The 60,948-nt window shown below is 40.5% G+C and overlaps 3 protein-coding genes across 4 annotated transcripts; 1 reads left to right on the plus strand and 2 right to left on the minus strand.

Moving 5' to 3' along the window:
* Positions 1-8,953: 8,953 nt before the first annotated feature.
* LOC307265863 (gap junction beta-7 protein-like) lies at positions 8,954-16,462 on the minus strand. Its single transcript, XM_080047689.1, has 2 exons — positions 16,436-16,462; positions 8,954-10,282 (listed from the first exon to the last, which is right to left on the minus strand). The coding sequence occupies exon 2, from the start codon at positions 10,274-10,276 to the stop codon at positions 9,491-9,493; it is 786 nt and encodes a 261-aa protein (XP_079903815.1). The 5' UTR covers positions 10,277-10,282; positions 16,436-16,462; the 3' UTR covers positions 8,954-9,490.
* A 5,402-nt stretch (positions 16,463-21,864) lies between these two features.
* smim8 (small integral membrane protein 8) lies at positions 21,865-23,434 on the plus strand. The gene is made up of 2 exons (XM_080048184.1): positions 21,865-22,122; positions 23,138-23,434. Exons 1-2 carry the CDS (start codon positions 21,994-21,996, stop codon positions 23,294-23,296), a joined length of 288 nt encoding a protein of 95 aa, XP_079904310.1. The 5' UTR covers positions 21,865-21,993; the 3' UTR covers positions 23,297-23,434.
* Positions 23,435-23,506: 72 nt separating this feature from the next.
* Positions 23,507-60,446, minus strand: ddx51 (DEAD (Asp-Glu-Ala-Asp) box polypeptide 51). 2 transcript variants are annotated; one of them, XM_080048183.1, is made up of 16 exons: positions 60,266-60,446; positions 59,161-59,498; positions 56,204-56,376; positions 52,317-52,467; positions 49,137-49,282; positions 48,961-49,032; positions 47,550-47,656; positions 41,859-41,967; positions 41,593-41,738; positions 40,967-41,147; positions 24,901-25,016; positions 24,709-24,825; positions 24,249-24,350; positions 24,061-24,124; positions 23,814-23,948; positions 23,508-23,613 (listed from the first exon to the last, which is right to left on the minus strand). In XM_080048183.1, exons 1-16 carry the CDS (start codon positions 60,286-60,288, stop codon positions 23,596-23,598), a joined length of 1,998 nt encoding a protein of 665 aa, XP_079904309.1. In that variant the 5' UTR covers positions 60,289-60,446; the 3' UTR covers positions 23,508-23,595. The 2 variants fall into 2 exon arrangements, with proteins under 2 accessions (XP_079904308.1, XP_079904309.1); XM_080048182.1 differs by having other exon boundaries at positions 23,507-23,613; positions 24,709-25,016.
* Between the last annotated feature and the right edge of the window lie 502 nt (positions 60,447-60,948).

A 60,948-nucleotide genomic window follows, 5' to 3' on the forward strand; every position in this document is an offset into this window, starting at 1 on the left:
CTTCATTCAGAACTCCCCGCTGGTTCAGAACCTACAGTCACGGGCTGTGCATCGCACATTCTTCGGGCGGGGTTAAACGTATAACCCAACCCACATTTAGCCCCTCCTCAATCTGCGAGCTGCAGTCAGGGCTTACTCAGTTTTTATTCTATTAGAGGTTAAAATTTATGAATATTTGGGGCGCGGCCTCTTGATTGACAGCTAGCCTCTGTCCCTCACTCCGCCTCAAAGGCTAGTTGTGAGGCTTAGCATGCTAACTCCTTTGTTCATTCGTGTGATGGAGCCTGGTACGAAGATGACTTGCTCCTCGCTAAACTGTACCAACCGACGGTCTAAGAACTGTGGTCTCCAGTATTTTCGGTGAGTAGCACTGTATTTATAATTTTTTTTTATGTTACAATGTTAAACTGTAGGCTATAGAACAAATTAAAAGGTGTTGGTTTCGCAAGTGTAACAGTGACAGCACTGTTTTACAGTCTATGGGCATGGTACTGTGTTGAATATATGTGTTGAATATCGTTTTAAATCATATATCATAAACCATGTTGGCTGCCTGCATTTGGAGCCGTTTTGTCTCCGCCCGGGCCCGAGGTTTGCTTAAGGCTCTATGCCGCTAACGACAGTCTATGGCCTGCCTGGACACGAGCTGGTATCGGTTCAGAAACGAAAGAGGGCTCCGGGTCTGCAGCCCGCTGTTGGGCTGGTCGGTCCAGTGAAACCTTTTATATACTATCTATGGGTTAAACATATGGCGTAGGTACACTTTTGCGATAAAATATATGCTCACAAGTTTGCGCTCATTAATATTTATAGATGAAGGGGCTATGTGCATTCGTAAAATCGGCTCATTCCCGCGGATAAAACAATGGTTATTATCATGTTTTTTTATTTATTTTTTACATTCGTATGAACTCAAATCATACAATTGTGGCTGTGTTTCTGCAGCTGTGTTATCCGTGGATATTACGACGGTTATCATAGCCTATATACTGCATTAACTCAAAAATAAATATACTATTGTCGCTGTTTCTTTCTTTATTCCAAACGTTATTTTTGGAAAAAATTATTGATTGCCTAGTGCAGGGGTTCTCAACCTTCTGCAAGCTGGGCCCCCCCCCCCCAAAGCTGGGTCATTGCAGTTGGGCCCCCCCCCACCCCCCACCGCCCCTGACAACACCCCCCCCCCCACCCCCCCCCCCCCCACACACACACACACACACACACACACCACCCTACATAGATAGATAGATAGATAGATAGATAGATAGATAGATAGATAGATAGATAGATAGATAGATAGATAGATAGATAGATAGATAGATAGATAGATAGATAGATAGATAGATAGATAGATAGATAATCTATTATTGTTATTATCACAAGGGCTAGGCCAGTGGCGCACCTTTGAGTTGCACATTGGGTTTAGGGTTGGGGTCCGGAAATTTCTTATATTTTAACGTTAAATGCATCATTCTGGTGCACTTTAAAAGCTAATTATGAGATTGTATCAATGAGACACTGAGGAAATGTTTTTTTAAAATGTCCTTAGAAGAGAAGAAAATAGTAGCCTAAATAGAAACATTTAGAATAGATACAAATGTGTGATTAATTGCGACTTAACTATGACATTTATGTGATTAATCGCGATTAAATATTTTACTCGTTTGACAGCACTACTATTTATTTATTAATTTATCTGAGGAGCCGTCCCACTTCAACCCCTGGAATAGTAATCATCTGCATTTTGGACAGAAGCTTGCAGGTAAGCGATTTTAATGTGAGATCTAGCCTGCTTTGCCTTGAAAAGATCCTCAATTCTTGGTGCAATGTTTGATAAACATAGCCTCAAATCATCCTCGATTTGTGCATGATTGCGGTATTTTGTTTTGAGTGCAGTGAAATAAAGAGGAGAAATTATGTGACGTGCCTGCATCAGCGATAAAGTCTGCAAGGCTGGGGAACATGTCGCAGTTCCCTCGACTGATGCGGCCATGCCAGAGGTCAAGTTTTTGTCTGCGAGAAGCAAAATATGAGTTTCGCGGCCTTGCAAAGACAGGTTGAGGCCATTCAAGCGGTCAAATATATCCACCAAATAGGACAGAGACGCAAGCCACATAGTGTCATCCAGATGCTTCGCCAGGTCTGATTTGATTTCTTTTAAAAACAACTTCACCTCCTGTCACAGCTCATACAACCGCAGTAACACACGCCCCCTGGAGAGCCAGCAAACTTCAGTGTGGAGAAGCAGCTGTTCGTGACCTGACCCCATCTCCTGGCAAAGGACCCCAAACAAGCAAGAGTTTAGCGGCCTTGATTTGATGAGATTTATCATTTTCACTGATTGGTTCAGCACGGAGTCAAAGAGAACCGGCATTTTTTTACAAGCTAGTGCTTCGCGATGGACCATGCAATGTGTCCATTTTACAAGTGGAGCTACTTGCTGGACACGAGCAGCTAGGCCACGCTCACGGCCCGTCATTGCCCGTGCACCATCTGTACATAGGCCAACGCATCGGTCCCAAGACAAACCATTTTCGTTGATAAAAGTATCAAGGACATTGAAGATGGCTTCTCCTGTAGTGTGCGACTGAAGAGGGCGGCAAAACAGGACATCCTCCTCAATCGCCTTGTCCCGCAGATACCTGACATAAGTGAGGAGCTGTGCCTGCCCAGCAATATCAGTGGATTCGTCCAGCTGAAGCGCATAATAAGGACTCTTTTTTATTAACTCTATCAGTTGCTCTCTGATATCATTAGACATGTCAGAAATTCTCCTAGCAACTGTGTCATTGGACAGTGGTACTGCACCGAGTTTGGCTGCTGCACTATCTCCGATCATTATTCTGCACGTCTTGCGCGGCAAAATCAGAGTTTCCGCAATTGTATGCGGTTTACCCAGTTGACCTATTCTTTTCGCAACTAGATATGATGCCTACACACACTGGTTGCCTGTCGCTGATGCAGGCCATCAAGCTTTCTTTTAAAATAGTCAGCCGGTTTTTCTTTCATGCCAGCATGTTTTGTTTCGAGGTGCCTTTTCAGTTTGCAGGGCTTCATGCTGTCGTTAGCCAGCACCTCGGAACACACGACACACTGAGGCCTCAGATCTGCCGTGACCGTAAACCCAAACTGCAAGTATGATTCATCATACCTTCGAAGCTTCTTTGCAGCTGGTGGTGCATTGCTTGCCTTGTTGGTCCTCACTAGAAATTTCTCCATTTTTGTTTGGTTTATCTTTTGAAATAATTTGGATGTGGATTAGTGTTTTCAATAAAGTTTAGGCTATGATGTAACAATATGTGTGTGTGTGTGTGTGTGTGTGTGTGTGTGTGTGTGTGTGTGTGTGTGTGTGTGTGTGTGTGTGTGTGTGTGTGTGTGTGTGGCTATGTTGAAAGACTAGTATCGGGGGCTAGGCTAATCAATTGTTGAATTAAAGTTTAATACAAGTAAAATAACGATTTTGCAGGGAATGCAGATTTTATTTTCAGACTTAATGATTGTAGTTAGTCAGTGAGTGAATGTGTGTGTGTGTGTGTGTGTGTGTGTGTCTTAGGGCCTGTTCTCACGGTGAAAACGTGACAGTTTTCCCGTTTTTGGTTTAAAAAAAAACCCCGTTCAGACACAATTTATCTGACATCTTCACCCGTGCACATGTTTTCAGAGGAAACGGGACGAAATCGATGTAGTAAGCATGCCAGGCCAGCAGTGGGCGGTACAAGGTAGTAGTAGATAGCTTTTCCGGTACAATTTGATGCATAAAACCTTACTGAAACCGAAAATTAATGCCACTAACGTTCATAAAGCGGTTGGTGTAAGCTTGGGGTTACAAGTATTGTAAATGACAAGCTTTCTGTCCTCTTATTTCACCCATTAAACTCGTGAAAATAGAAGACATGCTGGTAGTGAAGGGGCTTTGTGAGCGGCTACTTTTCCTGTTAGGCGTACTTCAAAATAAAAGTCAACTCACGTTTGTCCGGTGAAATGCTGTTAATGTTTAGCCAGTGAAATGCTTTTACTGTGAAGCCGTAGCCTTAATGCTCCTTTTGTTGAACAGTAACTTAACCGCTGCGCGCTGAACTATGGATAGTGTTTTTTAATGTAGAGAGAGCCGTGCACACAAGTTTATTTTGCTAGAAAAAGCGGCAGAGCACAAATCTTTCCCCAGACAAAGTGGCGGGTGCATGGTATCAATAACTTACTAATAGACTACAGACTAAATTGGCGAGTGTTATAGGCCTATTTAAGCCCTGCACGTTATGTTGTCTTCTAACTTTATAACTCGCGTGTAGGTATTGACAGCAAATGTTATAGACTATGCATACGTGAAGTGGAGCCGTGACGTCAGCGTTACCAGGGGAAATGTTTTCGGTGTTCACATGAAACCAAAACCGTTGTGTTTTCCAAAAAATCCTCCCTGGGAGTAGATCTCAAAAACTTGCGGTTTCATGCCTGCGTTTGCTGTTTTCATGGACATGATATAGTGCAACCGCAGGAATTTTTCCGCGTTTGCACCGTTTCGTGTTGCCGTGAGAACAGGGCCTTAGTCACGTGTGTGTTGCAACACAGTTATGGGTACCTAGAAAGCCCACTGAGGCAAATTGCTATTTGTGATATTGGGCTGTATGAATAGATCTGATTTGCTTTGATTTGATTTAGAAGTTAAAATTTAGTAGCTATGGTAGTATAGTCTTTACAAAGACTGTTTGTGGGATTAGTCTTTAAAAAGACTGTTTTGGTTTTGAAGTAGGCAAGTAAATCGATATCAAGATTGATAACAGATAGACTAGCGAGAGCTGGCACAAGCGAACTTGGCAAGAAACTGGAGTGACTGGAGCAATATGAGTGAAATGCAGTTCAATTTATTTGCTGTGGGAGTGAGTGAAGAAACACCACAGAAGTTTACAATAACACATTTAAAGTCTGTAGATTTGTCGCTAGTCGCTTTTGACAAAAAAAAAGTCGCCCGGAGGATTTGGAAAGTGGCCAGATTTAGCTCAAAATGCTACCTGCGATTAATGTGCTGTGCAGCCTGAACACGGAGTTGTGTGTGTGTGTGTCTCTCTCTGCTCTGACTGCAGGCTGAGACTGCTGCGGGAGGCTACTGAGAGACTAACTGCCCGTGAGTGCTCGTGAACGGGTAGCGGCTCACGGCAGCAGCCGCTGACAATTTTCTTTTTCTTTTTTTTTTCCCATCCCGTAGCGTAGACTCCTCGCGCCCCCCTGGAACTATTCACCATTTAATCAAAACTATAACAAATCATAATTTTCTAATGTGTATTCACTTGGGTCTACTTGGGTTTATTATTCTTACTCATAAATTTAGATTTTGTTTTCAAGATGCTTCTCTACCCTGAGGGGTATTTCAGGAAGTAGGGTTAACAAACTCTGAGTTTGTGATGATGACATACACTGTAGGAGCCTGAATTTCTTTCCCCCCCTGACAGACTATTGTGCCCCAGCTTCAGAGGAGTCCGGTGTTTCTTTGTCTGCCATGATTTGTTTGGTAGCTCGCCAATTCTCACGCTACTTTACAGTTTGTCTGGCCTCTTTGAGATTACCAACACCTGATATCAACACGTCCTTATCTTAGGCACCTTTTCCGTTACTTTGAAGTGTGTTTACAAATATTTAGAGCGAAAATAAAGGTGTAAAGGTCTGTCACTTGCAGAGGAAAGTTACCGTGCCATGCCTCGTAGTCATGTGACCTCCACGTGTTAGTCACGTGTTAGTCATTTTGAATGTATCCCAATTTGTATGTCATTTGCTTAGCTTGGTGCATAGCTTTAAGAAAGTCCCAAAGTCCCAAAAGCTCAAAACCTACTGAATACCTAATCCTTACCCTTCAGAGCAACTTGTTCACATTATATAAAGGACAGATAAGCAAAGTCTTAATAGGGTTTCTTTAATGATCTTGCTGTTGTCAGTTATTTCCGATGTCCATTCTGGAGAAGTGGGCGTGCCAAATAAAGAAAAAAAAATGTCGAAATACAAAGCAATTGTGCATTTGCTCTAACCCCTATTTCATAATGTCATTGCTCCCACATTGTCATTATTACCTTTTGCGATGTCAAAAGGAAAAATCATACGCAATATTGCTCTTTATTTTTCCACTTTTTATTTTTCTTATTCTTTAAGAGATTTATTATTTTATTTGGCACTCTCAGTACTCTATAGACCACAGCCTTGGAGCTATACCAATAAAGCAGCAGCTCATAGCAGAGAAGCTTTTAAATATTGTGTTCACTATGTAGTATAGTCAGGTATAGTGTATATATATATATATTTTTTTTTTTTAACCTTTATTTATACAGGTATATCCCATTGAGTCCGAAGACTCTTTTGCAAGGGAGACCTGTTCCCATTTACACGTTACCATTCATACACCGATAGCAGGCTAACTATCGACATTCACACGAGGCAAGGTGGGTGAAGTGTCTTGCCCAAGGACACAACAACTATGACACAGGTGGCAGGGCGGGGATCGAACCTCCAACCCTTTGATCATCGGCCGACCCGCTCTACCAACTGAGCCACAGTCGCCCCAAATATAGTATATAGTCAAGTGGCATATTTTAATAATTTTTTTATTGCACTTAACCTATTAGTCTACTTGCCAGCCCATTGTGAACCCAGATATGTTGAGTACACCAACGTTTTATGTTAGAAATGTAAAGTATGGGTCCGCAGTAGGTAGAAACTGCCGGATGCTAACTTGCATCTGGTTGGTCAGAATAATCTCGCCCGACACCTGATGTGACTTGAGAGTTCCGCGACAGTAAAGTGTTTGTAGGGACGAGATGACAGGAAGAAAGCTAAAATAATCAAATTGCTTACTTCTGCTTTAACTTAGCATGTTCACATTTTGGCAAGTAGACTATATTTAAAAGCAAATAGTAACATCCATAGCATACATGATATAAAATGTAATGGTTTGTCACAATTCTAGACAAACTACCTATACAATGGTTTTAAGGAAAAACTAATAACAAACTGCATATGTAGTGTGCCTTTCATACAAGGAATGCAGGGCAAAGTACTTTCCAACAAAGAAATTACACAAATGCATAAAAAGAATGCTTTACATTGAAATAGAATGGGATGAGGGACAGGGGTTGCAAATTAGTCTCGACTAGAAACCTGTATGCATGGTATCTATTTTATATGAAACAATGTACAATGCATTGGTCCCTGCTCAATACACTTCTAAATAAAAATAAAAATATGAACAGAAAAAAGGGATGGAATACCATGAAAAGAAAATGAGATGAAAATAAAACACTTGACAACAGAAGAAAATAAGATTGAAAAAAGGAGAAAAACATTGATTATAAAGGCACAATAGGATAAAGTAAGAAAGTTTAATGCTTAGGTTGATTTTCTAATCAAAAATGTTCTTCCCTGTGCACGCATACTGATCAATGCTTAAAGGTCACATAATGCTAAATGCACTTTTTAAATGTGTTCTAACATATCCATGGGTCCACGGTGTGCCTAGAGACTGACAAAATATTAAAAAAATAACAATCTCTCCTTTTCTCACTCTCCCCCTTTCTGAAACCCCCACCCCTCCCCCCCAATATACTCCAGTCAGAATTCTCCTCGTTTCTGACCTCAAAAACTGGAAAGCCAGAAGCTTCCACTGTGCAGCCCACACCCCTATTTTTTTTTTTTTTTTTTTTAACCTTTATTTATACAGGTATATCCCATTGAGTCCGGAGACTCTTTTGCAAGGGAGACCTGTTCCCATTTACACGTTACCATTCACACACACATTCATACACCGATAGGTGGTCTTATTGGTCCACGGCCCTGACAGACAGAGGGCGAGGCGTATCTGGCTTCGCTTCCGGACAGGGGCAGGGGGAGCTCAAAGATTGTATATTTATTGTGAAAAACGTATTAGGGACCACTAAGACCATATAATATGGTGTATAATAGAACCGAAACGTGTATAATATGGGAGCTTTAATATTGTTTTAGACAATTTAGGTTTAAGTGTTTATCCTTAAGGAAACCAATTGGTGTAAAATATTAGAACAAACTGTCTTGAGCCATTAAAGTGAAACATTCAAGATGTTTTCATTCAACAACTAAAGGGGTGCTAATATACCTACAATGAGCACAACTGCCTATTAAACAGCTTGATATGTGAATGTCTGTACGGCCAATCACATCTGACCTGTTTGTCTTCGCTGACAAAGACAAATTGAAATAGGGGGCGCCCTTAGTTTTATACCCCAAACTGTTTTTGTAGCTACTGTACTATAGATAGAAAAAGAATGAGACAAAGAGGTTGGATGTGATTGTGTACTTTTAGCAAGTAATATTGCAACTCCAGTTCATCAGTGGTGCTGGTGCATTTTGACTGGTAAAAAATATAATTTATATATTTTTAATAGCAGACAATTTGGCTCATCATAGCATGTATGTTGCACACTGTCATGGCTCACTGGAAGAAAGAGTCATTGTGATGTGTATATTAGTTAGGCACTTGTGCTTTTCCTGCAACAACAAGACAAAATGTCTGCCAGGGAAAAAGGTCAATTACAGGCAACCTGTTTCAAATAAAGACAGGTTACTTGAGAGTATACGTATTGCACTTTTCATAGTTTGGTGACTCATAAGAGAAATATCCTGTCTTGTAGTCCCTGGTTTGGTCCAAACATTCTGGATCCTACATATTACTTAAAGGTTCAGTAAGCGGAATGGTCAGTTTAGCTAACTTCCTGTCAGTGACTGCGGTTAGCAGTCCCCTCGCTCGTCCCCACGTCACCACATTAATGCACTGCGGTCTTCAAGCAGCGAGTTATCTAGCATCATCTCAGATCCATAAGTGTGATAAAACATGATAAAAAGTGAGACGGGTGCTGGTTTGTAGAGTTCTCTCTTCTGATTGGTTATTAGTAGTGGGATCCCTGAAAAGTTTATTTGCAGATTACATGCAGAGCGGGTGACTGAGAGATCGGCTTTATGAAACGCGCACACAATATAAGTGATCACTGTATGAATAAAGAGCGATTTAACACTTATATTAACATAAATAAATCGCTTACTTCACCTTTATTGCAATTTGATAACATCTTTGATTAGAACCCCCCACCCACCTGGTAAACATTAAAAATGTTTTCACACGCTAAATACCATGCTGAGTAACATGATATTCATGTGTACAATTGGCAGAATGTCAAAATGTAACCAAAAAGGATAGCTACTGAATTTGAGGTCAATAGAGAATTTATCAGATGCGAGTTAGACAAGTCAACATGACATATTTGATTTGTATTGTCCTTAATATCTGTAATTACAATCTGATCACACTAATAAATGAAACACAGTCTGCCCTATAGCGTTTATGAATTGAAGCCCAAAGAAGTGTATTATTCAATCTTTGTTGGTCTTTTTTTATAAAACAGGTTGTAGAAAAGTGTCCATGTTGGTTTGTCAGGTAAGCCATGGTTTCACTGTGAGATGGGAACATGAGCTATCTACTCTAGGACTGGACTGGCTGGTTTTCAGCGGAGGATGTGGGCTGCGTTGTGCTGTCCTCAGCGTTTACCACAGACTCTGCAGAGACAAACTTGTTGACAATGGAAACGGGCTGCTGATAGTGGTTGGAAGTCTTCTCCACTGGGATGTACCGTCGGGTGAAACATTTCCACAGGTGCTTCCATATGATGTACATGAGCTCAGCCAAATTCAGAGCGATGCACAAGATGGAGGTGCAGCCCATGATGTAGAGGAAGATCTTCTTCTCTGTGGCTTTGGAAATGAAACAGTCCACGGTGTTGGGACAGGGACTCTGGGCGCACTGGAGCAAGAGGGGCACCTCAAAGCCATTGTAGAGGTAGTAGAAGGCCAGCAGGGAGCCCACCTCGAAGGTTATCTTGACGATCAGGCTGACGGTGTAGGTGCAGAACAGACCTCCGTCCAGGCTTCCTTTGTCCTTGTAGAGCTTTTTCTTGTGCTTGGCCTCGCGGTGCTCCCTGTACGCCACATGCAGGGCCACCAGCAGGGACGGGGTGGACACCATGATGAGCTGCAGAGCCCAGAGGCGGATCTGCGAGATGGGGAAGAAGTGGTCGAAGCAGGCGTTCTCACAGCCGGGTTGCCGAGTGTTGCACAGGAAATCCTTCTGCTCGTCCTTCCACACCTGCTCAGCCGCCGCCACGTATACCAGGATCCTGAAGAGGAAGACCACAGAGAGCCAGATGCGCCCGATCACTGTAGAGTACTTGTTCACCCCGCTGAGGATGTTCTCCAGGAAGCCCCAGTTCATCTTCTCCTGTCAGGGCAATACAACAACAGTTAGGTGGAACCAGACTCAAATGTCTGGCCCCATGAAAAGGTCCAGTCAATGGGCCCTCTTCACACATGCTTTACTCGTATCAATGTGTGTGCATATGCTCATTCCAAATTACAGTTTTTACCTAATGCTTAAACACTAAAAGTGGTTGCTATGCCCAAAGCATCACAACCTCTAACTTTGGTGACCATGCCCTAAACACAAGCACCAACCCAATAAACACAACAAGTGCTTTGCACTGTGTTTGAAATTCTCCAACACACTTCTTGCAAAACACTACACACTGTTTTTCACATAAGACACATTGTTAAAAAATGAAATCTCCTGCAATCATTGGGAAAACACATCTATTTAAAATACAAAACACAACTAAAATTGGAAAAGCACACAGACTCACACACATGAAAAATAAAGCTAATATAATACCAATCAGTGTTAGCCTTAGCATTACAAATAGACCTCAGGTGAGCTCAGCTCCTTTGTGAGACAGTAAGAGTCAGGGGAAGAGGACAAGAGAGAGAGAGGCAGGAGGATGATGACAAAGGAGACAACAGACGGAGACAGGGTCACTATAGTGGACCATGTCATAGATCATGGCCTAACAATATAGGAGGCTGGTCTGAGATTCCAGCCCAACAACACAATAGCTCCATAATTAGGACATTTAGACTGGATATCAGGTGATCATTTCCCTGTTGCTTCTCAAAGGATGACGCAAACAGGAGGCGGTATCCAAAGGATTCATAATCCACTCGCCCCATTCCTTACAACACTTTTTTTTTTTTTACTGTAATTGTTTCAGAGTTCATAGAGACACACTGAATTGCCTACCTATTTGTTGTGGTTTTTTTTTGTTTTTGGCCAAAACCATGAAATTGCAATATAAACTTTTTTTCAGAGGCTTTTCTATATTTTTTTCATGTGTCTAATTGAAAATATAGTGGATCAATCTTTCCCAAAAATTCTGCAAGAGGTTGGATACGGCATGCAAGGCGATATTTCCCCCGTTGCTTGGCAAGGGAGGACACTGCCTGTGACGTGGATGAGGTGATGTGGCCAGATGCCAACAGGAGACAGGATCCATATGTCTTCCAATCATTCCCCTACAACACTATGTTTTGTAGAACATTCTAGTGGTACCATTTCTTGTGTGTCTTTGTGTGTTTTTTTTTACTTTTGCAAAAACCTGAAATGGCAAAAAAAAATAAAAAATCTGAAGCGTTCACATGTTGTTTTAATGTGTCTAGATCAACTGTAGTGGATCAATCTTTCACAAAAAAGATCTGTATGAGACTTTTAAAGTAAAAACACATCTAAAGTACTGAACATAGCTGTGTTTTGCATAAAGCACATTTGTGTGTTGTTGCTGCTAGGAAAGAGTAATTCAAAAGTGCATGTGTGTATTGTTTTGATGCTAAAAACTGTTTTGAAATGGGATTGTTAGGTTTTGTTTCAAGAGTTTTATTCTGCCATATAAGTTAGAAGTTTATCTGTATGTGCTTTGTCCTATTCGGCCTGTGTGTTAAGTTTTGACACAGTGGGACAAAGTCTGCAACATGTGTGTAAGCATTCGGCAAAAACTGTAAACACAAACATGAATTTTGAGAGAGACTAACTATCTCATCACTTATTACAGTTTTTTCTATTGCTATCCCACAGTGGGCACAACTGGGGCGACATGTACAAAACTAACTACAGTCTGCACAGCAGCAGTTCATGTTTCATTGCTTAAACACACTTTTCAAAACTCTACACACTTATCCCATGGCCTTAACCACAACCTGCACACCACTGTGGATTTCCAGCACTTTGTTCAAATGCTAACACACTGCTGTCACATCTGTAAACCACACATTCAAAACAGAATGAATTTCAGCCTGGTGCATTTCAAACACTGCATATTGGAATTTCAGCTGAAACACTAGAAGGTGTCTTGTTTTAGACTTGTTAGTGAACATATATAGTACAGTATATAGTACAGTTTTTCACAATGTGAATCATGGTCTCTCATTGAGAGAGGCAGGGTTGAGAGTGCAACCCAATCTGCAAAAATCTAAAGTTGCATCTGTAATACAAATTTTCCAGCAAACAAACAGCTTAGAGTTGCATCCTTACAGTAAATGACAACATTACAGGATAGATTTCTGTAGGCTATTACAATTATAGAATATTTACACAGATAAATACATTTGGAAATGTTTTCAATAAAATATACAAAATGTGTATCTATTGAAGCAAACTTCAGATTTTCATTTATTTTCGTTTTCCTAAAAAAACTGGTATGTTATAAAATAAACAATTTCATGTGAAAGAATTTCACCCTTTCATCAAAGAAAATATTATGTAATTTGTGTGAAATAACTCAAATTATTCAAACTGTAAAGATTAAAAGTTTGTAATTTGTGTATTGGGGTTTGATGCTAGTGTTTGTACTCTGAGCATGTTCTGACTGACAGTGGCCCTCATTTATCAATTTTGCGTGGAAACTGGTACAGATTCTGGCGCAAATACCTCCCTACGCCAGGTGTCGCGTGGGATTTATCAAACAGTCGAATCTCGCCAATCTCAGCGTACGCCAGGCCATTATTGATAAATGCGGCGGCTGAAAACGATCGTACCACGCCCCTATATTTTCTCAGTTTAGAGGCCTCGCCCAGAGGTTTTACGACATGGATATGCGAATTACGGCACAGAAGAGGAATTTATCTGAAGTAGAAATTGACAGAATAACAGCGAAAGTAGAAAAAAAAGAGTTTCATTTCGGAGCATTACAAGCGGCATCAAAGAACAACAGAAGGCAGCAGTTAGGAAGGAAATAACTGCTGCAGTCAACAGCGTTGGTGTTGATAAAACGATCTCCAGCTGAGGATTTTGCATTTTAGGTTTACATCAGTAGGCTACTATCGCTCAAATGCTATAAAACAGCATATACAATTATATGTCGCCATTTCTTTACATAGATGAAGAAAAAGTGGTCTGACTCAAACATCGCGTGTTGCTGTTCTGAAATGCAACCAACTGAGGGTGCGGGCATAATATAGCCTAAGTGGTAGAGGAGAAACAGACGCACCAACTGTCCGGTAATGGTCCCCATGAAATAAATACAGGTCTGCAGAGATTTGAATGATTAGAATGTATTGCCCTTTTAGATAGCACTACTCAAAAGGGTTGTAAAAACTAAAAATAACACATTTTGCGTTTTACTGTATGACAGCACGAGTGGTCAGCCCGGCGGTCAGCTGCACAAGCCGACCCGACAACGATCAGCTGTGAGAGCGCCCACAGTCCTGCTCCAACAGCAGGTCGGAAAACGTGCCGGTTAACGGTGGAAATAAATCGCTCGCTTAAGCGATCAATAACACATTAAAAGAGGAACTAACATATAAAAAGTGCGTCAAATAAATAAAATGTTAAGCTGAATGTTGTGCCGTGTATTTTTTATCATAAAGAGCAGTGTAGGCCTACTACATATTTAATACTGTGGCTAACATTTTGAATGAATGCAGCCCCCGTGCCTCAGTGTCCCCCCAGCAGAGATAACTGCCCTTACGCAGTCCCATGCAGCGCTCCTAAGTGGCCGGTGTGTGCACTATTGAATCAGTGCTCCTACTCAGTTGCGCACCATAAGCTGCACAATTTTAAGTGATTAATATCTTTATTTCGGTCTGAGCAAACACTGCATTTGTATTATCTTCTTATAATTGTCCAACAAAGTCATCGGCTACCCGGCACAGCCTGCACTGCGAGTCCATGCTGTTTACAAAATTGAGTACACGAGCTGAGAGCTGGCGTGGGATTTGAGCGTATCCTACGCTCACGTCCATATTGATAAATGCCGAGATTTGCGTGGAAATGTACGTACACCCATTTTTCTGGTCTACGCAAGATTGATAAATGAGGGCCACTGTGTGTGTTATCTCAATGAGGCTGGTTCATAGTGTTTGCTGCACTGAACCTGTTTTGCAGGTGAAGTGAACTGTTCAGCTCCAGTGACTGTTGGTAGTGCAGACTGTAGGTAGTTTTGCACATTGAGCTACAGTTGTGCCCACTGTGGTTTAGCGACGAAAAAAACTGTAATATAACATAGTCATTGCTGCTGCCTGCTTCCATGTCAGGTGGTGTATGTACTTTCAATGTGTGTGACTATTCTCTTTCCCTTTATCTCCTTTGTATTGTTGTTTTATTGCAAGAACAGCTTTGATGTCTTTGCTTGTGCTCGCTTCTTTGTGCTTGCTCAAATTGTGTGTGATATGTTGATATGTATTTCTCCCTTTTACTTAGGCATGCTGTAACTAGTGTATATGGAATTTACACTCAACAAAAATATAAACGCAACACTTTTGTTTTTGCTCCCATTTTTCATGAGATGGACTTAAAGATCTAAAATTCATTCCAGATACACAATTGTACCATTTCTCTCAAACATTGTTCACAAATCTGTCTAAATGTGTGATAGTGAGCACTTCTGCTTTGCTGAGATAATCCATCCCACCTCACAGGTGTGCCACATCAAGATGCTGATCTGACATCATGATTAGTGCACAGGTGTGCCTTAGACTGTCCACAATAAAAGGCCACTCTGAAATGTGCATTTTTTTGCTTTATTGGGGGTCTGGGGACTCAGAACCAGTCAGTATCTGGTGTGACCACCACATGCCTCATTTCAGGGTGGCCTTTTATTGTGGACAGTCTAAGGCACACCTGTGCACTAATCATGATGTCAGATCAGCATCTTGATGTGGCACACCTGTGAGGTGGGATGGATTATCTCAGCAAAGCAGAAGTGCTCACTATCACACATTTAGACAGATTTGTGAACAATGTTTGAGATAAATGGTACAATTGTGTATCTGGAATGAATTTTAGATCTTTAAGTCCATCTCATGAAAAATGGGAGCAAAAACAAAAGTGTTGCGTTTATATTTTTGTTGAGTGTATATTATCTACATTTTTTAACTAATGTATTTTAGGTTGCCTATTGACAATTGTAAAGTGAATAAAGAAGACTGTCCACAAAACTATAAAGAAAGAAAGAGAGAAAATAAACTAAACACTGAATTTAGGAATATCCACCACAGTCCACAATCCAGGTAACAAAGCAGGGCTCATGTGCTCTAATGGAGCTTAAAAATATGCAAATATTCCACAAACCAACAGCAGGGCAGTGTGTTATCAAGCACACACTGGCACATTCTGTGAAATGATACACAGGTGCATCCAAAGAAATTAGAATATTATGGAAAAGCTCATTCAAAAACATTCATATATTTTAGATTCCTTACACAAAGTGAAATATGTCAGTTCTTTCTTTTGTTTAAATTTTGATAATTGCAGCTCGTGGAGTTAAACATCCAGTATCTCTAAAGATATGAATATAAAATCAAACTAATGAGAAGAAGGATTTATATTCCAGAAATGTCGACCTTCTGAGAAGTGTGTTTATTTTATTAATTTCACTTTATGTGTTATGATTCTCATATATACCAATGTTTCACTAAAGTTGCCAAAAACCAATGCAAATGGTTCATACACATCTTAATTCATTCTGATAGCTCTTAACACCTTATGGATGAAATACATTACCAGATCATAGAATCTGCCCACGGCTGGTTGTTTGATAATGAGCTCAATAATTCAGTCATCTTAAATGTTGACACCGTCTAATAATAATCCCGTGTGGTTATCGCAGTAAATCATTAGTAAAGGAAAAAGAAACAATTGCCCTAAAAATGTCTGTGGCGTTCCATAGAAAGCTTTTAGGATGAGAGGCACAACATATGAAGTCGTATTACTTTGTAAGATTGTTGGCCCATAGACATATTCTCCATCTTGTGAATATAATCACAGAACTCATATATTTACTCAAATATGTCAAGGTATTGTATTGATAGATAAATAAACATGGAATATCAAATGACTTTCTTAAACCTGTAAGCAATGACTATGATGAAGCAGTCTCACACCGTTTACTAAAGCCTAGTTATGATGTGGTTCACAATACGTTAGCTGCAGAATTAGGAAATTGTAAGGGCAAAACACATTCGTACAGGAAAGGCCTAAAGAATCTAACATCTAATAAAAGCTCAAAAAAAGTCCAAAAGACCTGTCGAGAGTTTTCAGAAGGGAACTTACCGTTGTTAGAGCAGGTGATGTGTTTCCTTCTATGTCTGATGCACACCTGCTGAGCCACACCTCATCCCACACACACACACACACACACACACACTGACTGTGACGTGTTAGGCTAAGTTGACAGGAAACCATGTCAACAGAAGCCTTCCTCCAGGCCACCTGTTGAGCATGCAAGCATGAATTGGATGGTGTGTGTGTGTGTGTGTGTGTGTGTGTGTGTGTGTGTGTGTGTGTGTGTGTGTGTGTGTGTGTGTGTGTGTGTGTGTGTGTGTGTGTGTGTGTGTGTGTGTGTGTGTGTGTGTGTGTGTGTGTGTGTGTGTGTGTGTGTGTGTGTGTGTGTGTGTGTGTGTGTGTGTGTGTCAGACAACATCACCTTGGAGCAGTCTGTCTAATGCAAATAACATGGGCTGCCTGTCCTGTTCTGGCTGAGTGGGGGTGGTGGAGAGCACAGTATCAAGCTACTCATCTGACTTTCATGAGAGTCAGATCATGTTACACTCAGTGCGTTTACATGCAGACTCAATCGGGTAAATAAACGAATAAGACTTCAACAGTACTTGTAAAATGCATGTAAACACCTTTATCCGATCTACTTCACACACAAATCGGCACATTAACGGACAAGCAAAGTCGGATAAGAACACCTAGATAACTCATTCATAGTCGGCATTCTCTCTGCATGTATACAGGGATCGGACATCGCATATCGGAGTTTGCGTTTTGCGCTTGCTCGAGAATCCCTGCCGGGGATTTCACATGGAAGTGGAAGGAGACGATGTAAAAAAATAGTAGGGTTGCTGCCGGAAAAGAACCGGACGTGGCTCTATAACCACTTGTTGAAAGGGCTACAGCGCCACCTAGCATAGTGGAGACAGCCATGCTTCGGACATTTATCCGATTCCTGAAAGGCCATGTATACTCAGACAAGTGACACGGTCCGTTCGAGTGTCTAGTTCGGTATATGTCTTAATCCAATCTAGTTGTGCCATGGAAACGCACTGACTGTTGATGAATCATATATGATGTGTCTCCTACTGGAATTGGAATTTAACATTTAAATTAATTTACCTTTTTGGTAACACTTTATTTTGATAGTCCACTGTTGACACTCAACAAGCTATCAGTAGATAATATGCAGTTGCATGTCAACAGTGAATAAGTTGATATTCAACAGAACTATCTCAACAGATAAGTAACATTTATCTTATTTTGGGCCACTGTGGCTCAGGTGGTTGAGCAGGTCGGCCGATAATCAAAGGGTTGGAGGTTCGATCCCCGCCCTGCCACCTGTGTCATAGTTGTTGTGTCCTTGGGCAAGACACTTCACCCACCTTGCCTCGTGTGAATGTTGATAGTTAGCCTGCTATCAGTGTATGAATGTGTGTGTAAATGGGAACAGGTCTCCCTTGAAAAAGAGTCTCCGGACTCAATGGGATATACCTGTATTAATAAAGGTTAAAAAAAAAAAAAAAAAAACATGCATTCAACTAACTGCTAGTTAACTATAAGTTGCAGTATTAGTAATAATAATAATAACAATTCATTTTATTTGAGGGTGCCTTTCAAAGCACTCAAGGTCACCTTACAGGGCAGAGTTAAAAGAACAAAACAACAACAATAAAAAAATTATTAGACTATGCCAGTTTAAAAAGATGTGTTTTGAGATGGGAATTGAAAGTGGAAAGGGTGTCAGAATTATGGATGTCAGGTGGGAGGGTATTCCAGAGGTGAGGGGCAGATCTACTGATCTACAAAGAGACACAACAGTTGAGAAACTCTGAGAATTATATGAGAGTTTGATGAGATCTCTTCTGAAACTTAAAGGAGACTAAATTAAGATTGAGTGCATCTTATTGCTCTGGAGAAAGAAATAAGAGACAGGAGAAATAGATCTCAGTTTGGTGTCACACAGATCTCATAGTTGTCTAGGAGAAGTAAATGAAACATCTTTTTGAATTTTCTTTTCCTCTGGGAGTAGAATTATGTTAGTTGAGAGAGAGGATAAATGGGTAAGAAAGGCAGCAAGTAGATGTTTAGTTGATATTCAACAGAACACTTTCAACAGAAATGAAACATGAATTCAACTAACTGTCAGTTAACTTTAAGTTGCACTATACGTTGATGTTGTGTTGCATGTCAACAGTAAGTTGATATTCAACAGAACTGTCAACAAATTGTAACATGCATTCAACTAACTGTCTGTTAACTATAAGAACATTTTATTTTGTTAAAATATTTTAGAAAAGTTCTGCAACAGACACAATTTTTACAACATGTTATTTACCAATATTCAACTATCTGTAGGGTGTCAACTTCTAGAAAGTTGACTATCAACAACTGTTATTAACCAATACTCAACTTACATTCAGTAGAGTGTCAACTTCTAATACGTTGACTATCAACTGTCCCCCCACTCACAAGGTACATATCTCATCTAATGAATGAACAGTCAACCCTATGTTGATCCTACGTTCATTGTAAAATAAAGATAATAATGTTTTAACAGTCAATAGGCACCCTTGATAATTGTAGCCTGTGTGTATTTCTCAAACATCAGATTTCCATATGAACAGACTAACACATAAATTATTATGATTTGTATTATTAGGGGAGAGTGGCCTAAGTTGTGCATTTTGGAAGTTGTGCCAACCCTTGTTTCTAGAAAACCGTGGAAGAAATTGGAAATGTGACCACATATTTAAGAAGAGCCATCCATTTGACTCATTCTGTAAAGAAGGGAGACACAAGGAATAAGATATAAGCACATTTAAGCTAAAACAACTGTTTTGCCTTTCAAAGTAAAATTTCCATGATCAAGGTTTTTTGATTATTGTGTCTGAACAATAATAGACAAGTTTGAAAACATTTGACACATGTTTTAGTGCTTTGGTATACTACATTTTGAGTCTATACAGTTAGCACGATGTCAGCCCTAAACTGCTGCTTCATGCTTATTATCCAAAATTCTGGGATTGGGGTGATTTGTGCCAAAGGGCCTAGGTGAGTTATAAGTAAGTAAGTAAGTAAGTAAAATGTATTTATAAAAGCACATTTATGACAGTTTGCACTGTCCAAAGTGCTGTACATAGTGCATTCAGTAGGTAAACAATGAAGGTAAAATAACAATAACCAAAATAAAAGACGTAAAGCCCATACATCCACATAAACACAGATAGTAGTGCAGAGGTAAGATAGTTAATGGGGAGGAAACACCAGGGTGTACATATGGGTTTTGAGCCTTGATTTAAAGGCAGAAATGTAGGGGGAATCACATTTGTCAGGTGGCAGTTGGTTCCACAAGCACGGAGCAACTAGTGCAAAGTACATTTCTGAGAGTTGTGCCAGTGGCATGGCTGTATACGCTGGTCACCAAAAGAAAGTGATTGTCTACAGTAGCTCAGAAGAGAGTGACATCTCAATTCCACTTAACGACACCACTGATGAGATTTCAGATGGCCAGAAAGATGATGATGGTGACTTTGTCATTGTGAGCTTTGCAGGTAAAACCATTAGATCTGCTAGGCCTTGTTTAAGAAAATTGTCTTCAATCTTTGTAAAATATTTACTTTATTTACTTAAATACACCTTAAATAAGTAATTGTCTTATGGATTTGTCTTGCATTACAGTTTATGAGATATATATCAATGGCACAATTCACCCCATGGTATTCTCTCCAACCGCACAACTTACACCACACCGGGGGCAAGTTGTGCATCAAGACAACTTTTTTTCCGAAAGCTATATTTCTTAAACAGTTTATTCCAGACCCAAAGTTTGTATTGCCAGGGATGCACAACACCCTGAAATATACATATATAAATATATATATATATATGTACATATTTGAGTTGGAGACTTTACTGTCAAGGGCTCACTTTAAAATCACTTAGAGTAAAAAGTTGCACAACTTAGGCCACTCTCCCCTATCTAAATTTCATTATAATTTATTTATTTATACAAGTAAATGGTTCAGGTTAAATAAAATTAATAGAAGGAGGATTATTAAACTTAATGACAATGTCATTCTTTATGTGATATACGGTCTTATAAAAAATTAAGCAATACGATGTCACCAGTCAGCCTGTAGCTGCCGCAGCCAGCGCTGTTCACCCACTGTCTCTGTCGGCTTGCACCGAGCCGTCTCTGTGCATAAATTTACCGGCGTAATATGCTCACAACACGGGGGGAATAAATATATAAGCGGCCGGTTTGGTCAAGCAAAAACTAAAGACCGCTGGCTTGACCACAGTTGTTCCACAGCCCAATACTTTGACCCATATTCTGGCAGCGGCTATCGCCGTCCAGCCTAAACCCCGCCCTAACAGTAAGGGTAGGGTCATAAACCCCGCCCTAACAGTATAGTGTCAGCAGTGGAAACACCGACCAGATTCTTAAAAGCGATCTGTCCCGCTCTGCTTGGTAGAAACGAGGCATTAGACCTGCACATACAGTATAGCCTAGTACTTTCTGAGTCATAAAAGGAATAAAATGTTGTGTCCAAAACCTGTTCTGTCAAAACGTTGTACACTTAGGTTATATGTTGTAAGAATGAAATAAAATGTTTAAAGAGCACCTATTATGCTTTTTCAACTTTTTTGACCTAAAGATGTTGTTATAATGATTTATAGTAATTTTTAACAATACTTAAGTGTCAAATAATGACTTACATGCATTTAGACATATTCCCTGCTGGCCGTCTGGGGTGGCTGTGCAGAGCGCTAAACACTAGGGAAAATTTCTGAATTAAATTTAATACAGAAATTAATTGTATTACTGTTAGTAATCAACTGGCAACGTTTCATGATGATACAGTATAAGTTAAATATGTTACCCAATTCACCAGCGTTAAATGGTCAAAAAATGGCCAGAAAATAGGAAAGACAAGGGAGATTTTCCTTTTAATGGAGTCCCATTAGAAAATAATTAGCCCACACCTGTTTAATATATGGTATTGTTATTTTTATATGAACAAAACCCCCTTCCCTTTATTTAGTAGGAAAGGGATTATTGAGGCAGTTTTCATGTCTGTCCTTGATTACGGTGATGTGGTTTACCGGCACGCATCACATTCATGTCTTAAACTCCTGGACTCTGTTTTTCACTCTGCTTTAAGGTTCATCACAGGAGATGCTTATGACACACACCATTGTGTTTTATATGGAAAGGCTGGGTGGACTCCTGGAACAACGTACAGCAACAAATTAAAACAAATAAATAAAATTAAATATTAACCCTACTCCTTTTCTATTCTGAGAAGGTAACGTCGTCCTCATCTCAGGTAGCTTACATTGTTTTACCACCTTACCTCAGCGTAAATCAATATGACTTTCGTGGGATGTCCCGCTTATAGCCACTGGGGACGCTGTGACCTTTCCACTAGTATATTCTCAACTTCCGTCTTCTTCTTCAAACTCCTCGCATTCGTCTTTGAAACAAACATGGCTGCGTTTGTTATTGATGCAGCGTCAACAGCATAGTTTAAAGTTCTGCCATGTTCCCTTTCCGAGCTCTGTAATTGTTGTCTTTGCCCAAAGAGCGCCCCACGCACTGAGCGAACATGTCGGGTACCGAGGCGGACAAAGGGAAGGAGGTTCCCGGAGAGAAGGGCTTCAGAACGCCGGGGATGAGGGGAGTCACGACCACCACCATGTTCCGAGCCTTCAACCCTGAACTCTTCATGAAACCGGTAAGATTCACACTAACATTCAATGAACTCCCATAGTAAGACATGAGTTCCCCCAGAAAAAATGGTTTGTGAAATGAGTAGGCCTACACGACTTCTGCTGTGCATTTCTATTTCTCGGTATCTTTATCTCTGTGTGTAGCCTACAATGACTGAAATTAGGCTATTATCGCTGTAGGATTCATGCATGAAGGCGATTCATAATTATTTTACTATGCTTTCATGTTTTTATGAGTGTGTCACTGTGTCTAGACTCCCAAAGTATAATAAAAAGCCACCCTCTCTTTTTATTCAGCTTTCACAAAAATCTTTGAAAAAAAAGAAGCCAGTTGGATTTTTCTTCCTTTATGAAGTTATGAAAGGAGAAGCATTACCAACCTAACTTAACACTACCTTCACCTGTGTGATAAGCCACAGCCCAGATACCCCTGTATCTAACTGGTGAAGCCCATCTCACACATGCAGCTTTTCACAGCAATTTGTCAGCCACTCCGACCAAACCAACGTCTTTAGTTTGTTAAAGGAATACTTCACCCATACGGAACCGGCGTTCTATCATTATGAAATCGCTATTATAATATAATGAATGAGGTTTTTCTTCCCTCAGTCTCCCCTTGGCCCAGCTGTCCTGTTAATCCTAACCCTACATTTTCTTCATGTGTGATTTCACATGGGAAAATGTAGGGTTAGACAGTAAGACCATAAAACACTTTTTCTGCCTTTTCCCAGGCTAGGTTGAACCAATTTTCTAACATGTTTGCACATTTATACTACATAGGATCTCAGAGTTCAATACACCTTCATATTCCCACCGGTGAAGAAGGTCTTAATTAGACAAACCCCAGAACGAGAGAGCTGCTCTCTCTACGTGCAGATGGCGAGATTGTCCGTCAGCTGCCTTGATTAAACCTCTTCATCTTGGTGTTGTTGACTGTAGCAGTGTAGGTGCCACTTGGTCTATATTTACCCATGAGTAAACAAGACCTTGACTGTAACAGTGCTGCTGTTGTTTTTTCAGAACAAACCAGTGATGGTGTTTGGACTGGTGAGCATCACTCTGTGTGTGGGCTACCTGGGCTACATGCACGCCATGAAGGAGAACGACCAGGTGCTGTACCAGGCTGTGGACAGCCAGGGAGAGAAATACATGAGGAGGAAGACTTCCAAATGGGACTGAAAACCTGCCAACTCTACTCTACATGCTTTCATTAAACTGTGTGTTTAGTAAACCTGCTAGGCTTTTCTCCAATCTGTAAATACCACTGTAACAATTACCACACAACAGTAAGCTGAATAAATGAAAATAGGCCGCCAAAATGATTTCAGATGTGTTGGGGGTTTTTCACAGGGGAAGCTAGTGCTACACGACTGAAATCAGCAGCTTCACCACACACAAACACTTTTTTATTTATTTTTATTAAACAACATGAAGAACTCTTTTAACAGCTGTGATGAAAATATGGCAGTGTGGCTCCGTTATTTGGCTTTCTCGTCCTGTAAACAGAAACACAAGGATAAAAAGGTGTTATTTGCCATTGAGGTAAAACATAGTAACAACTGCTAAAGGAGTACAATAGTGAGTTATTACAAAAAGAGTCAGTCATAAATAGTGTAATTCTAAAGTAGGTGTGCACAGAAACCTTTTATACTGGGGGATTTTAAGCCTATTTAATGTCTGTTTTTGAGGATAGTACCTTGATAACGTTAGCCAGCTCCTGCAGTGTTTGTTCATACCGGGCTTCCATACCCTTCAGGTTCTCTGGTTTGACTATTTGCTTTTGCATCCCGGGGCTTCCTGCCTCCGCCACCATCTGAAGGAAGTTCTTCTCCTGAGAGGAAAAAACAAAAAGCTTTATTTCATACCGACTGTTTATACGATATATGTCTAGTCGGCCCCTCTCCCCTTTATTTCATTTTGCGCATGTGTTATAATTATTTTACCTGCACTCCTAGCAGAAAGGTGAAGGCCAACCCCGCTTTCCCTGCCCTCGCTGTTCGTCCAATCCTGAAAATATATAAGTGTCTCATTGAGAACACTATATGATGGATCTACATCTAAAGTATATAGTTACACCATCTGTAAACGTGTCTGACAACAGTAAATAGCAGTATTTTGGTGGCCGGCTCACCTGTGAATGTAAGTCCTGATGTACTGTGGTGTATCATAATTCACAACACATTTGACCCCGCTGATGTCGATGCCTCTGGCAGCTGCGTCTGTGCTGATCAACCTTCAGGATGACATGTCTGTTTATATTAGATGCACACACATACACCTATGAACAAATAAAGCTCCACGTGTATGACAACAAAGAGGGTCCATTGAAGCTAGCAAAGGGCCCATCTACAGAGCCTAGGCTGTGTATCAACACTGGATTTTATTCCAGTGGACACAGTACGGACAAGTAGCGGATCGCGAGGAGATATATACTGATAAAGGGATTTTACAACAAGCGTTCTCCAGAATCCCTGACTACACCTCTAACTCTCTAACAGCCCTGTGAATTAGTGAGGACCTGGCGCGCGCACACACACACACACACAGCTGTAGTCACTGCAGTAATGAATCTACAATCTTAACAAACTCACAGTTGGATCTTTCCTTGTTCGAATTCCTTGAGCGTCCTCTTCCTGTCCCCAGGAGAGAGTCTGGAGGAGAACTCAGCAGCCTGGACCCCACCGAACAGCTGCACCAGCACAAAGAGTCTGAGAGGAGAACCATATGGTGAGAGGGGCCTAAGGCACCACAAAGCTGAATATATGTGTGTTGCTGTGTCCAACCTGTGTGCAGTGTCTCTGGAGTTGGTGAAACAGAGGATGGGGCTGAGCTTCATGCGCAGGATGAAGTGCAGGATGAGGAGGGGCTTCTTGTTCATGGTGCAGGGAACATAAAACTCCTGAAACCACAACAGAGCACACATTAAAGCCTTGTTTCAATGTTGCGCTCCGGTGCGGCTCTGCTTGCATTTATTGCGTTTTTGCTCTCAAAAGTTGGGAAAGGTTTGAAAATAAGAGAGGGCAAATGCCTCGTTTCCACCGAGTAGAGCGGGTCGGAGCGGTTCGGTCCGGGTAGTTTGGCTTTTCATTTGCCAAAAGTTGGGTAGGGTACGGTTTAAGCGCACCTAACCGCTCTGAGCCGCTCCTAATCTCAGTACTCCTCCGTTGGGGTACTAGCCGCCTGAAAGGGTGCCGAAAAAGCGGAGCTACACACTGCCGTCATTTGATTGGTCGAAAGAATCATTTCCGCCTAGTCATCTCGGCAAGAGTGAAGAGAGTCTTGTGTTTTGGTGAAAATGTGAGCACAACACTGTTTATTGTGTGGTGTTTTTCCTCGCCAATAAATTAATCAGTTGGTTACACTGTGTCTCACTGTCTCTATGAGTTGCACCGAGCCGTCTCTGTGTGTTTACGCCATAGCCTATATAGTAGTAAATACACGCTCACAACAACACGGGGGAATAAATAAAGAAGCGGCGGTTTGACCAAGCAAAAACGAGAGACCGCTGGCTTGACCACAGTTGGTCGAAAGAATAATTTCCGCCGTGTGTAGTCACCTTGCTAGAGTGAAGAGAGTCTTGTGTTTTGGCGAAAATGTGAGCGCAGCACTGTTTATTGTGTGGTGTTTTTCCTCGTCATTAAAGAGGACCTATTATACTACTTTTCTGGTCTTAATTTCTTGTTTTACACTGCTATAGAGCAACCTGACACGAATCACATCACAAAAAACTATGTAGATTTTCGGGAAGCTCTTTCTCTTATTTTGGCGATCCAGCACGTCCTGTCAACACTTGAGTGTGTGCGCTTCGGCAATCTCCGCTCCCTCCGCCTGTGCATCGGCCATCTCCGCTACCCTCCCCCCCCTCCTGCAAACCCCACTCCGTTGTGATTGGTTACCTTCCTTCCGGAACACTTTCAGTGGCGGGAAGCACGAGCATGGACCTATAAGGGCGCGAGGCAGACGCGAGGCAGACGCGAACAGGGAAGTGACAGCATTACCATACATGGAAACATCCGCGTGGTGACTTCACGAAGTTTTATGCGACGTCACGAATTATGAAAGGGTAGACCGCTTTGAAGACGTAACTTCTCGACTGGCTAGAATAGTGTCTAGTGCTCTGCACAGACACCCCAGACGGTCAGCAGGGAATACGTCGAAATGCATGTAAGTCATTATTTGATAATTTAGTATGGTTAAGCATGACTATGAATCATCATAACAACGTTTATAGGTCATAAAAGTCAAAAAGCATCATAGGTCCTCTTTAAATGAATTGTTAGTTACGTATTGTAACTCTAGATTCTATGAGTATAGGCGCAGCTGTAGTGTTTTCCAACATTTATGATATCAGTTTGAAAGCAGTTAAGTTAATAGGACTCTCTTTGAGGTGACCATGAAAGCAAGCAACCTTTAAGTTTAACCTTGTTGACAGCACACAGCACACGAACTGCAACAACAAGCAGCTGACCCAGTGCAAGGAGATAGGAACACGATTGCAAGACCTGGCTGCAAATAAGTCTATCATCTAATTCTATCTAAGGCACACCATTGCTAATAAGGCTTGATATAAGATCTGTCCCAGACACACACACACACATACACCCACACACACACACACACATACACACATACACCCACACACACAGACGCACACACACACCCAGACACACACACACAGGTAGTATAAAGTTGAGGCCTTTCACTAGAATCGGGGCTTTATGCCCGAGGAATGGAAACGGCTGGAGAAGCTCTGTACCCCCAAAAGTTGAGACTAGATACCTGGGTGAGGTAACATCTGGATTGTTTGTAATGAATAAGTACATTTGTGTTGAATAAGTAGAAGCTGTCTACTAGCTCGTGAATTGATGTAAACCCTTGAATAAAGTAACCTGTTAGACCAACTCTCCTCCTCCGCGTCCTGATAATGAGATGTCTCCTTTCCTGGTAGTATTAAATGTCTTGGTACAATGGCCCACTCGGCTACAGAAATGTCCCATTGTTTCCACTACATAAATGGCGTTGTCGTAACGGAAGATTTCAAGAAGAAAGCAGCGGACAGACGGCAGCCTGGGTAATGTATTGCCTTGCCCATAAATACTGTACCTGTCTGTTTTGTTTTCCTCGAAATCTGTTAAACCTTGCGTGCTTGTTTTAAGAAAAAGCCTGAATGGTGATGCGTGAGCGCATAGTTCACGACGGAAAGCAGAATCAGCAGACTGGTATGTAAAAAATTTCTGCCAGTTGTTATTAACTGAAATTGTCTTTCCATGAGTTGTTAAGAAACTTGTTTTGTTGAAAAAGAAATGGTTGTGTTATTTTGGTTGGTTGGCCACTATTGCTGTTTTGTTCCGTGTTTTGACATTCCATTTTGCAATGAATATCGCTGCAGCGTGATGAGCTTTCCCGTTGAGGAAAAGAAAAAAAAAAATAAGAGTATACTAGCAAGAGATACCTGTTGATGAGTTTTGGGCCCGGTCCATGAGCACACGAACCTTTGGCTGGTACACAGAGGTCGTTCCCACGGTGGATATTTACGTCAAGAAAGGCATTATTGCACCCGTAATGACCTTTAAAAATAAAAATATAAAACGATTCGGGAGAGAGACATATGCTGTTCTAAAGGACAGTTGTTACTGCGTCAAAAACGTTCCAGTTAAGAGTCTGGGCTAGTTTTAACGTGTATGCAGCATAAATCTGGTTCTTGTCTATCGAGATTTCAATTGATCGAGGTCTTCTCTCCATATAGACATTTACACAGAGTCTAGGACGTAGAATACCGACAGATGAGGATGTTGCGCTTTAAATGTGATTAAAAATAAAAAATAAAGAGTTGAAAATTAAAGAGAATAATATAATTTGAAAAAGGAATAACAAGTAAAACTATTGTATGCTGTTTGTTGCGTTGATTTTGGAATAATTGTACAACTGTTTGTGCTGTTTATTGGAGCAAAGAGTGGCACTGCATTTTTGTGTTGGACCTGGTTGGTTTCTGTGGCTGTTTGCCAGATTAAAGGACAGAGCAGTCAGATAAGTGTTGATTACATTTTGTTGTGGGGAACCGAGCCACCAGGCAGTCTTCCCTTCCTCGTTAAAAAACCCGCCCCCCCCCCTCCCTTTTGCTCTCGCCTGCCAAGCTGAAATTGGTGGAGTGCCACACAGTGCAGGGCGGGCTAATAATAGCTGGCTGCAGCTGAGGGAGAGAGAGTGTACAGTTTGCTCTGACTTTCATTTTAAAATCTGTAACAGAGCATTAAAGTAAAAAAATTGACTAGAAAATAAAATCTAATGGTACATTCTGTTGATTTGGCTTAACATAAGAATTGGGTTGTACTAAAATATAATATAATAATCTAAGTTATATTGCCTGTGCCTTTAAGACACTGGAGAGTTGATATAATGAAAATTAAGCGGTGACATGTGTTTAGTAAAATTTAAACTAAGTAAAGATATGGGTTTATTAAACTGTGTGAGTACAGGTGTTAAGTGAACTAAGTTAGTATAAGTATAATTTAAACAGTGTAAAATTACCTTACAGGAGTTCCAGTGATATACAGAAAAAGCGACGGTAAAGTTTCACTGATCTGTAACTAGTTGTTTCTCAAATGTGATTGGAAGCTGAATACAGAAGCGTTAAATTGCATTGTCACCTGAAATTTGATATCCTTTTAGGAGTGTGTGAAGGACGTGAGTTGTACAATGTTCATGTGGGTTTGAAAGAGGATGAAAATGTCTGTCTTGTTTGTGAGAATGTTTAGTGTTTAATTGAGAATCATCTCTTAATTCCAAAAAAGAGGTCTTGAAGCATGATTTGCATGTATTTCCAAAAGGAACCAAAACAGAATCATTGATTTTGTAGGTTGAATAAAGAAAGGTTGAAGTTTAGGAAAGGGTTACTAACCTTTTGAAATTAACTAAGGAAAAAAGTTAACTGGAAAGTGCATTTCCTGCTGAGAATGCGCGTGAGTGCTGAAATAGCTTGCCCTGAAACTGGATAGCTGAGTATTTGTTAATGTTTGTAAAGGTCAAAATTGTGTAAAAGAGGTTTTAAAGAAATTAAAAGTTGAAAATATAGAGTTTTGAACAATATTATTTCTGTAATTATGAATACATTGAAAGATGTGGATAAAAATCTGAAACAATGAAATAGTAATTGAATAGACTTGGAGCTAAACTACCCAGAAAAAGAGTGTATATGTGTTCAGCTAAAGGCCTATGGTGAAAAAGTATTAAATAATTTTAAGTATGAGCGGTAGAGTTTTGTTGAACTCTAATTGAAACAATGTGGAGTATTTAAACATTCGAGATACAACTATTATTGAGAGACATGAAAAACTTATCCATGTGTGAAATATGCCGTCAAAGAGCATTTTACCTAATCACTATTGTGTTTATTAAAATACGCCACAGAATTGCAGGGTCTAGAGAATGACGTAGTTTTTCCAACAGGATGAGAGTTAGAAAGAGTAAAAGCATGAGATGACAAAATTCGGAAAAAATAGAGAACAAAAAAGGGTATGAAAATATACAAAAAACAACAGAAAATATCAAGTGTTATTTTGAAATGGGTTGCACAAAAATTAAAAGAATTAATGTTTTAAGAAACCTCGTGATGAGATATTACGGGGAAAAGCATGAAATAAACAGAAGGAATGTTTTGCATGTTTTTAAAAGCTTGGTTTTGAAAAAATCTAAAAGAGATTGTTTGACATCATAGGAATTTTAAAAGCAAATGCCTTTAACTAACGGAAATCAGCACATAGGATGATTGTGAATATTCACAGGTGTGAACCGTGAAGTTAATGTAAAAGACAAAAGGTATTTCACCTTTAAGAAAAAGATAAAGGAATGTTTTAAAAAACATTTCATAATGAAATACAACACAGGGGCATGTTTGGACCACTAAAACTGCTAAAAGTGGAACTGTGTGAGGTTGAAAGAATAAAGCATGAATTGATGTGATAACGTTTAAGCATCAAGGGATAGTTTTTTTTTTTTTCTTTTTTCTTAAAAACATACAGTGCATGATTCTTTTTTCTAAGAACTAAAAAGTAACCCCTAAAAACCCGACCTTGTTATGTTACATGGGAATGTAATTAGAATTACATGCAGACTGAAAAAAAAAGAATACTACTAACATTTTCTTTTTTAATAGAAAAACGAAACAAGGAGGGACAAAAAGAGAGCAGAAAAATACAGAGAAGGGGGAGAGTCATCGCCTCCAGAGAAAAAAAAAAGGGAAGTGAAATAATTATTACAGAAATAACGCAAAAACAACACGCAAATCTACGCACCAGGTCAGAGTATGATTTAAAAAAAAAAAAAAAAAAAAAAGTACACTGGCCAGATTTTTAATGAAATTAAATCCGTTACATGCACATGAGATCCCAACAATGTTGTGCAAAGTGGAATGATAGGACAAATGGCCATGATCCACAGTGGCCCAAAGAAGGGATGTTTGATATTGAAATCTGCCAAGACATGCAGACATTGATAAAACACCACAAGGTCAAAGATACAAGTGACCATAGGGCAATTAAAGGACCCTGGAAAGGGCAGTGTTGGACTTATTCAGGGCAGAAGGCCAGAAATTGAAGAAGTCCATAAAGAATGCAGACCATTTTGGAAAGCGCAGTATCCACTGAAACAAGAGGCAGAACAGGGAATAGTAAGCACCATCAGAGACTTTCCTTCGAGAGGCATATTGGAGATGGAGCCAAACCCAGTGGCAAATACACCCATGCTGCTGGTGTTGAAAGCAAACAAAGAGTGTTTTAGACTGGTCCATGATTTGCGTGCTGTAAATGACGTTATAAAAGATGTAGTGTCAGAAGTACCAAATCCTCATGCGTTACTGTCAAATATCCCTCAAGACGCAGCCTTTTTCACAACAATTGATTTAACTGCAGCATTTTTTTCGGTCCCTTTGAGCGTTTCTTCCAGGGGACTCTTTTGCGTTCCAGTACAGAGGACAGTCGTATAGATATACGAGACTGCCCATGGGACTGAAACTGAGTCCACACATTTTTAACAAGGTTTTAAAAAAAAAAAAAAAAAAAAAAAAAAAGGATTTAGCAGATCTGGCAGGAAAGGTAACCAGCGCAGTGCTGTGTTAACGTTGATAACATCGCTATAGCAAGTGGCTCGTTAGAGGAATGTCACAGAGACTCAGTAACCTTGTTAAAAATGTTGGAAAAAAGAGGCCACAAGGTCGCGTTGAAAGAACTTTCATATTTGTTGCACCCAGATTGAATATTTGGGAAGAGTTATAACACAGGGGAAAAAGCAAATCTCCCCCGCGCATTTGAAAGGAATTGCAAAGGCACCGAAACTAAGAACAGTTCAGGAAATGCTTATGTTTTTGGGGTTAACAGGGTACAGTTCGGATTGGGTGGACGGGTACTCTTCAATGGTAGCACCACTGAGGAAAATGGTAAGAGAACAGGGGGCAGGAAATTTAAAAGAACGCATTAAAGGGACACCAAGAGCGGAGGAGGCTTTTGTAGAACTAAAAACGGTACTACAACAGGCCCCTGCCCTAACATTACCAAATTATGAAAAGGGGTTTGAACTATACGTCTCAAGCCGCGGAGGGCACGCATGTGGCATGCTCACGCAAAAAACCGGGATAGGGACTAGGGGACAACCGATAGCATACTACTCAATCGGGCTGAGCAGCGTGGAGCTGGGTTTCCCAGAATGCTATCAAGATTTAGCAGCCGCGTCCTTAATGTATGCAAAAGCATCGGCCTTAACCATGGGATATCCAATCGAGATAATAGCACATCACAAACTTGTAAACCTGCTGGAAAAAGGTAAATTTGTACTAACTCCGCAGCGTATGGGAAAATATCATCGGTTGTTAGAATACCCAGACGTAACAATATCTACGTGTAAGGTTAAAAACCCGGCTGACCTTTTTCCCCTCTCCACCGACGGTGAGCCACATGACTGCGGAATCGAGTCAGAAAGTTACACAAAAATAAGATAAGACTTAAGCGCGGTTTCCCCGTACAGGACCCAGATGTGGTTCTGTTAGCAGACGGTTCGTGTTATAGAGACGGAAAAAGCCTCAGGGCAGACTATGCCGTAATAGGGTATAGTAATAACCAATATAGGACGCTAGAAGCTCCACAATGGAAACAGCCGTGTTTCCGCCCAACTAGCAGAGCTAAAGGCACTAACCAGAGCATGTGAACTGTCAGCGGGCAGAGCGGTAAACATATACACCAATATTGCATATGCAATATGCAATATCGGTGCATATTGGGGGTAATATGCATATTGGGGGTAGCACATCTGGTTTCTGCAGCGTAAAAAGAGTAAGGGTTTAAAAGAACAGATGGCTACCCCATACAACATCACGCACAAATCGTGGCCCTATTGGAGGCAGTTATGAAACCATCTCGGTTGGCAATTGTTAAATGCGCAGCCCATAAGAATAACGATTCTTTTATTACATGCGGAAACAATGCCTCAGACCTAGCAGCAACAAAGGCGGCAACACTTAACCCTGGAGCAATAATGATAAATCTTGAAGTTGAGCTAAAAGTGTTAATTATAACAAAAAGTTTAGCTCGGCTGCAGGAAAAGACAACAAGCGGTGAAAAACAACAGTGGGAGTTGAAAGGAGCATGAAAAAATAAAACAGGGCTATGAAAAAATCATGCAGGCCCATTAGTGGCCCCCAGTAGCCTGATACCGTTACTGGAAGCAGATGCACACGGGTTAGCCCACACAGAAGGGAAAAAGAAAAAAATGCACAGGAATATATCGACAGAGTGGAATTTTTGGTCTCCAAATACTCGACAGAAAATTGTAGCTTTCACAAGAAAATGCATTGTGTGATTATTGTGATATATTAACACCAGTCAAAGGAAAACAATACTTGTTAGTAGTCGTCTGCAGTTATTCAAGATAGATTGAAGCAAGATTTGAAATCCCAGACATTATAAGCTCAGAAAATGGACGAGAATTTGTTGATAAGACTGTAAAATACATTCTGCAAAAACTAGGTATGAAACAGCGTTTGGGTTGCGTTTATAATCCACAAATCCAAGGGCTGGTGAAACAAATGAACGGAGTCATAAAGAACGGAATCCTCAGAATAAGCATGACTACAGGCTTAAATTGGGTTGATGCGTTTCCAGTAGCATTAATGGCGCACCGCACAAGCGCACACAGGCGGTTAAAGTTAACTCCGCATGAGATCTTAACGGGGGACCTTTCCACACACCGTGTCGGCGCAAAAGGTCCTTCATTGGATCTGTTATCAGGTGACATAAAAGCATATGTTAAACACATGACATCAATGAAAAATATAATGCGTTCTCATCTTTTGTCTTTTCAGAAGAAAAAAGAGGAGAAAAAAGGGAGACTGAAGTCTTAATTAAACCTGGAGATCTGGTGTTTGTAAACAACTGTGGTTGTTCAAAGATTGTTTAAGAAAAAAGAAAAGGAAGCTGAATATTTAAAGAGGTAGAAACATTCTAAAAGAGAGAGGTCCATACATATCCTTAGAAAGCTGAACATTTTGGTGTCTGTATGGTTAAAATAGCTGAAGGTTTGAAAAAGTTGAAAAGAGCCAAAAAAAAAACGCATGAAAACGGAAAAATAAGCTTAATAATAAAGTTTTAGATGACAATAGTGTAAATGCTGGAAGCTCCAGCATTCTCACTAACAAGTAATTTTAACCAAGTTTTACAACCAAAGTAGGCAAAAAAAAGACAAGGTTATTTATATAGCACAATTCAAACACAAGGCCACTTCAAGTGCTTTACAGGGGCAAGTTAAAAATACATAAAAGTAGAACAGTAGTACATAACAGTAGGAGACATTTAAAAGCAAAAAGAAAGAAAAGTAAAACATTTGAATAAATAAAAGTTCTGTTACGGTGTGGCAGACAGGCAGGCAAGCAGGACCCAAATGCAAGACATAGTAGCAAAAAATAATTTATTAAGCTAAAGAAAGGTAACAAAAAAGGCCAACAGGCAAAAAGTTAAGGAACAAAAGGAACAAAAGTAACACAGTGAACAGAGAGAACACACAGGACAAAGACTCACCGACACGACAAACCATAATGCACAGACAAGAAACAAAGAAACACAAGAAGTATATATACAAGACGTAACGAGACACGGGTGAAACACATCAGGGACGGAAATAGCAATGAACAAGAGGAAAGCTAGACAGGAAATGGGGAGGAAGCAAGACAGAGATACCAAAATAAAACAGGAAAGCACAAAGACCAAGACAGGACAAGACAAACCATGACAAGAACAGGTTAAAAATATAAACAGAAAAGTTTTCAGATTTGAGAAAAAATAACTGAGGGTTGCAGCAGACCTCAAGTATTCTGGGAGCTTGTTCCAGATACTCGGTGTAAGACAACTAAAAGCTTTTCTCCTCGTTTAGTCCTAACTCTAGGGACTGTAAGTAAACCTGTTCCAGACGACCAAAGGGCCCTGGACGGGTCATAACGTATCAGTAGATCAGTAATGTATTTTGGGGTTACACCATTTAGTGTTTTAGAATCCAACAAAAGAATGTTGAAATCAATTCCTTAAGTGGCATGAAGCTAGGGTACAGTCCTCAGAAATGGGGAATGTGATCTATTTTTTTTTTTAGTCGTAGTAAGAATTTGGGCAGCAGCGTTCTGATTTAGCAGAAGCTGCCTGATAGATTTTTTTTTTTTTTTGAAAGGGCTGCACGGATACTGTTACAGGAGTCAAGGCTATTAAAAAAGATAGAGGCAGGGACAGAGATTTCTAAATCTTGCTGAGACATAAGTCTTTTAGGCTGAAAAGTATGTTCTCAAATTTACAGTAAAAAACAGTAAATCCTGTGGTGTTGGGTAAGTGATAAAATCTTTTGGATAACATCGTGATTAAATTAAAGATTTTTGTGAGCAACATTTTTGAAGGTTTGAGAATCCTTGGTTCATTGACAAATGTGTAATATTTTCTGTTTTCTTTTCCAGAAGCTGTATACTGAGACAGTGGACTGATTTAAAAGGTTTAGCATTTTGTTTGTAGGGTTTAGATGAACAAGTAAATCCCCTTTCAGAATAGTAAGAGTTACCATTGATGAAAGACTACTCTAAAAACTATCTAAAGATTATCCTAAATTAAGTATTGTGCTTGCAAAATTGGGTAATGGGGCACTAAAAATTGGATGTTGTCACAGGTTTTAAAGTACTTTTTCTCTGACCAAAAAATAAAATAAAATAAAAATTTATATAATATCAAGAAAAAAGGAAAAAAAGTATAAAGAGAAGAAAACGGAGTTGCCTGGAAAAGACAATTTACAAAAAAATATAATAAAAACAAATGGACTGAGATACAAGGAGACACTTGGACTGAAGTCTGCTCGGCTCAAGAGCAGGTTCCAGTTTCAGTATGGTCTGAAGCCAACAAGCCCAAGGAGCCATGCATACCAGCAGAGAACGCTCTGCCAATACCAGTGAACTACAAAGATGGAGACTTATAAGCACGTGGCTAAAATACCGTGCCAAAAGTGACATTCAATGCCCTGTGTGGACTACAGGATGGGAAGAACTACAAAAATGGCAAGTAACATGCGCCAAAATGACATTTCCTGACACCTGATTTGTGTTTTAGGGAAAAGAAGACACTGAAGCAGCGGATGTGATACAGTCTGAACTGAAAAAGTGGACATTCCATCTGTAAAAGGAGGGTGGAATCAACTGCTCCACTTAAAAAAGTGCAAGTACTTAAATTGTGACAATTTTCAGATTCGGGTGTTTTCCCCTAAATTTAGGAATTGTGTGCAAGCAAGCACATGGTCACATATGTCTGTTTTGGACATAAACTAATTTAGTTATGCCTTTAAGACAACATAGGATTTTGTAAAGAGAAGATATGTAGGATTTAAAAGTATAAAGGACCGTTTCGATAACTAATAGGTTTCCCCTTTTTATGCATTAAAAAAAAAAAGCATGTTTAGGGTTGTTTCCAAATAAAAAAATACAACTAGTGGTTACCGTTTTCAAATCAATAAAATATTGTGTTGTTGCTTTCTCAGCCAAAAAGAAAGAAAGCATGACCAGAGGATTATCACTTTAATTTTATTTCAGAAAGAGATTAGTGTTTTGAATATTCCCAAGTAAGGAAGTTTAAAAATAACAAAGTTAATAAAGTTAATAAAAAGTAGATATTCCCAAGTAAAAAGGTATTAAAAACATTGAGAAATAATTGTTGATTTAGTAGGATTTTGAACCAACTTTATTCTCACACTTTCGGAATACCAGGTTTTTAAGGGGTTGCTCTTTACAAATGACTGATTCAAGGGAATTGGATTTTTTGAAAAAGGGTTTAGCGTTCTAAATTTATAAACCGCTTGGGGTTTTGTTGATAAGAGGGCTGGGAAAATGCCACATGTTTGTTTGTTCCTGTTTAAATACAATTGCTCACACAAAGTGAGTATCCTACTTTTAGCTGAATTTTTAACTTAATATGCTTCCTTTTTTGTGTTTCAAATAGGAATTTGAAAAAGGAGGGAGAGGTTAAGAGAGCACATTAATTTAAAAATAATAAAAGTACATGTTAAAGAGTTTAAGAAAGCACGTTAATTAAAATAGAGAAAACACTACAACAAAGTAAGTTTAGAAAGAGAGGATGATCAAAATACTCAATATCCATTTAAGTTAATAAGTAAGTTATAAGTAATTTATTTAGGGTTCAGGATCAACACTCCATTAAATAAAGTAAGAACAAAACATACTTGTAGTGTGTTGTCAATGTCATAATCCATAGCTGTTCCAAAAAGTGTTACTGCACAGTTGACATCAAGTGTGATTACATTACAAGTGTTTGCAGTAATACAGTAAACCTAGGTAACATAATTAAGTAAGACAAACACAAACTCCCCAGAAGTTATTTAGAAGTTTGTCAGGTAGGATTCTTTTCCCTATCTTTCTCTTTCTCTGTCTATATCTTTTCTCTGATGGCCTCGATGAAAGAACTAGGTACAGAATCCTGCTGTGAGAGATTGGAAAAATGTCGTGCTGAAATCTGATGCTAAGCTACGCTCTCAACTCGTGCTATCAGCGTGATGTCACTGCCGTGTCCAAGTCGTGATGTCACAGGACAACTGACAGCCGAGACCGAGAGGGGGTCGCTTTCGCAACTACACAGCCCAACCCAATCCCAGCCAGAAACCAGGGGTCGTCAATTCGTCTCATCCAGCTTGTGCAGACAACTCCACAGCCAGCGAGAAGGGTGCCACCTGTCGCTTGGAGGAGCAACTCGACACTGGTCGATGAGAAGTCCTTTCCACCGCCAGCGTCGCCAACAACAGAGAATCGAGATGCAGTCGTCAATGTCGTCATCTGGAAATTCGAGAGGGGTCGCTCTCGTCTCCCCTTCAAGACGTTCAAGTCATGCACCAGTCATCAATACTCAGCTAAGGCACCAATGCATGGGTGCACTGGGCTTCCCCACAGCTCCCCAGAAATGGGGGGAGGCTGTTGTGTTGTGCCTTTCCGCACAGAAAGAATTGCCTGTTTAAGCAATTCTAAACATATGCTCGTGTCGTTTCTCGCAAGTGCGCGGGTATTTGCGGGACTGGACAATGGTCCGAAGAACGAAGACTGAAAGACAATTATGAAAGTCATTATATGCTGTTCAATTATTGTTATTGTTGTTGAATTTTAAGAGGGTCTAATAGGTTTTATTAAGTTTCATACTATATAGTAAACAGTGGCCACTGTAGTTTTATTTTGTCAAAGTTTATTATTATTGATTTTTGAAGAGTTTAAAGGATGTGCATTTTTCATGCAGGTTAAATGTTGAAATTCTTTTGTGCGCCGAATTTTCGGCGCAAGGAGGGATATGTAGTGTTTTCCAACATTTATGATATCAGTTTGAAAGCAGTTAAGTTAATAGGACTCTCTTTGAGGTGACCATGAAAGCAAGCAACCTTTAAGTTTAACCTTGTTGACAGCACACAGCACACGAACTGCAACAACAAGCAGCTGACCCAGTGCAAGGAGATAGGAACACGATTGCAAGACCTGGCTGCAAATAAGTCTATCATCTAATTCTATCTAAGGCACACCATTGCTAATAAGGCTTGATATAAGATCTGTCCCAGACACACACACACACATACACCCACACACACACACACACATACACACATACACCCACACACACAGACGCACACACACACCCAGACACACACACACAGGTAGTATAAAGTTGAGGCCTTTCACTAGAATCGGGGCTTTATGCCCGAGGAATGGAAACGGCTGGAGAAGCTCTGTACCCCCAAAAGTTGAGACTAGATACCTGGGTGAGGTAACATCTGGATTGTTTGTAATGAATAAGTACATTTGTGTTGAATAAGTAGAAGCTGTCTACTAGCTCGTGAATTGATGTAAACCCTTGAATAAAGTAACCTGTTAGACCAACTCTCCTCCTCCGCGTCCTGATAATGAGATGTCTCCTTTCCTGGTAGTATTAAATGTCTTGGTACAATGGCCCACTCGGCTACAGAAATGTCCCATTGTTTCCACTACACAGCCTTTTAAGGCTATCGCTATTGGGTTTGTCCTCGGCACTAGCCGTAGCACTGAAAAATTAATAATCCCCGCCCACCAACAGCGTGGGCCTCAATCACGTCCGCAGCTCGCACATATAAGCGGGCGCCAGTGGACGTTCTGCTCCCAATAAACAGCTTTTCTTCAGCTATTTAAAGGTCAATGAGGTCGATCACTTAAAAGGCTGCGCCTATACTCATAGAATCTAGAGTTACAATACGTAACTAACGTTCTATATCGTATAGGCTTCGCCTTTTAAGGCTATCGCTATTGGGTTAAAGGGCGAAGCACGATGTAGTCTATGCCTCATTGGTCCCGTTCAGTACCAGAAACACAGCTAAATACGTGCCAGTATCATGCGTCAGACGTAGCATAACATACGTCATGCGTCTAACAGCACGTCATCAACGAGCAGCTCTAATGTGTCTGATAAGACACAAGAACTCTCGGGATGAATATTTGACTCCACATCACATTTGTTTAATATGTGAAGGAATAGTCACACAATCACACTCACTCTGACAAGGCACTCAGCACTGAGTGTGTCATAGAGAGGCGCGACATGTCTCTTAGGTAAAACCTAATAAAAGAGCAAGCTCTGTCAGATGCAAGGGCCGCCTTGGCGTGTTCCAGCCCGAGGCAGTGGATGCAAGCGGAGTGGCTATCCGCTCCCGACATCTTGTTCCTGCATACGCAGGACTTTGTCAGAGGCTTCCCCGAGCCCTCGGTTAGGGTAAGTTCAGGCTCTGACTGCATGTTTGCTCTCCGCTTATTAACAGCCGCTGTTTAGTGACAGGCCAGCTAAATAAAGTGGATTGCAGCTAGTATGTGTACTAGCAACTACTGTATGGTGACAGTCTAGCTTTAGCTTCTCAGAGGTTTGATGTAGCGATGTAGGCTAGCGTTCGGTGACCGAGGGGTTAGCTCGCTCTATGAACTGTTTGCTAGGCCGTCTACAACTTCCTTCCAAGAGGTGCTTCTAGGAGCGAGAAGAGGTAAAAGACTGAAGAGATGACGTGACGACGGGACTTATGTAGTAGGAGGAAGTCCCTCCTCTGCAAGGCAGACGTCACGTCTATTGGCCAGTCACGACTGGCGTAGTGTAAAATTGCTTCTGGGGGACAGCGCGAGGGGCGTGTCCCATAGTGAGATACCGAGCGAATATTGAAAGAAAACACCACCGAGATTCTTAAAAGTGAGCTGACCCGCTCTGAGCCGCTCCGACCCGACCCGCTCTACTCGGTGGAAACGAGGCATTAGCTGCACTTATTTTGTCACCCTTTCGCTGGGGTGCAAAGCCGTCCCAAAAGGGTGGAGCTACACGCTTCAGTCCGTTGATTTTTACATTCCTGTGTTCATCATCTGTGTTTTAGACCTCTTGTTTTATAATTATGTTTTGAGGCGGAGGATCCCTCCGACGATCTCTGTCCGGCTCGTGAGACAGCACTCAGCTGTCTGTGAGTTGAGCTGGACGAGCCGCTGTGTTTGGTCGAACACAGCATTCAGTTCTGATCTATCTACACTATCAGACTGGCATCACTCATTTCACTAAGTAACTCTAATGTTGTTAGGTATTTATCTTCATCTCTTATCTATTGTAAGAGTTTATGAATGACTGCACGTACAGTTGTCATTGACAAGACTGATAGCAGCATAAATCATTTTCTTATCCTGTTTTTTCTGCAAAGTGGCAGCTTGTATCTGCGCCCTGACGGTAACAAACATGATTTCAAAGTTCAAGGGATGGGTTGAATCAGCCGTAATTGAACGGCCCTTCTTCAATGACCTGACCTTATATGGGTCATGAAGGTCACTCCCTTTTACAATCTCCTGCAGACGACTTTTATGTTTCACAGAAAGTGACCCGTGCCAGCAGATAAAACAAACAGTAAGAACAGATTCAATAAAACATTTTCATAAAAGCGGTGTCGACATAAAAACAGCAGGAATCATCCGTCGGCTTGGACAATCATGAGTGTATAAAACAAATAAGAGAGGGGAGAGGACGCATCCCTGGGGGATCGGTGGAGAAGAAAACACCATTCACAGTGATTGGTGTTTTGTGCCTCCAACGGAGCCTTCCAGGCAGCGCTGCCTGGAAGGCTCCGTTGGAGGCACAAAACACAATTAAGCACCATTCACTAAGTAAGGGTACTGTCAGCAGTGGAAACACAAGCCAGATCTAGGGTTAGGCAACAAGGCATAACAAAGAGAACCATGTCTTTGACACTTTGTCATTTCTCTTGTCTGAAACCGGCCCTCCTTTCTAAGCGCCAAAGGTCATCTCTTACCGTGAGCCCCTGGGGGAAGTCAAAGCGGTCTGGATTGTGGGTGGGGTCTTCTGCTGCTGTGGTGTGGATGGAGCTGAAGAGTCTGGGCTCGTGTAGGCCCAGCTGCTGCAGCTTCTCTGGGTTCTGGGTCAGCGTGGCAGAGAACAGCAGCTTCTGCAGGGGCATCTGAGGAGGAGACAGACTGACAGCACAGACGGGTGCTTGTGTGGGTTTGATGTATCAGGAAAACATGCGATATGCGATAACGTCATTGAATATTGCAATGGCAATATCACTTGCAATAATGAAGAATAGTAGTAGCCTATTCATATTACTAAAGCAGTCGCAGATCAGTTTAGTCTGACCCAGTTGTTGAGTTCGGTGGACTTTACAATGTTGGCATCGTTGTCTGTGGTGATAGGCTACACACTTGCTCTTCATTTAAATCCAAGCTGGCTTAATCCAAGAAATATATCTTCCAATCCATGTGTCAGCCTCTAGCGTCTACGTGTGGGACGGGCATAAGAGCAGTAGGGCTTCATCTGATTGGCCAAATATATTGACATGCAGTGCGTGATTGCATAGCATGGAATAGGAAGGTCAAGCAGTCTTTGCGCCCTACGTGTTTGTCATTGAGGTGGACTCACCTGGCTGCTGTGACATACGCGGGCTCAGTCCGTGTGAACATGGAGTAGTCTTCTGTTCCACTCCCTGACCTGTACACGGCCTTCACCACCTGACTGAGCCAAGACTGGTGCATGCTGTCAATCATCCTGTCAGCCTCGTCAATAATCTGGGATGGATATGAGAATGTTAGCATCTACTTTGGTAAAGTACACATATGATAGAGGGCAGACAACATGATGTGCTTGGTAAATATACTGGTTTAACTCATTTAGCTTAAAGAACTCACAAGGAACCTGAGGTGCTCCAGACATAAACCGGAGTTCTTGTTGATGTGATCCACCAGCCGACCAGGAGTTGCCACGACGATGTCTGCTAGACTGCGTCTGACGCCCCCTCTGCAGGAAAAATCACAATCACTTTCCAGGTGCCACCTTGACGTCCTTGGTGGTAGCATAGAAAAATACACCATCTGCCATCATTATACTTTTAGCACATAAAAGTGACACTATCGAACTTCTGAAAGAAGCAATGACACATTTTTCGTCTTACAAATAAATGGCTAAATCCATTAGCAATAAAACACACCCTACAACACCCTGGGTTTACTATTACTGCCGCTTAGTGATGTATGGACCGTAGCTTATGGGGGCCAATGCTAACAAACGAAAGATATTAGTTTAAGTGCTGTGAAATAAGAATGCTTTAAAAAATTAAAATAATAATTGTTTATTTTTTATCAATTTAAAAAAATGCTTTGTGAGGGAACAAGGTAGTTATTCTGGATAAGCAAGGTTTCTCCCAGACAAAGACTTCAAAGCAGACTGGGGTTTCAAGATGTGCTGCTCTTTTGACGAAGCACAAAGAAACGGACAACGTTGAGGATCGTAGACGCAGTGGTTGGCCAAGGAAACTTAACGGAAAAAAGAAACTGATTGCACTGCTGGATTTAGATTTCTCTTCTTTTCACAAAATGTTGTTCATTTATGAAAATAAACTATTAAAACTAAAAAAGCATGGTTAGTTTACAGCATTTTTCACACCGGCCTAAAACTTTTGCACAGTACAGTATACATATTAAAACAATAAAAAAACATACAGCTCTGTCACTGACATTATTGATTCAGTTTAATACGCTGAACTTGAAGCATTTACTCTTATCCTATAATCACCACTTCAGTGAAGTATGCATTAATAGAAAGTGGAGTGGTATCGGCCTGGGTATCATTGGACCATTCGTAATTTGATTGAAACCAACATAAAAAAAACATAAGCTTTCAGTTGGTTCAAAACCAAATACTTAATTGGTTTTGTTGTCCGAATCGAACAAACCAAACAAATGAACTCGGCTTTCCGTTTTTGGCAATACCTTTTAACATTTTAGTTTGGGATTGAAGCATTACATGGGCAGTCAGCCGATTCTTTTTTGGTTTTCGTGCTCGAAACGAAATAAGAAAGTCACGTGGTGTCAAAAAGGAAGGAAGTCATGTGTCAACACCGGAGTCGAATAGTGTCCGTCAAAATAAAAGTACAGTGGAGGAAATAAGTATTTGACCCCTCACTGATTTGTAAGTTTGCCCACTTACAATGAAATGAACGGTCTATAATTTTAATGCTAGGTTTATTTTAACAGTGATAGACAGAATATCAAAATGAAAATCCAGAAAATCACATAAAAAAAAAAGATAGAAATTATTTTGCATTTCGTTGAGTGAAATAAGTATTTGATCCCCTATCAAAACATTGCTTGGTGAAGAAACCCTTGTTGGCAAGTACAGAGGTCAGACGTGTCTTGTAGTTGATGACCAAGTTTGCACACATCTCAGTAGGATATTTGGACCACTCCTCTTTGCAGATCCTCTCCTAATCTTTAAGGTTTTGAGGCTGTCGCTTGAGCTTCAGTTCCCTCCACAGATCTATTGGATTAAGGTCCGGAGACTGGCTAGGCCAATCCATGACCTTAATGTGCTTCTTCTTGAGCCACTCCTTTGTTGCCTTTGCTGTATTTTTAGGTTAATTGATGTGCTGGAAGACCCATCCCCGAATTGATAATTTTTTTGTTGATAATTCATTGATGTCAGACCTTAAGTCATGCAGTTATGAAAGTATTGTGATCTCAGATCACGCTCCTCTGCTCCTTCAACTGGCTTTCTCTGACGTTGAGTATACAAGAAGGCAGTGGAGACTGGATCCATTGTTGCTGAGATGTCACAGATGAGAGTTTTCTTTCACACATCTCTACACATATTAAAACTTTTTTGAGTATAAATAAAACACCAGATGTGTCCAATGCAACAATTTGGGAAGCCCTGAAAGCCTATTTGAGAGGTGAAATTATATCATTTGCAGCATACAAAAATAAGTGTACAAAACAGAAACAAACTGAAATTGCTGATCAGATTCTGAACATAGACAGAGAATATGCTAATTCACCTTCATCTGAACTTTACAAAGAACGTTTAAAACTTCAGACAGAATTCAACCTTCTTTCCTCTCGTCAAGTTGCTGACCAGTTGCTTAGGAGCAGAAGTACTTTTTACGAGCATGGTGACAAGATTGGTAAACTCCTGGCCAATCAACTGCGCGGATTTAGAGCGAAGCAACTCATCCCTGGAATACGGACAGACAGTGGGTGTACAACATCAGATCAGAAATCGATAAACGAAAAGTTCAAAACATTCTATTCAAATTTGTATAGTTCTGACTGTACAGTAGACGTAACGGTGATGGAAACCTTTTTCAGTAACCTAAACATGCCTTCCCTTTCTCAAGACCTGAGACATAGCCTTGAGGCACCTATTACTCAGAAGGAAATTATTGCAGCAATAACATCTATGCAATCAGGCAAATCTCCTGGTCCAGACGGGCTTCCATCTGACTTTTTCAAGAAATTCTCAGCCGAATTGTCGCCTTTTTTATGTTCAGTATTCTCAGACTCATTTGACTCAGGTAAACTCCCGCCTTCGTTCTATCAGGCCTGTATTTCCCTGTTGTTAAAAAAGGATAAAGATCCTCTAGATTGTGCATCATACCGACCAATTTCACTATTAAATACGGACGTGAAGATACTTGCTAAAATTCTCGCCCACAGATTGGAGGATGTTCTCCCCTCAGGATCATATCCCCCGACCAAAATGGGTTTATAAAGGGACGCCAATCATTTTATAATATCCGCCGGCTAATGAACATTTTATATTCCCCCAGAAATATTGAATCAGAATGCCTCGCTTCTATGGATGCTGAAAAAGCATTTGATAGAGTAGAATGGAATTATTTGTTTTTCACCCTTGAAAAATTCGGTTTGGGTCCTGTTTTCACTTCTTGGGTTAAATTATTATATGCATGCCCTTCTGCCTCAGTATTAACAAACAGCCGTTACTCAAGTAGTTTTGATCTGCACCGTGGGACCCGGCAGGGTTGACCTCTGAGCCCGCTCCTTTTTGCTATTGCAATCGAACCACTTGTGATTGCCATTCGCGGTAACAAACAGATTCAGGGGATATGGAGAGGAGGATTCGAACATAAGGTATCATTATACGCCGATGACTTACTTTTGTTTGTCGCCAAGCCAGCCACCTCTTTACCGGAGGCACTTTCTGTGTTGGAGGTCTTTAGTCAGTTTTCTGGCTATCAACTTAACTTGAGTAAGAGCGAACTCTTTCCGATTAATAAAGAAGCTCTTAAACTTGATTATACAGCTCTCCCACTCAAAGTGGTGACAGATCATCTGAGTTACCTTGGGGTATGTTTTACCAGAAATTTTAAAAACCTATTTAAATCGAACTTCCTCAAATTATTGGATCAGGCGAAGCAAATATTATCGAAGTGGTCTCCTCTGGCTTTCTCTCTTATAGTTAGAATAAATTAAATTAAAATGACATTACTCCCAAAGTTCCTATATCTATTCCAATGTCTCCCCATCTTTCTCCCCAAATCTTTTTTCAGGCTCTTGACTCTTTAATGATAAATTATATTTGGAATGGTAAACACCCTCAGTTACGGAAAGCTTTTCTTCAAAGACCCAAACAAACAGGTGGAATGGCCCTCCCTAATTTCCAATACTATTACTGGGCTGCTAATATCCGTTCTTTAGTGTATTAGGTGCATTTTCACCTTGACGACTCAGCCCCAGTCTGGGTAACAATGGAGTCCAGCGCTATTAGCCTATTGTCTCTATCTGCCCTCTTAAGCGCCGCACTTCCACTCTCTTCGGCTATTCCCAATAGTAGTCCCGTGATTAAGCACTCCCTTCGAATCTGGACCCAATTTAGGAAGAATTTTGGAATGCAGAATGTTTCACTTTTCAGCCCAATTGCAGCTAATCATTTGTTTACTCCCTCGATGGTGCATTCAAGATCTGGCATAAAAAAGGCTTAAAATGCATCGGTGATTTATTTATTAATGATCTATTTGCTAGTTTTTCTCAATTGACAAAACATTTTGGTATCGAAAAGTCTAATTTTTTCCGATTTCTGCAAATCAGGCATTTTACGCAGAAGTTAATTCCCCAATTCCCTTATAAACCGCCAGCCAATCATGTCGATTTGTTTCTTTCTGTTAACCCCACATTAAAAGGCTCAATTTCTGTGTTTTTCAACCTTATTTCGAAGTTGCATAGCCCCTCATTAGCAGCTATAAGAACCCTGTGGGAGCAGGACCTAGGTTCTGCCTTCACAGATCACATGTGGGATTCAGTCCTGGATCAGATACACTCTACCTCCATGTGCGCCCGACATGCTCTTGTGGAATTTAAAGTAGTACATCGTATCCACATATCTAAAACTAAATTAGCTCGTATGTTCCCCGATGTAGACCCGACCTGTGATAGCTGTAAGAGCGCACCGGCATCACTCTTTCACATGTACTGGTTGTGTCCCACCTTGACTGAGTTCTGGACATCAGTTTTTCAAACAATTTCTGAAGTACTTCAGTATCAAATTGAGCCGAACCCTTTCACTGCAATTTTTGGCATTGCTCCAAATCCGGGCTTGCCTAAAGTGAAGCTGAAGGTACTGCCCTTTACTTCATTACTTGCTCGTAGGGTTATCTTACTCAAGTGGAAAGATCCTGCTCCTCTATCCCACTCACATTGGATTAGAGACATTATGTCATGTATGAATTTAGAGAAAATACGTTATACTACCCAGGAATCCGAGAATAACTTTGACGCCCCTTCCTAAATTATTTAAAAAAAACAACAACAACAATACAAGAGTAGCTACCCCTCCCCTCTTTTATCTGATTTAATTTTATTTCTTTATGTTTTTTATTTGTTTGTTTTTTTCATATTGATTGTTTATTTTTGTTTCTTGTAGCGTGTATTTCGTTTATGTTTTTTTTTAACATTGTGTATTGTTTTTTTTTTTGTGCTGATTTTTTTTGATGCAGGATTGTTTGTGGTTGGGTGTGGGGGTGGGATATGGGCGGGGTGTGTCCGGGGGAAGAAAAAAAGGGGAAAAACTTAATCATTGTACTGTATTTACTTCGCAAATCTTTTGATGAATAAAAAAACCTTTGAAAGAAAGAGACATTATGTCATGCATGAATCTAGAGAAGATACGTTATACTACCCAGGGATCTGAGAATACATTTGACAGAATTTGGCGCCCCTTCTTAAATTATTTCCAAAAAACAACGACAACAATAGAAGAGTAGCTACCCCCTCCCCTCTTTTATTTGATTTAATTTTATTTCTTTATGTGTTTTTTTTTGTTTTTCGTTTTTTTCATATTGATTGTTTATTTTTGTTTCTTGTAGTGTGTATTTCGTGTGGTTGGGTGTGAGGGTGGGATGTGGATGGGGTATGTTCGGGGGAAAAAAAGAGGAAAAAATTTGTACCCATTGTGCTGTAATTTCTTTGTAACTAACATTTAATAAAAAAACCTTTGAAAGAAAACTTAAGTAGATGAATTTAGTAATCTAACACTGAAGCAAATGCTTTAGGACCTTTAGTGATATTGAGACAGCTGCTGCAGCTCACCTGTGTTCTGACAGTGAGGCCTGCTCTGCAGCAAAGCTCTTCTGTCCAGCCAGCATCACCACTCTCAGACCACTGCTCTCAGCATAGCATGAGAACACTCTGCAAACCTAAACAGGACAACATGGCAGACTAGATTATTCAATCTAAAGTGCAAACCTTACTTTATCACATTATGTTTTTCAGATTTTGTTTAGAAAGGCTCTGACCTGGGAGCGAGATAGGATGAGAAGTACCTTTGTTATATGTGGATGAAGGATTGGGAATCAAGGTAAAGTACACTTCTACTTTAGTTTTTGTTTTGTCAATATACACTCACCGGCCACTTTATTAGGTACAGCGGTTAATTTTCTTGTTAACACATATAACTAATCAGCCAATCACATGGTAGAAACTCAATGCATTTAGGCATGTAGACTTGGACAAGACAACTTGTTGAAGTTCAAACCGAGCAACAGAATGGGGAAGAAAGGGGGTTTAAGTGACTTTGAACATGGCAATGTTGAGGGTGCCAGAAGGGCTGTTCTGAGAATTTCAGAAACTGCTGATCTACTGGGATTTTCACTCTAAACCATCTGTAGGGCTTACAGAGAATGGCCCGAAAAAGAAAAAATACCCAGTGAGCTGGGTGAGTTAGTATGGACGTAAAATGCCTTGTTGAAGTCAGAGGTCAGTGGGGGATGGGCATACTGGTTCGAGATGATAGAAAGGCAACGGTAACTCAAATAACCACTCGTTACAACCAGGGTATGCAGAATACCATCTCTGAACGCAAAACACGACCAACTTTGAAGCAGATGGGCTACAGCAGCAGAAGACCCGACCAGGTGCTACTCATGTCAGCTAAAAACAAGAAACTGAGGCTACAATTCTGACAGCATCACCAATATTGGACAATAGAAGATTGAAAAATAATGCCTGGTTTGATGAGTCTCGATTTCAGTTGCGACATTCAGATGGCAGGTTCAGAATTTGGCGTAAACAACATGAAAGTATGGATCCATCCTGCCGCGCACCATCAACCATGCCACGTTCAAAGTCACCTAAATCCCCTTTCTTCCCCATTCTGATGCTCGGTTTGACTTCAGTACATTGTCTTGACCACATCTAAATGCCTAAATTCATTAAATTGCTGCCATGTGATTGGCTGATAAGCTTTTTGTTTTTATAAGCCATTGAACAGGTGTACCTAAAAAAGTGGCCGGTGAGTGTATGCTTTTGGTTTTGGGATATTGGTTGGATGATAAATGTGGGTTTGACACCATTCTGGGATAGTATATATACTAACCTGTATATCAAGGTATTACTGTTCATTTTGTTTGTAAGATATTGTATGCATGTAAATCCTTATGGTGGAAGCATAAACAAATGTAATAAAAATAATTTTACAAAAAAAAAATAGAAAGCCTCTGACCTGCTGGGCGAGCTCTTTGGTGGGCAACACAGCCAGAGCCCTGACTTCACACACCACCCGCTGCATCAGCACCTAATACAAGACAACAATATCTTTCTGTTTTTCCTTATTCATAAATTCACGTGCAGTAAGGCCTCTACATTCTGGATGATTAGTTGCGCTTGTGGGCAGCTCACCTGTATAACTGGTATGACAAATGCTAGAGTCTTGCCACTGCCTGTCGGCGCAGACACACAAATATCTCTGGGCTTGTAGCCGCCTCGGCCAATCAGCAGCCCCTGCTGTGCGCTCTCCAAGATGGCCGGGATGACCTCCGCTTGTACTGGAAGAAAAATCACAGCATTGTTCAAAAGTTGTATATCTCAAGTGGATTCTCAAAACTACTTGTATTAAAAGGTGCAGTGTGTAGAATTTATTGTCATTTTTCAGAACAGACTTGGTAGAAATGTAACATACTGTATTATTCATAAGTATGTTTTAATTAGTATATAATCGCTATAAAAAAAGGTGCTTAGAATGAGCCTTTTATATCTACATAAGAGCGGGGCTTGCCACCATGGAGGCCGCCATTTTGCACTGCCAGGATTTTACAGTAGCACAGAAAGGACAAACTTAATGGATATATGCATTTTATAAAGTGGGTGTCCTGGGGAAATGCACCTGTTGGAAGACCAAGAAGAAGTACTATAGTGGAGAACGGGGTAAAATGTCACACGGGTTGGTTGTCACAATCGTTATATCTCGGAACCAGAAGGCGCTGTCTGTGAAATTTTGGTATGTAAATATCCAGAATTGGGATCAGAGGTCACCTACATAGTCTTCCTTGGAGTTAGACTGCTGAAGTGAGTGAGACGACTGTTTGTGTTTTTCATGTCAAATTGAAAATATTTAGCTCCTCAGTTTTTTTCTTCTAGGCTTTTACACAATGGGTTTATAACAAAACACTTGTTACCCATAAAAAGTGTGAAGGGTAAACTATAGTTTAGATTGTGGTTAGCAAGCTAATTAGTTGTCAGATTGTTGTTGGCCTTGATGCTAGCAAGAAATTCAAGTTGGGGTTGGTCGTCAAATTTTTTGGGGGGTTGGTTGTCACATGTTATCCAAAGGCTGCAGCCAGAAAAGGAACCCAATAACGAAATAAATTGTCAAGCTGTATCCTCACTGACACCCCAGAGAAGGAGAGAATAGAGCAGGAAAAGGCAGCTAGCATGCAAAAGAAAAAAGGGCAACAAAATCAAAACAACCCAGTGCATCCCAAACTAGACCAGCTGCCAAGGCTACAGTAAGTTATGTAGGCCTATTTGTCAACTTGACAATGCAATTAAACTTTCAAATTTAGTTCTGCTTTCTTGCCTTCTTTTTAAGATTATTCCCATTAAGATAATATTGTGACAAACAACCCCATAGTGTGTGACAATCGACCCCTTGATGGGGTTGGTTGTCACAATGTGTAAGGGTGTCTTTGATGATTAATTTCTTCTTTATTACAATGAGATAGAAGAAGTGAGGGGTACACATTTCAAGCCAACACCTCAAGCTTCAATTTAATGTAGGAATGAATATTGAAAGATGTTTAGGTGGTGAGCAATTCTCACTAGAGTAAAAAGTGTGCCTACTTACCCCGTTCTCCCCTAGTATAAATAACTAAATACATGATCTTCACCTCATCACTTGATATTGTGGAACAACTTGAGGCAGTGGTGGATGATGCCATCTATAGTGAACAGCTTCTTGTCCTTGAAGGCCACCGTAACTTCAGTTATTATTCGAAAGCGGAAGGGTTCCCCAGGGAGGGTTGGCTTCTAGAACTTGCCAATGGTAAAAGGGGGATCAGGCATTCTATTCCCCCAGAATTTTTAAAAAGGGTAGATGTAATTTCCTGTTTTATAGTGCCTTTTAACATGTATTTTGGGGCGACTGTGGCTCAGGTGGTTAAGCGGGTTGGCCAACGATCCAAGGGTTGGCGGTTCAATCCCCGCCCGGCCACCTGTGTCATGGTTGTTGTGTCCTTGGGCAAGACACTTCACCCACCTTGCCTTGTGTGAATGTGTATGATTGCTGTATGTTTGAGGTGGTGTTCGGAGGGGCCGTTGGCGCTGAATGGCAGCCACGCTTCCGTCAGTCTGCCCCAGGGCAGCTGTGGCTACTCTCGTAGTTTACCACCACCGGTATGACTGTGTGAACGAATTGAACCAGGAACCCTGTAAAGCGTCTTTGAGTGCCTAGGCAATAAAGCGCTATATAAAACCTATCAATTATTATTATTATTATGTATTATCCGGCCATAGTAAAAAACTCAAAAGTGTATATTTTGTAATTTCATCCTAAGGAAGTTGTATGCCCTAGTAGTAGTCTGACAACATTGTCTTTTTGAAGAAATTAATAAGCTCAAAGTAATGAAATTGATATGACTAATTAATAACCATTCATTCTTTAACTAAACTTGAGGATACCTTTATGCTTGCATTCAAATGCAAATTCTGTTAAATTACTTTCTGTTATTTAATCAATTAGGAGATGACAACTGTACTCAAGAGTGGATTCTCCAATAAATTACATATTCATCTTCCAATCGTTTATTTTTAAAATGAGTGAAACATATTTGACAAAAAGCATGAGTCTGACTCGCTGCTATTCTTTAGGGAAAACTTCACCCCTTTACACAAACCTTTAGCTTTTTGGCCGTCCTGCCTGGCTCTCGTTCAGCCTTCTCTCCCTCTCCTCAATCCCTATCTGTTTTCTTCTGTCATCCCGTCTGTGCATTTTACATTTTTTTATTAATAAAGGTAAGAAATACGGGAGATTTACAGTAAGATATTTAAACGCGAGAACGATAAAATATGGGAGAATCCCAGTGTTGACTGGTATGCTAGATGCCACTAAATATTCAGATATTACACACTATACCTTTAAGGCCACGTTGAGGGTTGTTGATTTTTTTTTTTTTATGACAAATGCTGTGATATTATGTAAATTTAAGTTGTAATTTTATGAAGAAAAATAAAACATATTACAGATAACCTAAACGATGGTAAGAGCAGAGCAGACCAATGTCAGCATCCTTGTCACCCACTGTTTGTCTCAGCCTGAAACTAAGGCCTTTTCTCATAATATAACAACTTTATTCTCATAATACTACGACTTTATATCCCTAATACTCCATGGTAGAAAACAACAATAACTCCTTACGTTTAGTTTTTATAAATCCCCCTACACCCAAACAACACACAAAAGCAAAACATATAGAGGAAATGACACTGATTACACCGACTGAAAGCAACTGATTTACTAACATAATACTCTTTCTAATCCTGTAGAATTTAGAATTGAGTCCCTAGTCCATCCTGTGTCCTTACCTGGAAATAGCTGTTGAATACCATTATTTTGTAATTTCTTGACGAGCGGAGCAGAAAGTCCTGTGAGGTCAGAGATGGGGACCAGGTTGCCTTTAATGTCTCTGTGAATCACATCAGGCTGAGCCAGCCACTGAGGCAGCACTCTGTGTACCTGTCACACACAGACACACATATACAGACGCACACATACACACTAGTGTTATTTTTGGCGGCCTGTTCAGGGGTTGACAGACACTAAGGTTTCAAATGCACTTGCCCATAGGGCAAGTACAGGTAATGTTTTACTTGCCCGAATGTTGTGTTCACTTGCCCAAAAAACAAACAAAAAAACTGTTAAACAATGATATATACAGTATAGGCTAATTAAATTATACATTTTAGCGAACCGTATCTCTTAAATGCAAACACTGCTTACTAGTCTCATCCTGACCACATAAAACCAACAACAATTCATATGAGCCTAGATATCATGACATCACACATACAGCCAAGAGCTTGGTCCTGCTGCAGCATCGTGAAAGGGCCTCTTTTTGCCATGCACCTGGCCCAGGGGCTCAGAAAACTCAGTCTAGCTCAGAGTCAAGCTTCCACAGAAAAATGTTACTTATTTAAAACGGTCACATTGTGCCAAAAAGTGATCGTGTGCCATAAAATGATTAAAGTCCACCATGTTAAAGCTATTGCCCAGTTACACTGTAAGTAGGGAGGGGGATCATTAATTTCTATTCATATTGATACCATTATAAAGACTCCACAATACAAATCTTTATCGATACTTTTCTATTATTTTGTTAAAAGAGAACTGGTATTATTGCTTTAGTTGCTTATAAGATGAGCAGAGCTAAGGATAGGACTTTAAGCAGGTCATAATTCCATATTTAGGCCTACTATTTAGTTTATATTGCTGGGAAAACAAGTTTTTTACCCAAACTGTAGGCTATTATTCAAGCTTCTCGCGAAAAACTCTAATTTCTTATTTTCTTGATGTTACATTTGAACACATCATGATGTCATTTTATTGACCTTTGCCTAATAATCATTTTACTGAGCTGACCTGAACACATCACATTTGAACCGTTTGCGATTTTTTTTAGCTAACTAGGTTTTATCCTGCAGATTTTAATATGGATTAAAAACTATCAGATTTTTTAACTGCGGGACTTGCTACAGAGACTCTCGTTTGTTGATCACCGCTGCATTGAATGAATGATGGGACGGTGCCGAGCTCGTCTGCAGCGGCAGCGGCTCAGCAGACAAGAGTTTTTTTTTTTTTTTGGGAGACGGAGCAGGTTGAAGGAGTTTCTTCAAGACAGTCGAAGGTAGAACACTTTTACAGTCCATGATGCGGACCAGTGATGGAATAATACACTGAAGTAGGCCTAATTAGATGAAGATGACCCAACTCGATATTTAAAATTAGCCTACATAATGTGACCTAGCCTACTGGACTCCATAGCGGTATCGATAAGTTCAAACGTTATTGATTTCTGGGTTTTGAATATAGCGGAACCAGGTCCGTAGCATAGAGCCGGCTTTCGGAACGTAGACAGCGAAACTGCGCGCACACAGGCTGTGTGTGTGTGAGAGATCGAGTGCGAAAGAGCGAGCGTGATGCTGCTGGCTGCCGCGCAGCTGCTCAATTGCAAATATAGCCGATCTATTTTGTGTGAGTTAGCGGGATTTTTATTTTTTTTTGCAGACTGTAAAACACATGAATACATAGCCTAGACTACTGACAAACCCTCTAAAATCCACTTGCCCGTTCAGGAAACCAAAAAGCAATCTCCACTTGCCCGAACATTATTTTCAGTTGCCCCGGGCAAGCGGGCAACCGTTAGTGTCAACCACTGCTGTTTTAAGTTTAGTTTTAGTCCAGTCTTTGTGTCAAATTGTCATTTTAGTTTTTATTAGTCTTAGTCACGTTTAAACTCTTTTTAGTCTAGTCAAGTTTCAGTTGACTAAAAGTCTTGAGCTTTTTAGTCTTCTCTTAGTCAGAATTATCTGGGACTATTTTCGTCTAGTCTTAGCAAAAGCTGATGACATTTAAAGGCCAGGACATACCAGTCCGACTACCCGAAAATGGTGACTGCCAATCCAGGAAGCTCCAGTCTTCCCGTCGCGGCCGAAAAAGTGCAAAGAACACACCAAACCGACTGTTGCCTTTCCGTACGCTGTGCGCTTGCGCGGGACGTAATGTCTCCATAACAGCAGGCGGCGATAATCTGTATTGTGGCCGGAAAAAATACGGAAGCCAGAAATGATGGGACGGCTCTCTAGTCCATAAACATAGATAGAAATACGTATTTATATTTATGGACCATAAAGAGCACCATTTTTAGCAGAGAGTGTCAAGCATGGTGTCGAGCAGTCAACAAGGGTTGATGCATGCGAGTACTAGCTGAACGAAACAAACAAACACATTAAAACGATGGCTAACTGTCGTTAGCTGTTTGTGCTACCCGCCTCACTTCCGGGCTTCACTGATTCGCTAGACCTCCACAAATCAAATTGCTCCAACTGAAAGACTGTCCGCCGCCGATTGAACATGTTCAATCGGCTCAAAAGAAGCCCGACGACATCAACTACGACCGATTTCACGGCACACACCAAACAGATCCGTGTCTCCGTCCCCTCGAAACTCTATGACGGCGATAATCGGGACGGTGTGTCCTGGCCTTAAGTCTAGTCTTAGTCAATGACATTTGTATTTTAGTCTTTTTAGTAATGCAATTATACCTAGTTAATATAGTACAATTACCTAATATAGTACAGACAAAATCAAAATGTTCTTCAAGTCCCCCAATTCACAAGTCAAACAAGGTTATCTTAGCTTATTATATTATTTTTCCTTATAGACTCAAGAATACATGCAATTCCAGACACGGAAGATGCTCTGATTTAATTTACAATCATATTTATTTGAGCTACCAAACATGTAAGAATGCCGGATTCCTCAACCTGAACAGCAGTCTGGTGGAACTCAGACAGCTTCTCTTTGTGTTTCAAAATCTCCTGTCTAATGACATACGTTTATATAAAATAAATAGGCCTAAATAAAATAGCTTCAAATGACAATGCCAGAAAAAATTGACATTACATTCAAGTTTAATTAAGAGAAACAAGGTTCTTGAATGCTAGAGCTACAATAACATAATTACAAAGTGCAAATAAAACGTTTGTGTATGACTTGTATTGCTTGTAAACTGAAGTCAGATTTTGTATTACAAGATATAACACAAATGGTTTGAACCATGCGATTGGAAGCACAGACTGCATACAGTGGAATTTGTTGACAGAACTTATTACATGGCACTTCCTATCCTATCTAAATCACGGCATTCTACAGGTCTGTTATTTCCAGCAAGACAGACAGCTGTCAAGGGTATAATGACCGTTGCTAAGGACCTACGTCATAGTTTTAATGGATAGACGTCCACAAACAGGGCTACTACTACTTCAGAAAACAATGGAATACTTTTTCAACATGACTTTGCATCAAGCCCCAACCTCAGCGATTTTTACCGGCATCCAATAAGGAAGTGACCTACAACTGTAGTAACCAGAAAGTGCCACTGGGGGTGGCGCCAAGACGAGCAGTTTTTCTTTGACTCACTTGTTAGATAGGCCGTTTTCAAAGTCTTGTTAAACCTATTTACAGCCTGGGCCACAAAACCATTTTAGTCTGTATGTTTAGGTCATATCTCCATGACAACACTGAGGGGGGTGATTTTTTTTGGCCCACGCTAGTTTTTATTCTTTTAGACAAGCCGGCCACTAGGTGGCGATACATCCGTGTTTGGGGCTATAACTCCCACAATGAACATACCAGTCAAAAACTTTATATCCACAGATTGACTGAAGTCTGCTGCATCAAGCGATCATTGTACCTTCTGGACCAGTTTGTTTTCAAATCCTCCCAGAACTGTGAATCCAGTTGGAGCAGACGTTTTCTCCGTGGTTAGCTCTGGTGTGTGGTTCACTGTCTCTGCTTCCTCTCCTGTGTCCTCTAGTCCATCTCTTACACCCACACTGTTGCCTGCCAGACCTGCAACTGAACTTTCTGAAAGACACAGACATATCTATTAACACCGTTTGATGTTTATGATGAATAGTGTCCTATTTTAGCTCCATATTCATTCAGATTCAGGGATTCATTTTTACAAGTCTAAAGGCCAGGACACACCGGCCCGATAATCGCCGTCGTAGAGTCGGGAGGGGGCGGGGACACGAATCTGTTTGGTGTGTGCCGTGAAATCGGTCGTCGTAGATGTCGTCGGGCAGTCTTTCAGTTGGAGCAATTTGATTTGTGGAGGGCTAGCGAATCAGTGAAGCCCGGAAGTGAGGCGGGTAGCACAAACAGCTAACAACAGTTAGCCATCGTTTTAATGTGTTTGTTTGTTTCGTTCAGCTAGTACTCACATGCATCAACCCTTGTTGACTGCTCGACACCATGCTCGACACTCTCTGCTAAAAATGGTGCTCTTTATGGTCCATAAATATAAATACGTATTTCTATCTATGTTTATGGTCTAGAGAGCCGTCCCATCATTTCTGGCTTCCGTATTTTTTCGGGCCACAATACAGATTAGCGCTGCCTGCTGTTATGGAGACATTACGTCCCGCGCAAGCGCACAGCGTACGGAAAGTCAGCAGTCGGTTTGGTGTGTTCTTTGCACTTTTTCGGCCGCGACGGGAAGACTGGAGCTCCCTGAATCGGCAGTCTCCATTTTCGGGTAGTCGGACTGGTGTGTCCTGGCCTTAATGAACATTCTCCTCTTCACTAGTCATACAACAGGTCTGGACCACTCATAGCTTTGGATTACAGGCCGATAGTTTTATTTATAAATAATAGATACTATAGTAGTATACAAGTTTCATTTTCTTCTATGTTTGTCTGCGACTTAAATATTTGATTAGTGTATAAATGTAAATCATTTGGTTTATTTGGAAATAGATGTTTACGTTTTATAGCTGCTGAATTGGTATAAGAGAGTTATACGCAGTTGAAGGGTGGAATTATTAAGCTTTGGCTAGTAGGGGAGAGTGGCCTAAGTTGTGCATTTTGGAAGTTGTGCCACCCCTTGTTTCTAGAAAACCGTGGAAGAAATTGGAAATGTGACCACATATTTAAGAAGAGCCATCCATTTGACTAATCCTGTAAAGAAGGGAGACACAAGGAATAATATATAAGCACATTTAAGCTCAAAAAACTGTGTTTTGCCTTTCAAAGTAAAATTTCCCTGATCAAGGTTTTTTGATTATTGTGTCTGAACAATTATAGACAAGTTTGAAAACATTTGACACATGTTTTAGTGCTTTGGTATGCTACATTTTGAGTCTATACAGTTAGCACGATGTCAGCCCTAAATTGCTTCATCATGCTTATTATCCAAATTTCTGGGATTGGGGTGATTTGTGCCAAAGGGCCTGGGTGAGTTATAAGTAAGTAAGTAAGTAAGTAAAATTTATTTATAAAAGCACATTTATGACAGTTTGCACTGTCCAAAGTGCTGTACATAGTGCATTCAGTAGGTAAACAATGAAGGTAAAATAACAATAACCTAAATAAAAGACGTAAAGCCCATACATCCACATAAACACAGATAGTAGTGCGGAGGTAAGATAGTTAATGGGGAGGAAACACCAGGGTGTACATATGGGTTTTAAGCCTTGATTTAAAAGGCAGAAATGTAGGGGAATCACATTTGTCAGGTGGCAGTTGGTTCCACAAGCACAGAGCAACTAGTGCAAAGTACATTTCTGAGAGTTGTGCCAGTGGCATGGCTGTATACGCTGGTCACCAAAAGAAAGTGATTGTCTACAGTAGCTCAGAAGAGAGTGACATCTCAATTCCACTTAGCGACACCACTGATGAGAGTTCAGATGGCCAGAAAGATGATGATGGTGACTTTGTCATTGTGAGCTTTGCAGGTAAAATCATTAGATCTGCTAGGCCTTGTTTAAGAAAATTGTCCTTCAATCTTTGTCAACTATTTACTTTAAATACACCTTAAATAAGTGATTGTCTAATGGATTTGTCTTGCATTACAGTTTATGAGATATATCAATGGCATAATTCACCCCATGGTATTCTCTCCAACCGCACAACTTACACCACACAGGGGGCAAGTTGTGCATCAAGACAACTTTTTTTCCAAAAGCTATATTTCTTCAACAGTTTATTCCAGATCCAAAGTTTTTATTGCCAGGGATGCACAACACCCTGAAATATATGTACATATTTGAGTTGGAGACTTTACTGTCAAGGCCTGACTTTAAAGTCACTTTGAGTGAAAAGTTGCACAACTTAGGCCACTCTCCCCTATATTGTTAAATGACACAAATTATCTGAAGAACCTTCCTATGAGCCATGTCAAAGTCAATCTGTTTTTTTTTAGTGCTTCTTGCTCATACAAATGATGATATGCAGCATTTCCCACAGAAAAGTTGTTTGCCATGGTAGCAAGTATCTCGCCGCCCAGAAGAAGGGATGGAGCGATATGACCTAACATTTATATTTCTGTACTTTATTTTTCATGTTTTGGATGGTGACGTTAATAAATCATAATATTACTTTTCTATGTATCCTGTATTTTAGTACCGTGGCCTATCTCCTTATGTAAATACATGTAATTTGTTGATAATATAACAGGTAAATGGTAAGTATCCTTTTCCAACAGAGACATGGTAGAGTTTCATGCATTCTTAACACCAAAGATCCTGATATTAACCGTAGGCTAAACAACAAACTTCACTATGCTTGTGATGGTGGAGGGGTAAAGTGGTGGGCAGCCATGCCTGGAATACACTGATATGATAACATACAAGATACAAGAACAAGTACCTGACTGATCCTCCTTTTTCTTCCGTTTCTCATTGGCACTCTTCTTCTTGGTCTGCTTCTCTTGTGCAGACTCAAGCTGCTTTTCAGAGTCATTAAAAGGAACTGCTTCTACTTCTGCCTTCCTCTTCTTGTGTTGTAGAGGCTCTGGACTGCTCTGCCTGGCCTCAGCTTTCCTTTTCTTTTTCTTTCTGGCACTTGGCTGTTCTTCAGGCGGACATTGTCTCTGTTCAGTCAAACTCTGTCTCTGCTTGTCTTTGGCCTTCTGCTTCAGTTTGGCCAGCAGTGCCTGAGAACGAGACTCCTTAGAGAAGCTGCCGTCCTCCTCCTCTCCAAGATACCTGGGAGCCAACATGGACCAGAATGCAATGCGTCACATATTGGGCCATCCAATCACAACAGCTTTAATTTTTTTTTAATTATTTTGTAAATTGTTCATTAATATTTTCTATTTCAGAATTCTGAACTTGTTCTAGTGCTTGTTTTTATTCTCCCTTTGGACTTCAAGACAGAAGAACACTGACAGGTCTTTATAAGTCATGTTCCAAAAAGCTAAGAAAAGGTACATTTCATGTTCCCAAGTTAAGGAGGAAAACATATAATAATGTAAATCCATTTGTTTAATTCGGCTCGCGTCACAATAAATCAACACTGATGTGTGTCGGCACAAAGCCTTCTTCAGAGCGTTAGGGTTACAGTCTTTATAGTTTAAGCTTTTGGATGCAATATACTGAGTGTCAGTGTGGGGGAAGCTATTTGTAAGCATAGCTTTGCAAACTACCAATGACTTCACACTGACTGAAGAAGTTAAACTCGAGCAAAGCTTCCCTAGAGAGATATCTAGTTTTTACCATATATGTTTGTAGTTTCACTGGTTAACTACACAAAAAATGGCAAAAAAAAAAATGTAATGCTAGTATGGCTTTCCGAACACAGCCGTAGAACACTACTACACAACACACGTGTCTCTGATATCAAGACTTTTTTAATTTTGCCATTTGGTGTGAACAGTTTCAAGCTTATTATGTTAGAAGCCACATCAATGTTTGACAGTATGGCTCAAATAGGTCACCAACGTTGTATGGAAAAGTATAGTAAGCAAGCCTACCTGTTCACCAGAAACAGAGACATTTCAACGACCACACGTAACGCCCCAAGGACAATATAAACACTGAATATTATTAACTCGGTCCAGATTTGCAAAAAGCTATATTTATTTTAAGAAGTGGAAACTTCTACTGAACTACAAAATCCACCACTTTCACGTGTTTTTCGATTTTCCCATGTTGTGTACGGCGCGGTTTGATGACATCGTCTTCTTCTTCTTCTTCTTTTGGTGTAGTGGCGGGTTGCAACCATAACTTTCTTGGTGCATACCGCCACCAACTGTACCGGAGTATGTAACAAAACCGTATTTATGTTTTCAGATAAATAGATAAGTGGATAGGAGAAAGAAAAAGGTGGGTGGGTGTGTGTGTGTGTGGGGGGGGGGGGGGGGGGTAGCCTATATAAATACTAAATTATTTTAAATATTCGATCACTGCTTTCTGTGTAGCCTAGGTGTTACACCCTCCCCTGCTGTTCCCAGTATGCCACCCACTCTTCCTGCTCTCTGCACCCTACCAGCCAGCCTCATTCTCTCCCCCAAGTACCTCTCAGGCCCTGTTTCCACCTGGGATTATGATGTGATTTTGGGTGGCCAGCTCTCAGTCCGTGTGTTCACTAGTCTTTTTACATGTGACCTTAGTTAGAGCTGTATTCATGTGATCAGATGACATAAATCAGATGTTA

The sequence above is a fragment of the Ammodytes marinus genome, assembly GCF_949987685.1.
Source record: "Ammodytes marinus genome assembly, chromosome: 19".
NCBI classification, from domain to species: Eukaryota; Metazoa; Chordata; class Actinopteri; order Uranoscopiformes; family Ammodytidae; genus Ammodytes; species Ammodytes marinus.

What these genes read in the sequence shown, in the direction of transcription:
- LOC307265863 (XM_080047689.1), bottom strand. Translation starts at nt 10,276, where the DNA reads ATGAACTGGGGCTTCCTGGAGAACATCCTCAGCGGGGTGAACAAGTAC.
- smim8 (XM_080048184.1), top strand. Translation starts at nt 21,994, where the DNA reads ATGTCGGGTACCGAGGCGGACAAAGGGAAGGAGGTTCCCGGAGAGAAG. An exon ending in CTGAACTCTTCATGAAACCG is followed by an intron (nt 22,123 to 23,137) that starts GTAAGATTCACA and finishes TTGTTTTTTCAG; the next exon opens with AACAAACCAGTGATGGTGTT.
- ddx51 (XM_080048182.1), bottom strand. Translation starts at nt 60,288, where the DNA reads ATGTCTCTGTTTCTGGTGAACAG. An exon ending in TCTCTGTTTCTGGTGAACAG is followed by an intron (nt 59,499 to 60,265) that starts GTAGGCTTGCTT and finishes GTTGGCTCCCAG; the next exon opens with GTATCTTGGAGAGGAGGAGG. An exon ending in GAAAAAGGAGGATCAGTCAG is followed by an intron (nt 56,377 to 59,160) that starts GTACTTGTTCTT and finishes TGTGTCTTTCAG; the next exon opens with AAAGTTCAGTTGCAGGTCTG.